This window comes from Jaculus jaculus, chromosome 14 (assembly GCF_020740685.1).
Source record: "Jaculus jaculus isolate mJacJac1 chromosome 14, mJacJac1.mat.Y.cur, whole genome shotgun sequence".
NCBI classification, from domain to species: domain Eukaryota; kingdom Metazoa; phylum Chordata; class Mammalia; order Rodentia; family Dipodidae; genus Jaculus; species Jaculus jaculus.
This window is the reverse complement of record NC_059115.1, coordinates 75551931-75612878: the sequence shown is the minus strand read 5'-3', so window position 1 is coordinate 75612878 and position 60948 is coordinate 75551931. Positions and strand designations below refer to the sequence as shown.

Here is a 60948-nt window from a genome sequence, read left to right as displayed (position 1 = left end):
CTACTATATTACAAAATGGTTGAGGAAAGTCAGATCTTGTGTTAATGCATCCTTATACACTTGTACATATGCTTTTATAAATATTCCCCTGTATTAGAAAAACACTCCCTCTTAAAGGCATTTAAGTTGGCAGAAATTGTTTGAAAGAAGCATACAATTAATTTGTGATTATGACAGGTATGTGTAGACTAGAGAAGCAGTGAACAGCAGAGCATCTTAAACTAATAGGCTTTTAGAGTTATCAATTTGGATTTTGCAAGAAACACACATCATTTATTTTCAAAGAGATGATAAAAATACTTTCTGGAGTCTATCAATAGTATTTAAAATAAGATACTCATAACGTTCAAATACTGCTTTTGCTAGTCATCATTTGCCATTAAATGCAACTGTATATTTGAGAGCTTTCCAATAATAGCCTTTAATTAAACCAAGGACTGTTAGAGGGTTTCCGTTGCCCTTTGAAGTTCTTAATTATTACTTGTATCCAGCCTTTTATGGTACACTTAAGGTTAAATTAAATAATTTAAATATACCTTGAAGAGAAATATGAAGACTTTTGCCTGTTTTAATTAAATCTCAGAATTTCAGGATTTGAAAATAATATATGTTTTGGTTTTTTTCATGGCTGAATGGAAAAATGCTCGCTATATTAAACAAAAAAAAATGGTAGCTTTTTATGGGACTAATCGCTAAGCAGATGCATGTAAATGAGCTATTTTCTATGCATGGCTTCCAAAAGTGCTAATTAAATAGTTGGTATTCAAGGCTATGCTCGCTCATTGTTTAGTGACACACAAATCCAGCGATGTGTGCCAGCAGACATTTTAAGTTGAATGTTTTCTCCTCTACGGCCTTTGTCATGAAATGGTGGCACCATGATGAGAACACTACAGTAAGCAAAACATTGAAATATGCTTTAATAATGTTTTAACCATGTAGTGACACTAGTCTAGTTTTCTAATGAATTTTTAATTTCTTTTTTCTTATAAGGGTGGTATGAGTTATCGCTGATGCATATTAAATCATATACATGAGTCATTTTCTCTAAATTTGCATAAAATGGCTAAATGCTAATGCACCAAATGGAGCTTACTATGTGTGGCACAGCAAATATTCCCTTGAAGATTTTCTGCAATCAATCTCCTGTATTTCATTAGCAACCAGATAAGGTGTGGTTTGCAGAATAAAAAAGAAAAGTGTGTCGCTCATGAACCTATGAGGCTTCAGATGATTTCTACATGGTGATTAGAGTGGATTCTGCAATTAGGATTTATGTAGGTAAAGCACACACGTCCTTCCTTTAAAGGCGCAGTGCCACAAGAGTTCTGCATACAGAATACAGCTTGGCAGTGTTGAACAATGAAAAGGCACTATTCAATGACTGTGATTCTCTATCCATAATTAAATGAAAGAAAGCCATACTTGAAATTCAGTACCATTTAATTGGTAGACCTTTGCTCAAATTTTACAATTTCATTATTATAATTATAAAAGAACTTTATAAAAAATAACCATGGATAAAGTATTTTATTTCTGTACATTTAGATGCATTGTCCTCCTTTTTCTATCAACAAAATACCCTCACTGGACTGGCATTAAGATGATAGGTCATAAAAATAGCACAGGGTAATAGCGTCACTGGACACACCAGATACGCTTCCTTGAGGATAAACTTGATACCTATTGCACTCATGGACCTTTGTCTCTTCCTCATATTTTCACCATTTGGAATATTTTTTAACCTAAAAAAAATTGGGGAAGGGGATGACTACTTAAAAATAAATGTATGCTTTGCCCTACAGTTATTTTGAATTAGTCTTGATAAATAATTAAGGAATATTTAATATATTATTTAGATGCCATGGTCTTAAAAATTTGAGTGGTATTTCAAGTACAATTATAGTCATTTATTTATCAGTAGAAAATTTACATAATCACACTTCAAAATCCAGTGGACTGGAGAGATTTCAGAAAGACACCCATGAATGTAGTAATGACTCTGAGCATTAGATTAAGTTAATAATGTAGTGATGCACATAATATTCTAATATCTAGTACTGCAATATTTGATCGCTTACAATGATAAATGCATAAATATTTTTCTCTTTTCAAGCTGCATTTTATGCAGTAGAGGTCTTCATTGTATAAAATGCAATTTGAAAAATCAAAATTGAATTAGACAAGCTCTAATGAAATAGAGCTAGTTAAGTAAAACTGTTAATAGACAAAGTCAAATTTCTATTTTCAATGGGTGAGACAATAATTTAATCTTAATAACTAGGAATTAACAGCAAATGTTTTTCACTTCATGTAACTTGGAGTGCCAATGTATACCATAAAGCTAAAATCCAAAAAAATAAATGAATGAAAGATAGAAATTCAAGTCCTTTCTCCTGTCAGGGGGCACTGTTTGCTCAGTGGTACTGTGGACCCTCCCTCCACCTAAGACAAATGTGGCAGAAAGCTAAGCAGGATTTGTACTGTGCTGCTGGGCTGTTTGAATCACTGGAATACTATGTCATGGCCACAGAGTGAGACTTTAGGCTATAACCGAGCATGAATCTTCCCTGTGAAAATCTCTTCCACTCAGCAATTTGTAACTATTTGTAAATGACCAAACTTTTTATTTATTATATAAACCCAATTTTCTACAAATTGTAATGACTTACTTTAAAATATTTTTGAATTTTAATTTTATTTATTTACTTATTTATTAGACAGAGGGAGAGACAGAGAGAAAGAGAGAGAATGGGCATGTCAGGGCCTCCAGCCACTGCAAATGAACTCCAGATGCATGTGCCACCTTGTACACCTGGCTTATGTGGGTACTGGGGAATTGAACCTGGGTCCTTAGGCATCATAAGCAAGCACTTTAACCACTAATCCATCTCTCCAGCCCACCAGTCACCTTATAAGCAACTCAAATGCAAATTCAATATTTAATTCCTATGTCATTGGTGTCTGGGTTCTTTCACTATCACAATCATTCAAGAAGCACATAATGCAATCCCTAGAGAGGAACAGCCTTGCTTTATTTTATTTATTTATTTATGTGTTTATTTATTTATTTATTTAGAGCTGGAATGTGGCTTTGTTAATCCCAGAGGAGGATCACCATGAGTTTGAGGTCAGTCTTGGCTACATATTGAGGGCCTGGACAGCCAGGCCTATCGTGTTAGAGAACTTGACTCCAATACTGTTTTTTTTTTTTTTTAATTATTTTTAAGCTCACTTTCCATGCTGAGTGATGGCCATAGTTTCATATTTAAAGCTTCTTCACAGTTTTCAAGCCATTTCTCATAGAATTCAACATCGCTAATTTTTGCTTCCTAATGTCAGCCAGTGCCAATTTAACACCCCTCATGTACAGGATATATTTTAAGGATAATTGAATGCATTAGTGTGTGTGTGTGTGTGTGTGTGTGTGTGTGTGTATAAAGCAGAGCTTAAAAATTATCATTTCAGGTCCTCCCAAAGACTGTTGCATTCATGCAACAGTTTCAGGTATCTTCATAATACTTGCTGAATGGAAACTAAAAGCTAAGTGCACTTCTGTTATTGCTACACAAGAGATCTAACCTTGACAGGAAGCAAGTCTGTGGAGTTTGAATTTCAATGATATTAAACCTATTATTCTTTTCATGAGGGAATTATCTTCAAATACATTATAAGAAAGGGTTTTTCATTAGAGCAGGGTTGATAAACACATAAATTAATTATATTTGAGATATTTACTCAGTGAAAAATATCTCATAATCATACATGTCTGAAATTCTCATGTCCTCATAATTTTCACTCATACATGGTGGGCAGAAAAGGTTTTTTTCTGAAAAGATAAAGATTTAGGAGATATTCTGAGTAATACCCTATAATGCATTTTGTGGCCTAGTTTACAGAGGAAAGTATTCATTGTTGGTTTGCCTTTGTGATGTTGACACACAGCCTTCATCTCAAGTCATCCATCAACCAACACTTTGCAGGTTTTCACCAGTTATTACAGTGATCAGTATCCAGTTATCTCCAATCACACTCTCGTTATTATTGATATAAGATGCAAACATTTTTTTAACCTTGTCATGTTTGAGTTTAAAACCAAGAAAACAATGCCAAGATCCAGGTTGCAGTGAACATTATCCTGATAGCTTGTTTTCCCAGAGCAGGAGACTATTAAAAGAAAGTCACAGAACACCAGAAATGTGCCAGCTAGCTATTTGGTGATGAATAACAGATGAATGTTGTTAGGTGAGTGTTTTAATAATACCACATATTTGAAGCATTTTCCCCGGGTTATTTCTAGTTGTTCCTGTCATAAAGTAGTCAAAAACTGCTTTTAAAACAGTAAGCTGTTTGAAATAACTTGAGAAGGCTTATGATAGGAAGTTGTTAGTAATATTCTCTGAAATTTATCTGTGAAATCCTGAACTTAACTAGTTTTCTATTTTATTTTTTAAATTTTTATTGACAACTTCTACAAGTATAGACAATACAACATGATAATAGCCCCCCCCCATTTCACTGATTAACTACTTTTTTAAAAGCATACATGAGGGGCTGGAAAGATGGCTAAGTGGTTAAGGTGCTTGCCTGAAAAGCCTAAGAATCTGGGTTCAATTCCCCAGGACCCACATAAGCCAGATACAAAAGGGGACACATGCATCTGGAATTTGTGTACAGTGGCTAGAAGCCCTAGTATGCCATTCTCTCTGTCTCTCTCTCTGATTTGCTTCCCTTTTCTCTATCAAAATAAATCAAAAAAGTGAATGAGTAAGTACATAAGCAAATACATAAATAAATGTAGAACTGAGAATAACCATCCTTGATAATACAAATAGACCATTAGCAAGAAAGCCAGCACCATAGGAACCCTCAAACACAACTGACATCTCAACAGACTTTTCAACACTTTGTTCAGGAAAACAAAACTGTTTTACATGTTGTCCAGAGTCCTCTGGTGTCATTATCACGCCATGTAGGTGTAGGCCAGGACGCTTAGACCCTCCTCCTGTGATGCCCACTCAGCAGCAAGACCTCCCACTGCCTCCTGGGAAGATTGTCAGCTGAAGCAAGCACCAGCGTGGCTCCTCCTCGCTCTTCTTCAGTTTCCCAAGACTTTCCTCTGCCCTGGCTTCCCTGGAGGGCCAAAGACCCGGACCTGAGCCAGGCGAGGTGGATTTAGGCTGGTTAGAGTTAAGATGGTATCATTAGCTGCGCACAGCGTGACTTCCCGCTAATCCTCTCTGCAACTTACAACAAGTTTAAATGTCCATGCATGATGTTATTAACTGGCTTTAGTAAGTGCTTAAGACCCAGATCTCTTTTTAAAGTAATCTCTGAACAAGTTCTACTGTACCCACCCAACAAGGAGATTAATATTTCCAGGAGGGACGATGTTCTTCAGCTCCCCAGGAGGAATGGGGGATAGAGGCGGACACTGCTCTTGGAAAGGCGCCAGAGAGGGTGCATCACCCCAGCCCTTGGACGCCCTCCTCCAACAGTGTACTGCGGGGTGGTGGGCGGTTACATTGATAGCATCTAGGTGTTTTTTTTTTTAAACAAATAAACAAACAAAAAAGTATGTGGAGATGGAGTTGGAGGGGACACTGTCTGTACCAATGACACTGTTCACATCCAGGGCGGAACCCTAGCTTGAGTTAGAAAAGCTCAGGAGTGACCCCCTTAACCATAAGATGCGGGCCCTGAGGCAAGGAGGAACCGCGGGAGGCTGCTAGCCAAAGACACACGTCCAGGCGTGACTAAACCTTGACGCCAACCCATTCATTGATAAACTCAACTGAGGGATTCCCGAGCAAAGTCAGTCCCAAGAGGCCAGCGGCTGGACTCAGGTCTCTGGGGAGAGTTGTTTTGACAGGCAAATCCCCCAAGTACACCGCCGCCCTCGTGGACGCTGCCCGGCGGGGTCCCGGGGGCTCAGCATCCCACGACCACCCCCCCCAACAGTCCGCCAGCGACCGGAGGGTGGTGGGGCGGGGGGAACCAGCGCAGCAACCTGAGCTCGCAGGAACCAGCGAGCGAGCGCGCCGGCGCACCAGAGAGATGCTCGGCAGCCCGTCTCCCGGGAAACACCAATCAGACGCCGGCTCGCAGTCGCTAGCCGCCAGCAGCCGGCGCGGAGGGAGGACCAGGGCAGCGGGCGGGCGGGCGTGGTGCTGCCCGGGAGGACTCGGCTCCGGCCGCCGCAGCCGGGCCCAGTCACTGCTCAGCCAGTCACAGCCGGTCTCGCGGGCACACCGCCCACGCCCAGCACCCAGCCAGGCGGCTGCTCAGCCTGGGCTATTTTTAGATCTCCAGAATGCTCAAACCGAGTCGAACCACCACCGAGCACAGGGCTGTGCTTCCCTTTGAACGAATATGGCTCAGAACTCTGTATTTCCCTGAATAAAGTCGATTATCTGCACTTTTTTTTTTTTTAACGCTCAGCCCCCTGTGGTCTGGCAGTTGTCTGCAAAGAGGAAAGCCACGTGCTTCGACCTTAAAAGATGGGCATCACCTTTCTAAGGAAGTGCTCACTAACTCCCGCGGCCCCATTGAGAGCAGAGAGATATTCCTTAGCAATCACTAGAACTTTTCATTCCCATTCATCCTCTTAGCATTAATTCTACAGTACAGTGGAACAATTCCCAGAAAGGTTGAAATGGGTTCTCTAGGCAAATTGGAGTGGAGATTTCTGCTGGTTTCAGAAGCTTCTTTAACTTGTGTTACAAAAAAGAAAAACAAAAACAAAAAAACAAGTAACAAAGCCATTCATTAAAATACCAAGATACTGAAGAACTGCCTGACATGCTTTTTTGTTATAGGACTAGTTAACTGTCTCAAAGTCTCTAGAAGTACTGGTAAAACAATTGGCCCAGAAAAATAGATATCTTTTTACCCAATAACTTCAATTCTAGTTCCTAATCTCAAGGGACACCTTGTCCCTTGTTCACCCATCTCAACGCCATCACCACCCAACATCCATCCCAACGCAACATAATATAGCATTTTTTAACTTACTCTAGCTAATTAGGAAAAACATATCACAGAAAGATGAAATGGGGGAAAGACTATTAATACTCTTAAGCCACAATAATATTTACACAGATGATGCAGAGAGTAAAAACATTGGATAGACACATTCACTTTCATTTATTATCTAGCCATATCAAAATAAATAACAAATAAATAAATAAATAATAAAATCCTTTGCTTCACTTCTCTATTTTTAAGTCAAATTCTTAAAATGGTAAAATATCCTGAAGTGTTGCTATGGAGTCTATGAATAGGCAACATGTGTTTGAACTTTAAATGTACTTATCCTTATCTCATTATTTAAATGGTTTCTTAATTTTCATCAGGCTATACAAAATCTAATTAGAATTTGATATACTTCCAACTAAGAAATCCTTTTAATTTTTAAAATTAAAACAAAGAACACTACTAATAGAAAATTTAGTGTTCAAGAAGACTTAAGGAAAAAGTCACTTTGGAAAAAATTCCATTTTGAATATAAGTAATGCATTTATCTCATTACTATGCATAGTAACTTCAGTTAGGACAAATGCTGGTGAGCATACCCATTCATATTTTGCCAAAACACAGTAGAAATCTTCCTATGTATCTGCTTTTTAGCATTTATTCAATTTCCCTTTTGTTGCTGTTTGGGATTTTTATACGGCAGTGTTCATGCTGCACCTTTTATAATTTGATCATCGAGTGACTTTTCATCATTAATTTCTAGTATCACAAAGTAGAACAAGGAAAATAAGTTAGTTATATATTTACATTTACTTTTAAAGGTACCATTTTATCACCCCATTTCTAAGTATTTCATGAAAAGCTTCAGATGTCAAAACCTGCAGTTAACACAAAATAATACCTTTGATGTTGGCAACTCAGATTATGATTCAGCCAAACAGCAATTACTCATTGTTTTGCACTTACATGTTAAGAACTATCAGACATTTGGTAACACAAGAACAAAATTGTAAGGACAATTATATTTAAAATAGACATCTTTATAAAACATATACAACCAACTACTTTTACTCTTTTTGAACTATTTTGTTACCTTTTCTGACTGTTTACAGTCAAATAGATGGTTGAAGTGTAATCTTAAAGATAACAGGCTTATACATATTAGGGGGGAGAAGAAGAAATTAGGAGATATAAAAGGGTATCCTATTTCTGAAGGCACTAGACTTCACCCAGGGAAGTACCAGTATGTTCTAGTGTATTTTTGGAAATGAACTTTCATAGTGATCTTTTACAATGTCAATCATAGTGGCAAACTTTGAAAGAGTAGTGTGACAAAATTTAAAGTGGAAGTTATATTCATGCTAACAATTCTCAGCAGAGCTATAGCCATAAGCCCCAGGTGAAATCTATTTATTTGTCATTAGAGAGGATTGTTTTATTCTAACTTAATTGCATAAGAAGCATTTTTGTAACTTGAACTTCTAAGGCATGAATTCCACTCCTCCACTCATCCTGTAGCCTAAAGTTCCCATCAGAACTCTAAAATGTTTGCTTAGATAAAATAACTTCTTAATGAACTCTCTTATTTCTTTTTGCTTCTTTTTGTATTTTCTGCAATGTAGCCCCTTGCAATGATATTAGTTCTACTGTGGGAAAATATTATAATTGAGATCTGGTAAGTTATTTGCAGACTTCAAGTTTTTCTTTACACTGTGCTGACATTTAGTACAGCCCTGGTGAGGAAAACAATACTACCATTCATAGCTCTAGACGTAGATTTCAATCGACTTAAGCGGGCACAATGAAACTTGGTCATTCACTGGTTACCCATATTGTGTTCTCAAATTTTCTCTCAGCAAAAGTATAATGACTCAGTATTGTATGGTTGCATAGACAAGGGCTCGGAACAAGAGACACTAGTTTTGTCTGACGGTGTGAGAAAGTCGTGAAGGGATCTTTTCTTCCAGATGGTGTTAAATTCAGCTGCCTTTTTAACATTGGCCTTGCACAGCAATCTGCCGCTCCCCTCTCACAAAGACTGTGCTTGGTTCCCACTAGTTAACATGCATGCTCACGCAGCCTGCAACTTCACTCCAACTGTTTTACAATGCAGCGGTATGCTAAATAAACTTGATCCTGTTTCTGCCAATGTTAAAACTAGCTTTCAAAGAACTACTTAACTGATATTTACACTTCTTTTGACTTAAATGTACATGCCTTTGGAATATTTCAGATAGCAAAGAAATATCACCTTATTATAAGGTCATTGTAGAGATTATCTCGGATACTCCCCAGACCTATGCTTAGATACAGTACCTCTTTCAACACACACACAAGTAAAACAAAATGTCAAAAGTTTGATGTGTAATAGAAGGAAAAAAAAAGAAAATTTGGGATATGTTGCAGAAGAGCAGTGGAACAGCAAAAAAATAAAAAGAAAATAACATTGAAATGCATTTTTATTGGTTGATAAGTTATGTAACATTAGCATGATACAAAGCAAGTTTGATATGACAATGGCAAACATATAATTTTAATATTGTTTATTTTCCTTAGATGTTATATTTAACATATTTACATAAAAGACCAAGATGTAGGCAAAAGCTTCAGTAATTTGACTCCATTGAGTGCTTTCAGTAAACAATAGGTTTCCCAGCAAACATCTTATTGCCTTAATTGAACCTCCTTGAGAAAGAAAACCACACACTTTGTAATGTAAATGTTAATTGTAGTAGACAATGGTTCTAGGTAAATAGCACCCCTGGACATGAAGCAAATGAAAGGAATACAGGCACTTCACAATGAAAGGTTGTTTGCACAAACAGTGCTTCAAATGTAAATAAACAAGGGTCTTCTCCACAGGCACAGCTGCCGTAAAACTTTGGCACGTGTGCAGCAGCCAACTTGAGAATTTATGTTACCAAAGTCTCCTGGAGTTTCCAAGTGAAATCACAATGATTCCACAGACTTTCCCAACCTAAAGTCTCAAAAGAACTTGGTACTAGATGGCCAAATGAACAGTCTCTGAAGAAAAAGTATGTATTTGGGAGTGTCAGTAATCTAGGCCATGTGGGAGATAACAGGCTATTTTGGACAGCTTTTTATTGCAATGGTTGCATTTATGGACAAATGCCTCTACAACTATCTGTCTGGTAACATGTGCCAAAATAGAAGCATTTTCAGGAAAGGATTACAATTGGCTCTTCCAAAACCCCAAAGTTTATGCTCAGCCTAGTTATTTTTAGACTAAATTAAAATGACTATTTAGAACACATCTAGCTAAGACTATTCCAAAACAACTTTTAACACACTGTTGTTGTCATCAACTTTCTATTGACTGATGACCTCATAGTTTTACTTCTAGTTGTGTGTCTATGAGCCTAGGCAGGTCAAGTTCCTGGGTGCGTCACACTAGGAAGTAAACAGCCTACCTAAGGAGGTCAAAATAAAGTATTCTATCGATATGTGTACTTTCATATGTAATACAGCACAAACAAGAAGCAGAAAGGCCACTGGATACAAACTGAGGGTTTCACATCAGGGGAGGAGCAGGCAGCAGTGGGACTGTCTTAGAATCACTTTCTACTAGTTTGAAATGAAAATCTCCACCAAAGAAGAAAGCCCAATTTAATCCTGGCCAGATAAAAACAGTCGTTAAAAAATTACCAGAAACAGACAGTATGTAGCAGCTCCACACCAGTTGGCGTTGCCATTTGGAAGGCTGCAGATGGCTGTGGGTGGGAAATGCCTTTACTTTCTTAAGCGATGGAGATGAGTATAGTGTGTGCGCTTGATGTTTTTTTTCATACCCCTACCCCCCAACAGGGCTGTCTGTCATAGGCTGCCGGCCGCTTTACCACTTGCCCCCGAGCGTGGGAATCGGAGCGTCCTGCCGTTCACATCTCCTGCATTCCGTTTAGCGGAATCAATTAGGCAAGACAGACCCTCCGATTCCCCACCCCCTTTCCATTTTTGTCAGGTCTATATACGTCCTAATTATTTCAGTTTGGGATGCCAGAGCTGTTTCCTGGATAGACCTGATCATCCTTAAACAAAAAGAGAGGAGGCGCACACGTGGGTTGTGGCGTAAATGTCACTTTCATTTCCAATGCTAGACGCAGAGTAAGACAGAACATTTTTTTAACACTTTGACAAGAGGGGAGGCGATCTCGTCTCCATCATGTCTTTCTGCTTCAGTACCGTCCTCAAGGAAACCCTCTTGGAACAGAGAAGCATCTGTCCTTGCATTTTGAATAGAAGAATAAAAATCAGGCTTTGCTGGGTTGTTTTTTTTTTTTTTTTTCATTTTCCATGCTAGTTCTAAGTCCTCAGTAGATATAAGTTACTAACCCTCCAATATAAACTTTTCTGAAAGTCTACTTTCAAAGAAATTGATGTACAGTCCCAATACATTGGAAGTAATTTCCAAGAACAAGCTTCAGACTTGGGGGGAGGGGACTCAGAAGGGAACTGCCCACATCTACATAATTATAGAATCATTTAAAAACCGAGTATCAGAGATCTCTACAAAAGCTTTCTAACAACAACAAGAAGAGGTCCCTGTAATATAAACTTTTGCCATAAGATAGAGGAAGCTGTACGTGCATCTTTACTCATTGTGGCTACACAATTCTCCTGTAGAGCTCTATCAACCCCTTTCAAGCCTGGTGCCTTTAGATTGCAGCATTATGTGTGGCACTTAATTTCTTCACATCCCACTTTTAACCACAAGGAAAAACAACACAAAACAAAGTTAGATTCAATAAGTATTCCTGACCTTTCTGGTTTTTACTGTCTTGTTTGAAGTCTTTCATTCTCAACCACGCTCCCCGGCGATCTTGAAGGAGTTTTTACTTTCGGTTATCTAGCTTTATGAAGACCAATACACTCATACAGCTAGATAACCAAAGATAACAACTCACTTCCCTCACAGCACTCTGGCTTCCTCTGGCCACACTCCAACATCCCGAAGCTCTCTGGCAATACCGAAGAGTAAGAGTCCTGCAGGATACTGGCCCCGTTAAGATTCCTCCTTTTAAGTAAATATGACCTGGTTTCTGTTGTGTGTGCACGCGCGCCCAGCTGAAACATCCACATGAGATCTGTTGCCTTCAGAGTTCATTCCAAACTTTTCCCCTTTCCGAAAGTCATCTCCGGCCATCGTGAGCCAACACTTCATCTATTAATATCAGAAAACAAGACCGGCTATTTAAGGTGCAGAAGCTGTTAGGAGTGATTGCAGCATCCATCCCTTCACAGGCCTCTATTTGCATTGTAAATTGCTTCATTCTCACGCAAGACTCTTTCTTTAGCCTTCCTCTATAGAGATGTGTAAAGCCAATGGCAATGTCCAGCGCAGGTTTAGGAGGAAGGGGAAAGAAATCCCCTTCTACAGAAGTGACAGCTCCCGGATCTTTTGGGTTTAAGCAGCATGAGCTTTTTACCAAGTGGTGGCAGCTTGATTGTACACATCTTGTATGTGAGTGTTTTAAGGGGAAGATCCTCGATTTCACAGGGCTTCTAGGCTGGGGAGGAGAAGATGCCATCTTGCTGGTGAGCTGCTGCCCCAGGTCTGAAAGAAGGAGAAAAGGACCATCATTGGTGGGGCTTTCACTGCCAAATTGTGGACCAGCCCGGCAAGGTCAAAGGTTCGAGACCGCGGGAGACCAAGGTAATGATGATGTCATGAGAAATCTCAAGTGCATGGTTATTGATATGCATCAGTGATCAGCCAACTACCCCATGCCTGCTTCCAGGAGCTTGGGCTGCGGGAGGCAGCGCCACACCACAAGGAGCCCCGTTTTCCCAATCAGCATCCTTCAACTAGCACTACCGGCTGCTCCTGAGAAAGCAACCCGCGGCCTTTTACCTCCTCGGCACTAGTGCAGATCGCTCTAATATCCAAAGACTGGAAGAAATCTCTCTCTAAGGACAGATAAAAGCATTTCAGGTCTGGGGAACGTCTTTGCCTGCGTTTCTCTTCCGGCAGATTGCATAGGCGCACAGATGGAAGGCACTTTGCTATTGCTTAAAGCAGGGCCTTGCTTGCTGGGGCTGGGAATCAGATCTGTGTAATGCAGTGAGTCGATGTGTGATTACATTGACAATTTGCTTTGGTGTTGTGTTTTTAATGCCTTCACAGCTCAGTCGTGTTTTGTATCTATTACCAAGGCGACTGGGTAGTATTTTGTTCTGCAAATCCAAACTGATTGCCCTAAGCAGGTGGACTTCATCCTTTTTTTTTTTTTTTTTATGACTGCACATACAGGGCATGTGCCTTAGAATACAGCACAGGTAAACACTGCCCCAGTAGATTTAATGCCATTCACAACGCTGCTGTCACAACAGTGCTTAGCCTTTGTCTGTTGTTTTAAACATCAGTTTTCATGCAGGACAAAATGCACTAGTTGTGCTTATGAAACTATGGCAAAACTATTGTTAGCTCCTGCAAAAGAAATGCAGATAAAACTCCTGGATGTCAAAAGCATGCAGCTATCCCCATCTTTCTTTGCTCATCCCCTCTGGTGTATAGAGAGAAAGGTTGTTTTATTAATTAGCTTCATTCATTTTCTTAGAACTTTTTAAAGTGTGAATATGATCAATTCAAGGAACCTTTTTACTCTCTCTCTTTTGTGATGGTTATCTGTCTAGCATATCTATATGTAGTTATAACATTCAGAGGCCTCTCAATAAAACATCTGAGATGATCTACATAAAAGGCATTTTATTCTGTGGGTAAACCTTTTGGACTAGTGTTCAAATTTTCAAATTATATTTGGTGGTGTTACTGTTCTTTAAAACGTATGCTGTGAGAAGATTAATAAGAATTAATATTCATTGTACATCACAAGCTTATCACACTCCTTACATTTTTGTAGGGTGACTATTTCTCCTGGTGACTAAAACACTTTTATAATTACATTTTTTTTCAGAATATACATTAATTAATTCAGTAATTTATTCACTAAAGAAATGACTATGAATATGCTTATCCAATCCCACACAACACACACGTAAACCATGCACAAAAGACTGAGAAGCAAAGAAAGCCAGAGATGCTGAAGGGGAATTAACATCTCCAGTGAAGAGTTTAAATATAATTTCACACCAATTAAAGATATACCTTAGTAAAAAAATAATAAACCTAGCTTTCCTTAGATTCTTTTTTATTTACTTTTGAGGTAAGCATTCCAGTATTGATTATTTAGAAATGATTCAGCTATGGGAATGACACAATAACATGTCTATATTTCTTATCAATTATGGAACAGAAGATAAGACCAGAAATGTCTACAGTAGCTTCATTTTTTATAAAGTACACCTGCAAACTACAAAACAATTCAGGAAAAAAGAAAACACATTCAAGGAATTTCTGATTCTTCTTGAATTGTCTGGTCACAACATAAACTACTGAGTTAAGATTTAACACAGCACTGAAGCACATTCCACTTTTGGCAGTATGAAAAATTCTAACAAGCTTTGAAACCTTGGAAGAGGGAAGAGCAATGTGGCCTTGTTTTCCAAGAATGAGAAGCAGGTCATTAGTGTTTGGCATGTATTTCAAAAGCCAAGCATGTGATCAAACGTAGCCAACTCCTTAAGTCAAAGCCCAAGAAATTCCAAATATTTTTAGAACATCTGTTTGCTTTGTATATAACTAGATGGGGACTACCCAAAACAAAGAGATGCGATACATGCATGTGTATGTATGTATTTGTGTGAATTTGAAAATTAGGATGACTGCATCTTTACATTGAACAATTAAGTGTGGTGTTTTAAGAAACGGAGTGCCCCTGTGGGAGCTAGCACAGTACACATTTCAGGCTTCTACAGTCAGAAGCTTTAGATGATGTTTGCCTCAAGTGGCGTCTTCTAGGACAACACCACACAGGTATGTCAGCTTACTCCAGGTCTGTCCTCCATGCTTGCTACCCACAACACATTCATCATCAGGACCTCAATAAGGGAAATGAACCAACATGAAAATTATGGGTAGCCTGTTCATTTAGCCAGTTTTTACCTCTCCATCATCTTTCAGACACAGAGACACTTTTCTAAAAATACACTAAGATTTAATGTTAAGTGCCTGATTTTTAAAATATTTCTAAGGTTTGTATCATGTGTGTTTACATTTAAAGTCTGCATTATTATGCAGGCTGCAAGATACAGTAAAATAATTGTGCAGCTCTAAAGGTTCCTAGCAATGTCTGCCACAAATTAAGAATAGCTCTTAATACCTACAATTTTAATCAGATATTTTTTTTTTTGCTTTTAGAAAGCTATTTAGCTGAGCTATAAAATACCCACTTTGAAATCTGCATATTGAAGGATATGCTGAATTCAAATGGCTTCCCTCCTTATTCTCTAATAAATTCCCATTAATAGCTAGTAGATTAGGATGTGATTGTCATGCTTGTTTTCTGATCTTTTTATAGGTCTCCAGATGGCTGAAACATGAATTGAAAGGTTCTGATTTACTTGGGGAATAAATAATCTCTGCTGATGTAAAAAGCAGAAATTTTCCTCATATTTGGATCAGAATTGTGCTAATTCATAAACACAACTATACCACGTTTATCAACAACATTTAGAACATCTATAAATCCTATTTACACCACTGCAGAAGGCATAAAGAACTTGTCTATCACCAAACTCTTTTTTAAATTATTTGCTTTGTATGAATCTCAGACATGCGTACCACAATCCAGTTATATGGTCAATACTTTTATGTTATTTATAAAAATCATTTTATTTACAGCAATTGGTATGGTGAAAGTATGGTATACAGCTGGCTTACTTTCTAATAAAATCTGAATCATAATTTCTTATAAGCTGTTGCAGAATATGCATGTATTATGACAGAAACACACACACATACGTGCTCCTAGAGGGAGGAAATCTGAACATACAGGAACTTAGATATTTTTGGAATTCCATCTGATGCCCTGGGAGATAGTAATATGCTGCAGGCCTGCCACCCAGTAAATAATATTCCATTTTGATTTTGTACATCACTCTGTCTTTATCAAATATAAAATTTTATATTACCTTTGGTTGGATAGTTATTCATTTTTTGCTTCTTTGCAGTATCATCTGAAAGACAGTCAAGAAAACAAATGATCACAGTTTATATGTATTGTAATATCTAGATATGGCTTCATTGCATTGCTATTACTCTGATTCCTTAAAATGCTAAGAGATTCCATAAAACACCAGTACAGTGTATCCTGAGCCTTAGTGCCTATAGGGTTAAATATGCTAATTTGCATTTAAATGGAGACATGCATGATAATGGGAATGCAAAATATGCAGAATCTAGAGGGGTTTGGGAAATTAATTTTTCTTTCTCCTTTTATTTTTAGCATGGATAGGAGAGAGATTTAAGAAACATTAGGGATTTGAACCTTGTAACCTGCCATACAATTGAGATTCCTACCTACTATGTTAGGGTTTTAAGTCTGGAACAAAGTCATATTTTTTAAATGTTTAAGGGACTGAATTTCTAGGTCTTTCAAACAATGGGAATCCCAGGATAAACGTCTAATCTATTAGAAAGATGCAAATAGTTTACTGTAAGACCATAGCACAGTGAGATGGGCGTTCATATCTATGGCTCCTGATTGGCTCTTCCCTTCAGTAAATCAATGAATAATGTAAAACCTGATTGCTGTAAAGTGTTCTTTTTTTTTTTTTTAATTCCCTGTCCCATCCCCAACCCCCAGCATCCAATACTAGAAAGTCTTGTGCCATGGAATACAGGTTGCCATTATTCTATGCTTTTTTATGTTTACTGGTATTTTGGACTGGCAGGGTGGAGGTATTGGTTTTACAAAATGAAAGTACTGCGCAGGCTTAGTTATACCGCCTGCTGTGGCTCGCTCCTGAGCCACCAGCGCCCTAGTTACTGGTGCCAAGGCTGGAGAAGGAGGGTGATGGGCAGGTATGGGCACCTAGGGAAGGAGGGGAAAAAAAATTGACTGATCCCATCGTTCTTGGCCCAGGGCAGCCACAACTCCAAAGAGCTCCCCGGCCATGGCCATGACTTGATATGGCCTCTTGTCTAACTTCGGATCAGTTCCTCTGAATTGCCCTGACCCCTCAAGGCTGCCTCATTCAAGCACCGCGGGTGCATTTGCAAGAGAAGACAGCTGCAGACCCTAACGGGAATACATCCTTCGGGTTCGATTTGCCTAGCCTAGAATTTAGGCAGATTGCTCTAAACCTCGAACAGGCTTCCTCGGTCCTGTCTGAGCTCCTAGCAGACCCAGAGGAGCCTTCCCTGACATGGCAGAGGCAACTCAAGCTCCGAGTCCCAATAATGAACCACTCGGGTCGCATTTCGATGAAGCTTAACTCGGATAACCCTGTTAAGCAGCCTGTCGCCTCCAAATGCCCGAGAAAAAGAAAGTGGAAATTCACCAGATGCCGTTAGCTTTTATACCTTAGTTTTCCACCAGGATCTACCAGTCCCTGGCTTCAATGCCAGGCCACCGAAACTTTAGGACCATTCGAAGGAGGCCAATTATTCAAAATGCGAACCTGGAGTTCAAGAACACCAAATACAGCTGCAGGTAGCTCTAGATCTAAGCAAAGCCCCTCCATCAACAGCACAGAATTACATACAAAAATTTCTTTTCCAACACGAAATTTTCCTGCCACCTCTCCGCGGCCGGGGTGGGGTTGGCGGGTGTCAGGCTGATGGATAATTAACAGTACGGGCTCCAGACTACTCCGGGAGATCAACAGGTTTGGCATGCAATCAATTAGTTGAAGCAAAGCCCCGGACTGGCCCTCGGAGCGGTCTGCGGCCGCCAGCTCCGGGCGACGGGGGACCCTGGGCGCCGGGCCGCTTCGAGCACGGCGGGCCGCGCGCCACGAGCCCCGCTGCAGCCTTCGGGGCGCCCCATACTCACTCGATCTCCTTGCGCCAGGCAGGGTTGGTCCCCAAATCCAGCCGGACAGGAATAGAGGACTACGCAGAAGACAGGATCCACTCATATCAGAACGCGGGCACAGCACACAAACAGTCTCCTTTTGGCGTCTCAAAAAAAAAAAAAAAAAAAGAAAAGAAAAGAAAAAAAAAGGAAAAGAAAAGAAAAAAAAATTCGAAACCTTCTTCCCTTAGCACATTTAAAACTGCCGCTCAATTCCACATGGTGATTCTTGCTTGATTGCGTCTAAAATAGTTTATACGGGTTGTCCCTTCTGGGGAAGAGAGAAGGACGCAAAAGACCAAAGAGGAAGAAAAAAAAAAGCCAACTTTGCCCCCGCCCCCCCCCCCACTCGAGGCACTTGTCCGTGAGCCTCGGAGTGGCGAGTGAAGTGGTGTGTACGAGGCTCGGCAAGTTTTGGGGGGGGCTGTCCAAGGTCTAGTCCAGCCCCCTCTGCCGAGGGGGACGTGCTCTGAAACTCAACCAATTTCCCCGCTGCTTTTGTTACTGATGAACTGAAGCCCCATTGTCCGCCCATTGCCACGGTCTTTTTCCGTCCGCACACTACGTCCAGCGTCGGCAGAGATAATGAATTTGCACCCAAACCTCTCATAGTCCCCTCCTGACAGACGGAACAAATTAGAAATGTCTCGTCTCGTCTGAGGGCAACGGCTACATTTCCCTATTGTGCCACGCAAAGCACACGTTTCTTTGGGAACTTCTGCCTTTCCTGTCTTTTCTTTTCATCACCTTATTTTCTTTTTCTTCCCCCCCCCCCTTTTCCCTCCAGTACACCGTTTTTGGTTTCTTCAGGCACATTTTCAAAGATTCTTTCTGACTTGTTTCCCCAAATGCACCATTTTATGTAACTTGTAGGCCTTTCTCCCTCCTTCCTTCTTGCCTTTCTTTAGGAATCTCCTTTGCAATTTTATTTACAAACTTGGAACCTGACCTTTTGACTTGCAGACATTTTTTTTTTTTTTAAGAAAGGTTCTGCAGGTTCAAGCCCCCCTTCCTCTCTCCTCCCCTTTCTTTTTGTTGTGGTTGTTAAATGTGTTTGGCTACAGACCAGTAATACATTACAAGGATTTTGTCTCTAAACTCCAATGGTACTCAGAGAGTACTACGGAATTTCCCGATAGGGTTTCTCCGTTGGAGAAGGAAGAAGAAAAGAGAGAGGGGGGGGGAGGGAGACAGAGAGAGATTGTGTGTGTGTGTGTGTGTGCGCGCGCGCGCGCGCGCGCGAGAGAGAGAGAGAGAGAGAGAGAGAGAGAGAGAGAGGGATTTGGGAAGGAAGGAATTGGAGGCGCGCACAGAAGACAAGGTGGGGGCTTCCCGGGAACGTGGGCTTCCTGCCACACGGGCGGGAGGCTGTCGGGTGTGTGGGCGCGAGCAAGGAGGGGAGGCGGCGTCCGAACCCATCCGGCGGAGGGTTCTCCTCCCCCTTGGGCCTATGTGTGTGCGCGCGCGCGCGCTCGGGGCTGGAGGCAAGCCTGGGCGCGGGGCGGGGAAGGGGGTGCGCGGTTAAAAAAAAACACCCAGCGAGTGGCCCACATGTAAATGAGGCAGGGGAGGGGCGGAGGGGCGGCGGTGAGAGCCGCGGGCGCGCGGCCCCGCCGGCGGCCTCCAGCTTTCCCGCCAAGTGCAGCCGGAGGACAGCCGGCCGCGCGTGTCCTTGGCGGGAGGGTTCCCCCCCCCGCGCGCGCGCGCCCGCTCCCCACGAGCTCACGCACACGCACCCTCTCCCCTCGCGGGCGCGGGGGCCTGGGTGGCCGTGAGCGTGGCTGCAAAACAAAGCTGGGACAGCGAGGTGGCCCGGGAAAGCGGCCGTGCCCGCGTCCTCGGGCGCCCCTGCCGAGCAGGCCCGCGGCGGTGTCCTGCAACCCTGGAGAGGCCGAGCACAGAATCCCAGCGGCCCGGGAGAGGCGAGCGTGCACGGAGAGGTGCCAGCGGGTGCCCCCTCCCCCCCTCCCCCCGCCTCCTCGCCCAGTGCGCGGGCACGCCGGAGCCCGGGCCCGGAGCTGGAAGGGAGCCGCAGGCCTCCCCTCCAAGACCCCAGCGCCGCTCCGGCCCTCTGCGCTCAGGCTGCCCGGAGCCTTCTGGCCAAGGGAGGGGTTCCCACGTCAAGTCCCCTTCCCCAGACTAGGCGCCGGGAAGCCTTTTCAGGCTTCTCTCTTACAAGGGTGGGGTGAATCCGAACCCTAGCCTAGGAGCTGACGCCCAGCTGGCTCCGCAGACAAGTCCGCTGTCGCCTGTCTTAGGCCCCCGCCTTGGCGCTTACCAACCCCAAGCACCTCCCAACATAGAGATGCACACACACACACACACACCCCCACACCGACACACACGACACTCCCATTACAGTAAAAATGAATAAATAACCAAAAACTCACGTTCCTGGCAATAATGAGTTCACAGATAGATAGCAAAAAATAAAAAATAAAAAACCCTCGCCGTTTGGCTGTGCAATTACCTCTCCCTACTGGGAACATGTGTAGCTTATCATGTTTTAGGACTGATTTGCTGTTGTCTGTAATCTCCCCTTCCTCTTCTTGTGGCGAGAAGCCAAAAATAAAACGTAATAATAAATAATTTTAAAAAAAGGTATCATGTTCCATTGTCATTCTTCTTTCTGATAAGAGCCCAGAGCATTGGTCTAAAACACTGGGGATTCCTTTGGTCTGTTATCAGCTGTTTTCGGTTTGTTGTTTTAGGGGTGTTATTTTTTCTGGGGGGAGAGAGAAAAGAATGTGTATTTGGTGAGGCTGGATGTGCAGGACAAGAGTCGGCACGTGTGGCAGGAAGGCTGGCAAGGCTGCCAAGTGCTCGGTGCAGAGATGGAGGCCTCGGCTGGTCCTCCGTCTCCCTCGGGGACTGGCACCGGCGCCCTTGGCCTTGACACCCCCCAACCCCAGCCCCCCGGCCCGGGCTCTGCAGCCGCCCGCGCTCACGGGCTCCGCCGGCTGCCGCTCCGTGTTTTCCCCCATCCCGGCTTCACGTTCAAGGTTTAGCTGCGAGGTCACGTCCATTGACGTCAGCTCCCTGTCTCCCTCTACGTCCGGCTACATTTACATACATCAAGGAAATTAGGGCATTAAAAAAATATGCAAATCCTGCGCGGAGTGGAGCCGGTGCATTCCTGGCGCGATCGCCTTTTATTGAAGCTTTTAATTAAAGGGGCCAGTTGGCGAGCCCCTGAAACAACCGCCAAATCTCCCCCACCCCCCAAAAAAAGAGAAAAATAAACGCTGTAGCCTTCGGGAACGGTTGTTTCGGCTCCTGTTCTGTGGGCGGCTGAGGACCGCCGGCTGCCGGGCTCGGAGAAGATCAGGTTAGAGGAGGCAGCACCAGCCCATGCGTAATCAGGGCTCCGCGGCGCCTCCATTCTTCCTCCTCCTCCTCCTCCACCTCCTCTCCTCCTCCACCTTCCCTCCTCCTCCTCCTCCTCCTCCTCCTCCTGCTCCCGCTCCGGTTGGGTCCAGCGTGTATTATTTTTTAATACTGATGCATATGTAAAGGTATATTTGCATTTTTTAATACGTGAAAATTTCAGGTTGTATAGTTTTGTTGATTCCCTTCCCTCTCATATTATTTTTTTCTGTTGCTGTTTTATTATGTCTGTCTAGCTCTGTTGTTCTTTGCTGTCAGTCTTTATTTTGGGGCGAGTGTCTGCTGTTGTCTCTTGCTAGATAATAAGCACATTTTCCTTCCCATTACTGTTTATTTAGGGTTAGAAATGTGCACGTCCGTCAGGTATGCTGTACCACTTGGAGAACATCCCACTTTGATCATAAAGGGAACACATTTTTCGCTTTTTTCACATACGCCTCCGTCGACTATAATGCTCATCGCTTAAGGCTCAAAGTTTGATTGTCTAATTAACTTCATGTTAGCAGAAGCACAGTTTGGAGCCAGTTCATTTAAGATAATGCACACGTAAGCTCGGTGGTTCCAAAGATTTTTTTTTTAAAGAACTGATATGCTCGTTAACTGAGAAATGTGACATTCACCACCTATTGCTTTCTAGCTTTTATTGTTTAAAAAAAAGATCTATTTTAAAATGTGTAGACACAGCAATGGACAGCCTTCTGCAAGGAAGACATTTTCAACCATGTTGTACGTTGTCTTCTGTCTGAAGCATTCAAATTTTACTTAGTTTAATTCTTATCTCAATATGGAGGGAAACCCATTATTATGATGGCAAAGCATCCTTAATTCCAGATTTTGAAATGAAAACAAACACACAAAACGAACAGTAGACTATATTAAGCTAGGTGATGTGCTCTAAAATATACAGGCCTTGTGTTGGATTAATGTTGTTTATAGGATAGGACTTTTCCTTCCTGGCATTATATCTATTTAGTATGGTGGCTTTTGAATACATACATTCAATATATATTTTAAAATCCCCAAAGCTGTCATTTATCAAACTCAGCCCCTAATTGCGCAGCCACAAAGAACAGAAAGATGCAGACATGCAGCTATTTCAATTAAACAAGTCCAGGTACATGCACAGGTAATTAGCTTTCTTATGACATTACTTACCTGCACGGATCCTGGGGGCAAACCTCAGCCCGCCCCAAGGGCTTCCATGTGCGCATATTCTCATGCATTTCTCCCCATCTCAAACCTACAGCTGTATGCCATCTTTCCTGCTGGACTGTAGCATCCATTTTTAGCATCCTTAATTCTTTTGGCATTTCCAGCCTTACCTCTGGCTGTAGTTTTTCCAAGCCTACACCAAAGTGCTCATATGATATGTCACCCAATAAAAAGTGGTCAGATAGCTACACGTAAAACATTAAAAAATGGAAACAGTCATCCTTCAAGTTCGCCCTTTACCTTACCATATATAGCAAGATTACGTCTCCTAAGGTATATTTTCGGCACATTTTATGAATAATTGCAGGACTCCACAATTGGTTACAGATCTGCCTGTTTCGAGGGAGTGTGTGGTGGTGGGGGGGGGGTCACCTGGCTGACTGAAACAGTTCGGCCGGCTGAATGTCTGAGTTTGGCTGCAGTCGGATTGTGCGTGGCCTTTCGCTTGTTCCTGCCTGAGCTCTGGACCATACCTGCCAGCTTTAGTGCAGGTTCAGGCACACTCACCGGCCACGTTGCCGGGCACAGGATGCCAGGGCATGCATTGAGGTGGCAGTAGCGAGGAATGCGTGCACGCCTTGCTGCCTAAGCCTGCATGTGTGTGCAGATGCGTGTGTCCGCACTGTGTGACAAGGGATGCCGGAGAGGTACGCCTTCTCAGGTCTCCTCTCTTTTTATCTCCGTTTCTGTCTCTAATTTCCCTGACTGGTGCCTGATAGGAACCCCAAAGCGGGTGCCGTTGCCGAGCGCGCGCGGTGGCTTACCCCGAGTGCCCGTGGCTAGGAGGCTCCCAGGCTTGAGGGGGTGCTGAGGTGGAGGGTGCAGAGCGCCGCTGCCGCCGCCGCCGCGGGTCCGGGTGCTCTGTCCCAGCCCGGCAGCGGAGCGCGCGGTGTCGGAGCCCCCTCCCTCCCGCCTCACCCCCACCTCCCCTCCCCTCCCCTCTGCGCCTCCCTCCACCACCACCCCCCCGCATTACCATATGGAGGCCCGAGTCCCTGCGAATCACAGCAGCAGCGGGCGGTATTTGAATAGGCCCCGCAACCCCTGGCAGACCCCGACGCCTCCGCAAACAACGTGCCCAGCACCCAGGGCCTCCACTCTGGCCCACAGCCTGGCAGCCACCGACTTCGCCCTAAAGTCCTCTAGGCGCGCGCGCGCCGGGGAGAGGGCCAGATAAGGGGGATGGACCTCCCACTTGCTACTTTCCTATTAACTTGCCTGTTAGACAGAGACAATAAATTCTAGGAGAGAGGGAAGGAGAAAGAAGAGGAGAAGAGGCGTAAAGCTAAGGGAAGAGGATAGAGGCGCTGTGGAGGGCCGGCAGGAAAACGAGGCAGTGGAGATCGGAAGGGTTGAGTGAAAGAAAGGAAAAAAGAGGGATGAGGCGGGGAAGCGACTAGATGGGGGAGAAATACCCAAATTCCACGTTGGGATTTTCGAGCTAAAAATTCCACCTCACTGAACTTCACAACCTCCAATTAGACACGTGTCCGCCGCCGCCCCCACCCCTCTCAGCCAAGTCACTCAGTGATTAATTTGCTGTCTCAATCAGAAATGATTGTTTAGAGTTGTATAACAGATATAGTCTTAACAGAAAGGAACCAATTTAATGATCATAGCAAAAGGTGTGGAATTTAATAAAGATGTCGGCCACTTCTAGTTAAAAATTAAGGCTTGCCTTGAAGACCCAGCCCGCCTCTGTAGCCCGACCTCTGCGGTAGTATCCCCAATGAAATACACACCACAATGGAGCTCAGTATATTTTGGACTTTGAGATTTTTTCCCCCCTTTCTTTCGATTTGATATTTGTTACATTTTTTACACTTTGCATTTTTTTTTTTTACTTTTGCAAAACATACAGGTGAAGTGTGGAGAAATGTACAGCAAACTTTTAACCCAAGATATTATTTTAAATGTCAGTTTAAATGCATAGCCAGTTCCATTTCGAATACTCAATCTTTCAGTAGGATGCGGTTGTATATTTACTGTATTCAACGCGTTCTCCCTCCCTCCCTCCCTCTCTCTGTCTCTTTCCCCACCTACTAATCAGAGTGATTTCCCTACACAAACCAATCTGAATCATAATAAAATCTCCAGTCACCTATAGTATGTACCCATTGTAAATATCCTTCTCTGTATCTGTATTCATAAGCCACCTCCCTTTTGAAACACACAAAAAAGAACTGATTAATAATCTCTTACAAGGCATACTGAGCCAAAGGCTGGGAGCCGCGGGACGCCAGGGAACTGCGCAGAATTCTCAATACCTAGAATTTTAATACAGATTCCAAAGATGAGCTAACGCTGTCCCAAAGGGGATTAATACTTAGCAAGCAAGGCTTTTTTTTTGGGGGGGGGGGAGAGTCAAGCACATTCCAAATACTCCCCCCTGGGCAGGGAGGAGGGGTGACCATTGCGGACACCCGACATTTCTGTAGGCATAGGAGTGAGCAAGATGGTAGGTAGCTCACGCTTGTGCTCAGGCCTAGCTTTCTCTCTTCCTCCCTCGCTCCCTTTCTCCTCCTCCTTTCTCCTTCTCCTCCTTCCTCCCTCCCTCCCTCCCTCCCCCCCCCCTCTCTCTCTCTCTCTCTCTCTCTCTCTCGTTCGTTCTCTCTCCCCTCCCGTTGCTTAAAACAAAAATGCTAAGACCAGTCCATCCTTTCTGTGAATGCACCCAGGAAACTAGCATGTCAACCTCTCGCTCTTGCTTATTTTTCAAGCTCCACGGAGCCCCGGTTCAATTCCCCGACCTGGGACTTTGTCACCACGCGCTCAGTGGCCCGCGCAACCCCCGGCACGTCGGGGCCCGGCATTTCGCCCCTTCAGACCGGCCTCTCCTTTCTCTCCCCGACGGCTCTCCCTTAGGCCGTCCAGTGTTCGCTGTGGTCCTGGCCAGGTGAGCCAGGGCACGACGTCGGGGACCGGGAAAGGGAGCGCGGGCGTGTCTGGGGACCCACCCCTCGCCGCGGCCGAGGGGCTCCAGGGGCCCGCGGGGGGCGCCTGGCTCCCGCCGGCAGGGAAACAGCGACACCTACTGGCCACACGAGCACCGCGCTAGAGCCGTCGGGGCGGTCCTGGCCTTGGAGATGCGGCAGGCTCTGGACTTGGGGCACCGCAAAAAATAAAAATTAAAATTAAAAAAATCTGTGCCCAAGGGCTCTCAGGACCTCTCCAGGCCTTGTTACCTCAGGGAAGACGACACCACCGTTTCTAAAGAGCCCTAAGAGTCCTGTAGAATGAGACTGAGCACTGGTCACACATATTCTCTTGTCAAAGGTCCTGCCTTCCAGGTGAGAGACCTGGGAACGCAATTGGCCACTGTCCCTGGGTGGTAAGAGATCCAGGCAAAGGTTAAAGCCCCGACTTCCTTAAGTGCATGACCCGGGCCTCTTCGTTACCACCCCTATGGAGGCGACAATAAAGAGGATGTCTTTATGAAATCCTGACAGGACGTGGGGACCCGCTCAGCCCTACCCCTTGCTGGCCCGCTTTGGCGCGATCTCAGCATTGCCAGGGAATGAGAGCGTTTTCTTCCGACGAATTATAATCTTATTAATTTTTGCTAAAGTTAAGGCAAATTTGAAGAGCTACTGGTGCTTTTGAGAGCCAAGGTTCAAAAATTAAAGAAGTTTAATCACATATGTAATTAAATATATTAAAGTATATGTTTTAAGATGTGCCTGTAATACATATCTGTCCACACACACACCCCATATATACCCTGCTAAAGGCTTTAAGTTATTGGCTTCTATTGGCAAAGTAGGCAAGGGTGTAGGTGTGAAGGAATGGCACGACACGATGGAATCTCGCAAGGATGGCAGAAACCAGTTCCTGTGTTCCAGGCCTTGTCTCCTTAGTCACTGAGTATAAAAAGATGTGATGTGGGGTTAGGCGGTCTCCGCACCCGTGGAGGAGGGAGGGCCCTTAGCATGCCTTGGTCCCTGTGTGCCACATTCTTAGGTTGGCACGGCCTCGGAAACCTTATTGTCATTCTGATGCTAAGCTGATCTGCTGAAATATTAACACAAATTCATCTCCCCTCAAAAATTTAGCTATTTGAACCAGTTTGGGTCTTTGAGATTTCCATTTATAGTTACTTCTCAACAAATCCTAGATTTAAAAAAAAAAAACACCTTTTTATTCAGAGTTCAAGAGTTCATCTTGGAAGTTGCTGTCCTTAGCTTTTGAATGTTGCATGGAATCGGGGTCTAAGGTGTTTTGAGCAGAAAGGAAGCAGAGTACTGGGAGGAGCGGGGACCCTTTTAAATGGATAAGTCCTGTGTTCATTATCACAAATGCAAAAGTTTTCTAATTCTGTTTTCTTAAAAAAAAAAAAAAGCAAAAGGAAACGCTCCATACCCATAAAATTGAGTTTCAGATCACTTTTGTTTTGTTCTGTTTTCATTAAAAGACTCTTACTGCTTTTCAACTGTTTTTATTTTACGTACTTCTTGCAATTTTCCTGCAAGTAGACCTGGGTGTGTTCTGATAGTATCTGAATTCACATCTCTGAACAGACCCATTTTTGTTGGTACGTGTGAATAAGCTCATTGCTAGTAGTGGATAAAACAAGACAATACACTAATGGTATTCTTCTCAATGAATCCCATACACTAATGCATATAAAAATTTCCTCTTGAAAAATTAAAACCTTTATAGGAAAGGAAGTGATTACAGAAAAATGAAATTCAACTGGGCATACAAGCAACCAGTCATGTAAACCCAATTCAAAGGGTTTGTTGGGTACTAAGAGCACCTGTAAAATGTAGGTGCTTTCTTTCATTTCCATGTAGGATGTTTTTACTTTTGAAATTTCAATCTTAGCTACAGTGAATTATTGTTTTGTCATCTTTATTTAAATCTAAACATTTTCATTTGGCTTTTGGCATTAAGAATATAGAAAACTAGAAATCATATGTCAAAATAAAGGAATATCTCTGTATACTAAACACTCCCAAAACATTAGGCTATTAATCCTTAGTTGAAGGAAAGTTTCTTGATTAAAAAAAAAGTCAGCAAAATTTATGAGAAATACATTCTGTACATGAATATTATGTGTATGATCATCGTGATGTGTGTGTGTGTGTGTGTGTGTGCGCGCGCGTGCGTGCGCGCGTATGAAATAAGGATGGAGACAAAGCTTCTCAGGGTGTTTGGGTTGTCTTTGATACATTTCCCTGAAACTGCAGATGTTTAGGAAGAGACTTAAAGAATTATAGGCAGACAAAACTGTCATTAGACGGGGTCTGTGTTCTTTGTCACGTCGGCCCTTGCTCTGGGCTCACGGGGATGAGCCTCCTGTGCTCTGTGCCTGTTGAATAACGTGCAGGACGGAATGCAAGGACAGCAGCAGTGATCAGGAAAGCACATTACTGCATGTGAAAATGAGATGGACACATTTGACGCTAAATCCCAGCTCGGTGGCCATCTGGGGAAGGAACACTTATGTGTGTTGGCTGGCAATGAAGCTCCTGGGGAGGCCCAAGAGGCTTCCTGTACCGCCAGTGCTCTTCCCTGTAGCTGCAGTGAAATCAGAGAATCACTGGTGTTTGACTCCAGGAATTCGCGCTCCGAGGACACCTGTGTGCATTTAAATGTGTGTGTGTGTATGTGTGTGTGTGTGTTTGCCTTTGTATGTGTTTGTAGGGAGAAGCCATTTCATTAAAAATGTATTTGAAAAATATTTGTCCTAAAATTCTGTCATGCCATTTATTGCTGCGGGGCAATCATGCCGCTGGCCGCCTGGGATGGCGCTGGGAGGCAGGCAAGTCGTGGCTTTTGGTAGTATGTGTCTGGCTTGTTCTGTTCCTCCCCTGGCTCTTTATGGTACTTCTTTTGAGTGGGGCGAGCCTCTAGCTTCCACCTCCTCCTTCTTGATCCTGGCAAACAAAACCTTTCTACCGCTCGAGCCATCTGCCGCAGGTGTAATGGATGGCAGCGCCCCCCCCCCACTCCCCCCTCCGACCTAACCACACTCCCAGTTTCTTCCAGGTCGTCAATGCTCTGCACCAAACAAATGATTCCTGTTTCGCCACTAGGGTACCGAGGTGGATGGTGGATGCTGGCCCGAGCCTTGGGCAACATTCAACGCTTAGAAACCAGAGCCAGCTGACAACACAGGAAACACACGAGCACCCAGAAAGCACCCAGTGAAAGCATGCTCCTGCGGCCCCTCCCTCGGCTCTCTGGACACCGGGAGGACGCGTGCTCAGCATTTAAACATTCCAAAGCTCTTTTGACTCCCTCTGAATTCTTGGTAACTTATAATGGCATTACTTATTGCACATAGCCTCGGTGTGTGTGTGTGTGTGCGCGCGCGCGCGCACGCGCGTGTACAGGGTACGCATGAATGTGCGTGTGTATTTAAAAACACTTATTGGTAGGTCAGCAGCAGCTGATCATACATGGCAATCCAATAATCTTTTTTTTTGAATACACAAAATGTTTCGTTAAATTTTTTTTTAAGGAAAAAGGGGAAACTCAATTTTCTGTGGGAGTCTAGGGAAGGTAGTTTAGCTTTGAGGGATTAGAAGAGCCACGGAGCCCACCCCCTCCCCACCTTGCCAAACTTTGCCCTTTCAAGGTTTGAAAAGGGCGCACATTCCCACTTCAGGACCCCTTTGAAGCGAATGTGTGTGCCGGAGGGGAGAGCTTTTGAATGCTCGGTTTAGGGAGAGAAATTGGATAGCTGAAAGCCCGTTGACTGACGCTAATACCCAGCGCTGGTTGGGAAGGGGCCCTTGGGCTTCAGCCGGAGGTCGGAGGAGCTCCCAAGCGAATCGCATCCTTGTGGCCCTGGACTCTAGGACTGAAGTCCTTCCGCCATCGGCACCCCATTCCTATTCCCATCACTGTTTGGCAATCGCCGTCTCTCGGCTCAGGGCGACAGCAGACCCCGCCAGGTACGAACTCGCCGGGTCCCCAAAGTACTTACCTAGATGGAGGCCCTGGTAATCCGTGACACAGACGCATCAAGTTTCCTCTCCCAGACGCACTTCAAGTCTAGGCAGTCCCTCTCCCTCTCTCCCTCCCTCCCTCTCTCTCTCTCTCTCTTTCTCTCTCTCTCTCTCTCTTTCTGTGTGTGTCCAGTGTGTGCCTCTCCTCTCCTTTCTCTTTCTCCCCCTCTCTCTGATTACTTGTGACTTTTAGAGGCAAAAGCTTGCTCATTCAGAGGTGAAAGGGAGGGGAAAGACAGCGGGGCTGCGAGGAGGAGGAAAGGAATGAGGGAGGGAGGAGAAAGAGAGAGAGGGAGGGAGGAAAAGAGATAGAGGGAGAGAGAGAGGGGGAGAGAGAGAGGGAGAGGGAGGGAGAGAAGAGGAGAACGCGGAGGTGGCTCCGGCGTTGGAAGAAGAGGCGGAGGAAGAGGTGGAGGGATGGGAGGGGCAGGGTGGAGTAACCGAAGACGGGCTGGGACGCCACCGACCGCCAGGAATAAATTGCTCCCCACCCAGCTGCAGTGCGACGCCCCCTGCGTCCCGGGGGAGTCATGCGTCAGCTCGCGCTGGCTAAGGCGGGGCTCTACAAAAAGCTGGAGCCACAGGACCCCCGGGGTGGGCTTCCACCCCGGCCACTGGGTGCTGGCGGCCGCTCCACGCGCGCTAGCTCACCCTGCGGAGGGCCTTTCCCCTACGAACGCGGCCACCCTGGGGCGTCAAGCGCTACAGAACTTTGATTTCATCCCGGGCAGCCTGGCTCTCCTCTCCAGAGTCTCAGGCAAGTCCTGGAGGCCAGCGCAGCTTCTCTCGGGCGCTCGCACCCTGGCCGCGCGGGCACCTGAGTCCCAGTCTCTGCTGCGCTCCACACTTTCCAGTTTTTCCAGTGCCTACGTTTAGCCTGCGCCCAGCATCTCAGTTCACTTTGGGGCATCTACCCCCACACACCTCAGCTTGTTTTAAGGAGGAGTGTGTGTGTGTGTGTGTGTGTGTGTGTGTGTGTGTGTGTGTGTTGTGCGCGCGTGTATGTGTGTACACGTACATGCACACATGTATGTATAGACCCGCTCGGCGCACGTTCCAGGCAAGGGGGGGGGGCATATAAAATCCAGCGCGAAAAAGTAGCTTTGGTCTCCTGCAGCTTGCAGCTACGATCAAGTCAGAGCACATGCGGTATTTGATTTGACATTTTGAAGCAAGGACCAAGACGAGGACTCACGGGATCATTCATTGCAAGAGAGTTTTTACACAGCAAGGATCACTGTATTATTAAGTGTGGAAGAAATAGGCTTAAAATAAAGAAAACAACCACAAAAAGAAACAGTACATTTTGGCCATGGTCAGGCACTAGAATGGTTTGGGAAGGTCTCTAGTAGGGGCATCCGTCATGAATAAAGGTGGAAACCGCAGACTCGCACGAAACCGTTTCACTACGTGACGGGATTAAAAATGGGAGCATGCTTTTCTTCATAGACGATCCATTAGTTCTCTGTTAAACGCATTAAATCAGCCCCGTGGAATGATTACACGGGAGCCTTTAATGTACAAACAAGGGAGCAACACGGAGGGTGCACAGCCCTTTCACCAAACTACACACACACACACACACACACACGCACGCACACACGCACGCACGCACGCACGCGGGCACATCATAAAAAAGTTTAAACGCCGATCTCTAAACACACTAACGTATTTTCTCAAACAAGTATTCCTAAACATAGCATGTCCCTCTCCCTTTCCTTACTGACCTTGTGGCTGAAACTGCTTACATCCATCTGACTGGGACATCATAAAATGCCAGAGGTGGGGAGGGAAACCTTGAGGGGTGTAGAAGAAGCCTTTTATTAGCAGTTAGATTCTCCCAACGCAGTTTAATTTAAATAATAACAATGATGTCACGGTAGCCATCTCCTTTCTCCCATTGTAGTGAGACCACAAAATGGTTTGGCGCACCATGAATGTGTGTACCTAGTTAAGGGATTATTGGTGTTCAATTATCCACCTATCTTGTGATGGGGAGAAGCTCTGGACATCACATTGTTCAACATTTGATATGGTTTAGCACTCATTTATCTGACAAATCTTTCAGATTAAGGATGTTGAAATGGTGCTTATTTATGCCCACTATGGTTTTGAAAAAAAAAAAAAACCGAAGTTGATCGTTGAAAAATTATGTTAGTTGAAGGGAGATAAAAATATTCACATTCAGCAGAAAGAGCTTGCTATGAAATATATTAAGTGAAGGTCATATTTTACCAATCCCTGTGGAGTTTTCAAAATTCTTTTGGAAAGCAGTGATAGGAGAGCCAGTTGAAGTGCAGAGACCTTAGCCAGCCCGCCAGAAGGGAGCGTTTTGCCCAGGGCACAGAAATGCCCCCTCCCTACTCAGGAAACCACCCTGTTTGTGGCTCCGTGTCCGAGGGTAAGAGTTCTCAGTCTCTGTAGAGCAGTCATATGTTTGGGAGTAGACACTTGTGTAAGGGCAACATTCAGATTATGGTACAATAGCATGGTGGAAATACAGCGTATATCATTTTTCATCATTTAACAATTGCATAATTAAACTGTCCTGCTTATTGAGTGGCATTTTAGATAATTTAGCTACTATTGGATATTATTTGACATTATTGAACAGTTTGATGCTAATACAGCCTTGGGCATGGGTTCTACCAAGGAAGGAAAGGCAGGTCCATAAAGCAGCCTTGAATCACAGAGCACGCTAAGGAAGGTCAAGGGTTACCTGACACATAAAAAAGAAAAAAAAAAAGACCAAGTGAAACTTGAGGCTGTGCGTAAGCAGATCTTAGCAATTTGTCAAACTTATCTTTATACTTGAAGTAGACAACTTTATAAATTGCAGTTCTTTTTCCTCTTAATTTGTCTACAAATTTCAGAGAGTTATTCTTATTTACTAGGAGAGTACACTCCCAAAGCTTGAAGGTGGCATCAAGTAGCCCCCCCCACCCCCTGCGCAGAGGGTGTACTACCTGCCCCTCCTGAGTTGTGGAACCTCGTATGAGGAATGAATGACTGGCTCAGTGGTGCCAGCTCTGGGACTGTGTTTTCTTTGGGTTAGGCTTTTAAGCACTGTGTGATTAAGAAATTTGTGCGTGTGTGTGTGTGTGTGTGTGTGTGTGAACAAGAGAGGGAGGGAGTAAGAGGGGGAGAGAGATTGAGAATCTGTCTCCCATTTCTGCCCAGGAAGAGATGGCTTCCTGTCGGGCTCTTCCCTCCGCAGATCATTACTGGATAGTTAGTCAGCTTGCAATTTAATTCATGAGAAAAGTGCATATTTGTTTGAAAGGCAGAGCCCTGGTTGGGTGCTGTTTGTTGATTCTTGTCAACGAGGGCTCTAAAGATTTCGGCAGCAGCAGGGTGAACAAGAATAACCCACTACCAAACATTTGAGCCTGAGCCAGGTGCTGGGGCTTATTGTAACTTTGCGCCTCCCCAGATCCTACTCTATCCCCTGCTTATCTCCTGTAGACTTAAAAAAAAAAAATTCTCCTACAACTAGCCATGGCATTAGATTGAGCTATAATTGACACTGAGGTACAAGGTCACTTCAGGGTCATTTCAATATCAATATTAACAATGTGCCAGCCTCCCTGGCAGCACCTTTGCAAATGGGATCTACTCCACAAAAAGACAAGACTTTTCATTGGCATAGTCTTGACTCAAGTCTTTCTGCGTATAAGTATTTGGTTGCATCTGTCAGTCTGGATTAAGGAGTTGGGACACATGCCCACGTGCCCTGTAAACCACCACTGTACCCTCACCTCCGTCCACTGCCATTGTGCTTACTGCCACAATTATCCTAGGATTTAAGAGTTTTGTCACCTTTACTGGGTGCTCCTCAGGGATCAATGGTGAGGGTCAAACTTAGCCTTCACTTAGAAGTCATTCTCTTTTATTATTAAAAATTACTTTACAATTAAGCCAACTCCCCAGAATTCAGCATTTGACTTCAATCACGTAAGGTTTCATGCTAGTTGTTATTGTCAAATTTTTTTGACGTCCTGTACTTTGGTGTCTAAGAGGACAGTGGCAGCTCGGAGAGCAAGGTGGGCGCCCCCAGGTTTTCCTTCCTTGCTCCCTGTTGGCGGTGTTTGAAATTCAACGGATTCCACCTCGCAGATCCCTTGGCTTTGCGTCTTGAAAGGTGTCGGGAAGGGTTCCCGATCGTTTAATTTTACATACTTTTTGGTCTGTTTCCCGCAGGGAAACACTAACCTTGAGGGAGGGGCGCCCTAAAAAAATAATCTGACGTTTGCGTTCAAATTCACACTCAGCCACAGTCATGACCCGCAGGCTAATAAAAGGCAAATAACCGGGGGAAAGAAAAAATCCCCACCGGTTCTATAAGAAGGGCTCTGGCCACAAACCAGATCCAGAAGGGGAGCTCTCTTTTGGCCCCTCCCTCCTGGAATCCAGGGCACCTGCGCCTGGAGAGCTTTTTCAGGTGAGCCTCGGCGAGGAGAAGCCGGCTCCCTGGCTCTTCCTCCGGGCCCGCAGTCTCCCCTGGCAGCTTTCCGGACACTTTGACCTCCGCCGCCATTTCACTGGTTCTTTTCCTGCAAATAACACCTGCTGCCGCAGATCCAGGACACCTGACACCAGATGTACTCAGAAGGAAAAGAGGAAACCCCACCCTCTTTAATACCATTTGGTGGGAGCCCAAGCCTCCAAATCCATTACGTAATATCCCACCTCAAGCCGACACCTGTGTCCGCCCGGGAGCAGGGTCGGGTTGCAGCGGCGAAGGCGCCTGGGGCCCTGGCTCCTGGCACCCACTCCTGCGGCAAAAGACAACTGGAGGGGTGTTTAGGCTGCAGGTTGGGCCCTCTTTGGACATTAAAGTGGGGCTGGATCCTGGAGAGGACGTTTCAAGGACGGCTCCCGAGTAACTTAGAGCCGTGAAAACACAACGTGCTTTTTCAAAGCCTCGAAGCTCTCTCCTAGGGCACTGGGGCATCGAAGTCCCTTGACGCTCCAGCACCCGAGGGCTCGCGGAGGCGCCCTGCACCGTCCCGCAAAGCGGACTTCTCACCTGTGTGAGAGAGGTCCCTGACAGCCCTCACCCGGCCTCGAAGCACTGGTCCCCTGGATAGTGTGGCGGACCTCGGACGTGCCCACTGGCTTGGCCTAATACTTTGATGCGCTCGGCGACCTGCCTGGTGGCCCCTGCTTCCCCTACAGGAGGACAATAGCCTCATTAGCCATCATTAACCAACGGAAACTCGGTCCCTGGCCAAGAGCGCGCGCCCCGCTTCTTTTGCCTGGGGTTGAGCACCGAGCCCGCTCTCCCGCGGGCCTGAATGGATGTTCAGATCTTTGGGTACCAGAGGAAGAAAGTTCAGTCTTCAAACTTCTAGGAAGGTCACAGCTCTCCCTAAATTTCCCGCCAAGCACCCAGGCCAAAGACCTCAAATGACGGAAACCTCCCAAACCTGAATTAATGTTTCCAATATGGACATTTTACCCCGGAAGAAGTAAGAGCGCTAGAGGTGGCGCGGCCACTCGGACACCCTGTCAAAGGACCTGATCATGGCGGTTCACACATATGACCAACTTGGACGGTGCTTGGAACGAGCCCCGGCTATGCCGTGCAGGTCTTAATGATTGCGTCGAGGCCTGCAGACGTGGTTCATTCTCTCCAGTGGGAAGGGCTTGTTGTTTTGAGGGTGGGGGAGACTTTGGTTGAAAAATAATATAAAATTAAAGCTACATCTCAAATTTCTTGAAGGTCTCAGAAGAAAGATATTAAAAATGCACAAATAAACACAAGCCCATGCAACCGTAGGCAGGAATGTTCCCTGGGTACTTCACTTCAGGCCCCTTCATCATGCCCAAACTGCAAACGCCGGGGTCGATTCCGGATTTCCTGCTCCATCCCTACACTCCTCTTTCCCATCCTATATCCCCAGGTCTGCGATACTTCGTCGCTTCTATTTCTTTTCTGTGCGATCTCTCGGGGACACCTGGACCATTCCTTTGCGCTCCACACCCTAAAGGTACATATCCTTCCCGGACATTCCTGTCTGCCCGGGACGGTGTAGACCAGCGCCCCTCTTGCGCCCGAGCGCACGGGGCGCGGCCCGCGGGAGCTGGGGCGCAGCGGGGCCCCGCGGAACCGGCCCCGGCCCGCGGCGTTCCCCGCGCCGCAGCTCCGCAAGCCCCACCGATCGAAAGTTAAAGCGTCACGGCACGATACCTTGAAGCCCCGGGTTACTCAGGCTCCTGTCTCCCATTTTGGACATGCTGGAGGTGTTGGGTTTAGGGAGATTTGCCTTGGTTGAGGGTGAGTTGCCTATATAAGCCCAGGCTGGAGCACTGTACTGTGGAACGCGCCTTGATGGACTCGGGTGTTAATTAACGCGCGCCTAATTTGAGCTCCAGGAGCGGGAGGCGGCAGGTCGAGCCGCGAGCCGCGAGGGGCCAGTGACCTCTAGTGGACGCCAGGGGATATGCAGGCGCGGGCGAGGCGGCGCGCCAGCCTGGGAAGTTGGAGGAAAATCTGCTTCAGTCCTACCCCAGAACTCCCCTGAATCCAACGTAGGGAGGGACGCAAGTTCCCAACTTAAGGGAGAAAGATGCCTGCAGGTGATGTCGAACAAGGACCTGAGCTCTCTAGATGCACTGAAATCTCACACACACACACACACACACACACACACACACACAGCGTTGTTTACCATTCTGTAAGGCAAAGGAGGGGATATACACAGGAAGGGTTCAAAGAGCGAGTGCAAAGAATTTTGGTTTCTAAAGCCCAGAGGAGAGCTGGGCTTTTAAATCTCCAACTAGTGAGTGAAAATAGAATGTGAGTCTTTAACAGAATCCACCAGGATCATAAGTTCTATTCTTGCTTAAAAAAAAAAGTTCTAAAAAGCTTAATTGGATCAACAACAGGAAAGCAAAATCAGGAACCTTATGTTTTCCTCTAAGTTCACAGGTCTTGGGCAAACAAGATGATATTAGGGGAAAAAAACACTGCAACATTAAACATCCTGTTCATATCATAACAATTTTAAGGACAGGATGCCATGACCCATTTTATTCCCCTCTGCATTTATCTCATCAGTGAAACTGGTGCTTTAATTGTTTATTTTGGCACTGCACGAGTTAAGAAACAGACAGACTAAGGGTCTTGATAATTCAGTCTTCATTTTCTCGAGACCCCATCCTCACACTGCCCCAAGACCTCACAGAACGCAGGCCCTGATAAGCTCCCAAGTCCTCAGCCCAGATTTCCAGGTCCCCGCAGCCTGTCAGCGGCTGGCTGACCTTATTGATGGCCAGGTGGCCTGAGACCGTCTCTTTTCCCTTCACACAGGCTTCTGAGGCTGTGTTAGTCCCTTTCTTCCCTGACACCCTTCCTCCAAGGGCACAAGTCGGAGTTCCTCACCACTCTTGGACACGCAGAGTGGAGCGTCGAAACCTTCCTCTGCTTTGCACAGTTAAGGGGAACCCATACCAGCGCTCGGGAGCGAGGAGGAGGACGTTCCTGGGGAGGCGTGCTAGAACTTGGCCTTTCCCCACGTGCTGAGCGCAGCACATCTCTGCGAGCAGGACCACGCACCTGCGGCCCGGTTGCTGTGTTGCGCTCCAATCCAGGGCAGCGTGCTTGGGGTCCCACGTTTGGAGACATTAGTGAATCGGGTGTCCACTCTCATGGGGAATGTACTGTTTGGCATTTGGAGAAAGAAGAGGGGAACTGTGTGCTGGGCATGGTTGGATAGCCTTGATTTTTCTCCGACCCTCTCCTCCCTTTTTTTCCTTTTTCCTTTTACTCATCGGAAGTGGCCTGCGCTGCGGGGCAGAGTTCAAGCAGCAGCAGTTGGAGACACCCAAGAGGTTGGGGTCCAAAGAGTTCCATCAACAGGGTGGGGGAGGGGCAGGGCGCCCAATCTCCTTCTGAGTCCTTGGAGAGTTCCTTGTGTCCCGGACTGTTCCGAAGCACATGGCCACACTTGGAACTGGGCTGTGAGGTCGTAGTAAAAGCCAATCAACTGAACGCGATGAGCAATGTAAGATAAAAATGAACCCAAAGAGAGGAACAATTTCCTCCCTCCCTCCCTCCCTCCCTCCCTCCCTCCCTCCCTCCCTCCCTCCCTCCCTCCCTCCCTCCCTCCCTCCCTTTTTCCCTCCCTTCCTTCCTTCCTCTTTCATTCCAAGTTGCTTCAGTAAAAAGGATGGGAAGCTGTTTAAGTGACATAGTACATATGTGTTCCAACACGAAAATTAGATCAAAACAAAATACAATGTTAATAGGTAAAACCAAATGACAATAATTTAAACATGATCTCATCTGTAAACTAATCAATAAACAAAAACCGTTCAATGTGCAAGTGCAAAAGTGAGCTCCTCAGCAGTGCCAGCCGTGCCTTGGATAGGGTCGGTGTTTTTGTTTTCTCCTCCACCACGACCCAGAAATTCTCTTTAGCCCCGGTGAAGACAAACCCAGCTACTTCAAAATCAAATCAGAAAAACAAAAACAAAAACAGGAAAAAAAGAAGAAGAAGAAGAAAAAGAAATGCAAAACTTTAGGAATTTGAGTAACTTGGGTTCCCACCTGCTCTTTTAATTTTTCTGCTCCCAGAAGACCGGCCGCATCGATGTTGGCACCATGTGGGGAACACAGAGAGGTGCCCCTTGGTTAAGCATCCCCTCCCCCCCCTCACACCTGCGGCAAAGGGCCAGAGAGGGAGAATGTATGATGCCTATGTTCTACCAGTCTCCAAAATGAACTTCTTCCTGGCTTGTCCCTTGTGAGTCCCTCTGCCTGAAGCAAATTGGGCACTTTTTTTTTTTTTTTTTAATAGGCTAGGGCTTACCAAAAGTCCATCAGGCCCAAGGAATCCTTTTCAGATCTGAACATAGCAGTCTCACCCTTTCTGGAGGCCCACCTGCTCCAGCTTTTTCACCACCTCCTCCTTGTTCTAGGGAGTCTAAGTCCCTATAGCCTTGAGGTTCAGTGCGGCCTGTGACTCCAGGGTACCAACCCAGCCCTGGCAGATCTCTGCCGAAGAAGAGACCACAGGATTTATTTCCCAATTAACAACACTCGGGAGGGGGGGGGCACTGCAATGGAAAGGGTTGTTTCTCAAACACTTCCTGCTCAGGATCGCCTCTCCTTCCCCAGTAAGATAAAAAAAAAAAAAAAAGGAGTATATTTCAATATTTGACGTGTAGGACCTCCTAGAACCTCCCTTCCTGTCTGCCCCTCAGCCACTGGTGGGGAGAGAAAGACTCAAAACAGGGCATCCTCCTTCTTATTCCCAGCCTTTACTAAACAATCTCTGGGAAATTTAGGGGGAAGAAAACCACCCTGAAGCACGGGGTGATAATCAATGAGGTAACCCGATGGAGAGCAAGTAGCAGTCTGGGATGGCCAAACCTCGGCCTTGGGCGCCGGAAAGGGTCCCCCCACCCCCGCCCCGCAGAGCAGCTGCCACCCGGGGACTCTGAGAAGGGCTGAGCAAGGTGGTGTTGGGGTCCCCCGCTCCAAGCTATTACATCTCTCCCCTCCTTTTTTGTGCTTGAGTTATACTTTTTATGGGCGGAGCGATTTTTAAAAAATAAATTTGAATATATATGTGTGCTCGCGTGTGTAAAATAACCTCTTGCTCGATGTTCTTTTTCTTATAAAAACACATATTTCTTTCCCAACCTATTGAAAATTGGAAAATTATAGCGACTGCATGGAGAACGGAAGGTGGACTGAGGAAAGTGGGTTTCACTGCTTATTTTATCCTGTGTGTCTTTTTCCACCTGAAAGATGGCCAAAATCTGAGGGAAACTGGATTGTCTTTGCTGATCCCTGGGTGCGGTTGAGGGAAGGCTTGGGAACCAAACGGCGATGGCTCAGATTCCAGCTCTGAAACTCTTTTGGAAGAACATCGAGTGCGTCACACAGATTTTGGGAATGTGAGCTTAAAACAAAACAGAATCCCTCCCCCCACCCCCGCCCACCAAATCCGCGGGAACCGTCCCAGAAATGTTCTGCGAACGTATTGCCCTGGGATGGGCCCCGCCATGCACACAGACATTCCGACTTTGTCCTGTTCCAGTTTCCTTCTTTGATTGCCAACCCATCCCTGGAATGGCTGGGGCGGGAAAACCTTGGGTGTGGGGCTCCCCAGCGAGGAAGCCCCGCCCCAGGTGGGTGGGGACCTTCTGCAACGGACCCTGGCTTCTGAGCGAGCTTCTGAGCGAATGGGGTTTCTGAGCTCTAGGTGACCCGGCGCTCGGGTTCAGAGAGGTGGGCCATCAAAGGCCAGGTGACACCACCTCCCAACTGTGCAGACAAGGGGATTTCCTGCTTCAGCTCATCCCTCTGCTGCTGGTGGAGGTCACTGCTTTAAATGTGATTTCTTCTCAGCCTACCTGAAACGCATTTAGTATTTTTTAAATTTTATTTTAAAAGAATCCCCAAACTATAGCTAAGACAATTTGCCTGCTCATAAATTTCTGCCCGAGGGAAGAAGAAGAAGAAGAAGAAGAAGAAGAAGAAGAAGAAGAAGAGGAAGAGGAAGAGGAAGAGGAAGAGGAAGAGGAAGAGGAAGAGGAAGAGGAAGAGGAAGAGGAAGAAGAAGAAGAAGAAGAAGAAGAAACAATCTTATTTTCTTGACTGAATTTTTGTTTATTGATTTACAAAAATATATTTACAAAGCATATTCAGAGGTATTCACTCATGAGTTAAGTAATACAGTTTCCATTACTTTAATAGCTTTCAAGCACTTAGAATTGAGCTCAGGGTTTTATTTGTCTTCTAAGTCACACAACAATCACGAAAGACAATCCCAATCCCTGTCACGCAAGTCCTCAGGTTGCACAGGCTTGGATGTTGCAGTGGTCAGCCTTGAACTCTCCCTCCTCCTCTTTCCCTGTCCTAGTGCATGCCTCCCGTGGTTCCTACTTTCCTTTCAATTTAAAAACCCAGGCCCAGAGACAAAGTGTCACACGGGGACAGAGCTAGTATTTCACCTCCAAGAAGAAGCTCTTTCAGATGAAGTCACATCCCTGTGATGCCCCATGGTTCTTAGTTGTTCACTAAAAGAGGGAGATGTGGTTAAGAAACTGGACCAGAAACCATGAGTATCTAAGATGGAGCTCAAGACCAGCATAGAAGGCTTGAAACAGATTTGTATTTGGACCTCATTCAAACGTCTTGACAGGAGCCAAATGAATTCCTTGTGTTATTACTTCTAGCCACGCCTGTCTCATTTTTTATTCATACCTGTATACCTTTGCAGGAAGTCCAAACAATATTTTGGCAAGCTTCTTGGCCATTTATTTTGAAATATGAGGTTCGGAGCTGTGGAAGACAGTATGAATGATAAAAAGAGGGAAATTAAAATTAAAGATCCTGCAGGGTTTTTTTTTTTTTCCTCTCTCAAAATCCTTGGCAATAGACCAATTATGCCAATTCACAAAGAAAAAAAAAATTAGAAAGTTGGGTGCATACCTGTAATCCTAGCATCCAGAAGGCTGAGGAAGAGGATTGCCATGCATTTGAGTCCAGTTTGGGCAAAATATGTAGATTTAGGCCAGCCTGGACTAAAAATGAGATTCTTTCAAGAGAAAGAAAGACAGAAAAAAAGGAAGAAAGGAAGAAAAAAGAGGAAGAGGAGAAGGACGGAATGAGGAAGAGAAGGAAAAGAATAGTTTAATGAGATTTCATTTTTTAAAAAATTAAGTTAATTTGGTAGGTTTTGATTTGGAAAATCTTTGTATGTAAGACAAAAGAGGGAACATTAAATAGAAAATGATTCACCCTCCAGTTATACATCATGGCATGTGGTAATAAAGTAAAATTTTAAATTTTAAATAAATGTGTCAAAATATGCAAAGAATTCATCTGGAAGATTATGTACTTATTTGAATAAAGTCATTTCCAACAATATATTTGGATTCCTTATTTTCCATAGCTTTCTTCTTTCTCTTTTCTATCTTTCATGCTTCTTTTGTCCCTCCTCCTCCTTTTGTTTTATTTTTTTTCTCTTCCTCCCATCCATTTTGTCCTTGGAATCTATTTCTGAGACACATGAGAAAATGAGAAAATGAACCTCATTTGTCTATTTATTTTCTCCCAAATGGTATTTTTCAAAAAAAATTAGAGATTTTTAATTGGGGACAATATGGCAACCTGAATAGCACGCCCCCTGACAGTGGCAGACATTCAGAACAATGTGTGCCTCCCCAGGGAGGACCCTCCCTGACACCCCTCAAAAGATGCTGGCTTGCAGGCACACTGGACTGACTCATAGGCTATCATCAAGTTCAAGCATATGACACCATAGTATTAAAACTCAACTTCTTAAATATACCAATATGATGCGTTTAGCACTTCAATCACTTCTAAAGTGAAGGAAAGAAGTGTGGCACTTCAAACAGTAGTGAGACACAATTACTGTGCACACACAAAGAAAATGTAATTTTCCTCAGAGGAAAAAAATGTGCATTTGTTTTACTTTCTGAGACTTGTTCTGTAGCAAGTGAATATTTATATTTCCACGCAAAGAGATACTAGAACCACTATGTGAGGTCAGAGTATTAAGCTTGAAATAGCTTCATCTCCATGCCCTGATCCTTTCTCCTTCATCAATAAATGTAGTTCTTTCATGTAGTCTTTTTGTTAAATATTTATTTATTTTCATTGATTTGAGATAGAGGCAGATTGTGTGTGTGTGTGAGAGAGAGAGAGAGAAGGGTGGGGAGGGAGGGAGAGAATGGCTGTGCTAGCCACTGCAAAGGAACTCCGGAGACATGTGCCACCTTGTGCATTTGGCTTATACAGGTCCTGGGGAATAGAACCTGGATCTATTGGATTTGCAGGTAAGCACTTTAACTGCTAAGCCATCTCTCCAGCACCCTCATCTAATCTTTTATTGTATTTATGTACCTGTGCATGTATGTATGTATGTATGTATGTATGTATGTATGGTGTGCATATGTGTTTGTATATGTGTGGCTGCATATTGTGGGTGCAGGTATGCATGGTGTGGAGGCCAAAGGACACCTGCAGATGTCATCATCAGATTCTATCCACCTATTTTGGAGATAAGAACCTCTCACTGGCATGAAGCTCATCAGTTAGACTACACTGGCTCTCTGGCTTCAGGTGTTTATGTCAGTCCTGGGCATTGAGCTCAGGTCCTCATGCTTATAAGCCAAACACTTTACTAATTGTGCTCCCTCGTCCCATCTGCCTATGTGAAGCCTTTTAGAGATCTGCTCTTTGCTCTTTAAGAGTGTTGATTACATTACTTGACAAAAAACCCAATCCTTATAAATGCATTAATGGTTATACATGTGTTAATGCCCAAACCTTAAGTCACAGTTCCTTCATGCTTATAAGCTCAGATCTAAATTCTATATTTAATTATTCTTGGTTTTCATTGGTTTATTTTTGGCATGTGTGTATATGTATGTGTGAATATGTATGTGTGATATGTGTGTGTGTATTTGTTTGTGCCCGTGTGTGTGAGTACAGGCTTGCATGTACCATGGTGTGCACACGGAGGTCAGAGGACAACGTTGGCTGTCGGTCCTTCCACTTCGTTTGAGGCAGGATCTTTGTTCTCGCCGGTCACTGCTGGTTCAAGAACTTCCAGGAAATTGTCCTCTCCCTGCCTCCCTTCTCAGGACTGCTGAGACTAGAGCATCGGGGATCTGAATTCAACTCTTCAAGCTTGAATCTAGGTCTTTTTTTTTCTTTTTTCTCTTTGGTTTTTCAAGGAAGGGTTTTGCTCTGGCCCAGGCTAACCTAGAATTAACTATGCAGGCTCAGGGTGGCCTTCAACTCATGGTGATCCTCCTACCTCTGCCTCGCAAAGGCCGGGTTTAGTGCTTTTTCCATTGAATCATCTCTTTAGCGCCCAGTTGCGAATTCTACTGAGCATATTTGGAGAGAATATTCTTGTTTTTGTTGTACAACTTTAGGTCATGTCTGTGTATCCATGACACACAGACTCATTCTTTGAATGTTGGAGTGTCTTGAATGCTTAAAACCTCATCCATGCAAACCTAGAGAAAGCCCACTGGAGAAACACCTCAAGTATAGCATCCTTGGAATATATATATATATATATATAAAATAAAACAGCAAAGATAGATTTAGAATTTAAACAGTTTGGAACACCAGCATTTAATTCCTTGGTATTAATTGTAATTAAAAATTAATTGTTCAATAATAATTTTAAAGTATTATTTATTGATTTGACAGAGAGTTAGTGGAGGTCACTCTAGACCCTCTTGCCCCTGAAAGCAAACTGCAGGTATGTGTACCACTTTGTGCATCTGGCCTTATGTGGGTACTGGGAAATTAAACCAGGCCACCAGGCTTTGAAAGCAAGCGCCTTTAACCACCGAGCCATATCTCCAGCTGCTCAATAATAACTTTTATTCAACTTGTATTAGAAAGATTGCTGTGCTCCTGTGTTAGAATCACATTTAAGTGCCTTCTGTCTCCAGAACACTTGCCTCAGATCTTGTAAAACAGTTGTTTCCTATGTTTAGAATACCTTTGCCAGAAGTAAGTGTGACGACATTGTCACTGCTGGCTGGCCATGAGAAGCACTTCCAGCTTCAGCTGACGCAGTAACCTACAGTCCCAGCAGGCATTCCCTGTCTCATTCATACTTCCAAAATACAAACTGTAACATTTAAAAAAATATTTTAAAGTAAGTAAATATAATAATTTTAAAACAGAGACTATAACAATCTGAACTGCTTTTACTTCTACTTTCACTAGAATAATACTAAAATGTCCAGAACTTTGCTTCTTTTACCAGATAGTAAATGTGGAATAGAAAAGTACATTTATCTGGAATGTAGATAATCATGAATGTCTTCAACCCTGATCATTTGTCATTCTTCACTATCATGTACACACACACACACACACACACACACACACACACACACAAAACACTTTTTCCAATAACTCAATAGATTTCTTAGCCTGAAACTAAAAAGTAGACAGGATGGGTTCAGAAATTAGTAAAGAGAAGTGGTTATATAGGAATAGTAGTTGCATCATACATCATCTAAAGTTAATTTCCTACATGAGAGATATCATGTTATACATAAATTCTATAAAGTATTATATGTATATGTATATATATGTCAAATATATATACATCTCAGTCATTGAATACTTACATTCACCCCTTCAGCAAATATTTGCTAAACGAGTGTGTGTAGTAGATGCTCCATGTGCTAAGACAATTGACCGCTCCTTCTTTCACAGTGGGAGCGATACTAAGCTATTCATCCTCTCTTTGGGCGGAACCGCAGTCTGGAGACATTAGCTGTGCTGAGGCACATTTAGTGCTTTCTCCTCTCCCCATGCTTTCCTGCCTTTCCTTATGCTTCTCTGTATTGGGCTTCCATGGACTTTTCAACTACCTGTATGTGATGGATTGGGGTATGGCTCTGTGGTAGAACACACATTCAGTGTCTACAATGCTCTGGGTCTATTCATCAATAATTGATATTTATCATATATCATATTAAATATCCTAAAAGGCAAACGGTTTACTTTTGTCTCCTTTACTTTTTATAAAATTAGCAAATTTAGCTAAGGTGTAATTCGCAAAATTAGCAAAGGGAAGGTACCCTGTAGAATTGTTGAACATGGAGGAGATCGAATTGTTTTGAATTCAATCTACATGAAATTACATTGTTTAGATATTGCTTAACTTACTTGTTCACAAGCCTTGTGAATATTAACACAGAACAACCACAGAGATTTTCTGAGTGATCTAATTAGTAAGGCTCCAGTGGACAAAAATTTAGGAGTAAAAGTTTCTTCGGCGCATTTAGCTTTTGAGAGGGGATGCTTTCCATGCTGACTTTTGCTTTCTGGTTTGTTCCTCACTCCCCACCCCCTTGCCCTCATCTTTTCTCCTTCCTTTTACTTCTTCATTCTTCCTTTTCTATTCACTCTTGACAATCAGGAAGACTTTGTGAAATGCAAGGAGGAAAAAGAGAAAGAGGAAGGTTTCTAGTCTTAGCAGACAAGACCCAGGCAGCCAAGTGGGGTTGAAGAAATTGCTTGTAAGGGACAGGTCTGTCTGGAGGTTTATTTTCTCGGTGCTGACCTCACCCTTTAGTCTGACTAGAAAACAGTGACAACAGGGTTGCCCCTGAGCTCAGGCATTTGAATTATTCATTACTCAGAACTAAATTATCATTCAGAGGCAGGTGACACACATGTTTTCTTGAACAATTATTATCACTAATCATTTTCTACAGTAATTTGTATGCTCTCATTATTAGCCCTTGATTCCTATGTAAATCCTTTTCATAAAACTGCCACAAGATGAAAGTTTTTTTTTTTTTAAATTCAATCTACTTACCTCTTGATATATTTCTTGGCATTTTTGCGTTCCTCATCTGGCACTTGGTGGTTGGGTTTTTAGATGAGACTGACTGTTGACATGCCCATACAAAACACTCCTTCACTGAGCATATTGAATTTGTAGGGGAGGCCACCTTATACCTTCTGCCATATTGTATCCTCATTTTATTTATTTTTTGCATCAGTTGTCCAAACATTGACTCACACATTCCCCACTTTGATTTTCTTTCTGCACCCTGTTGGATGCTTGATCTACTTACACTAGTAGTCCAGGCCCTTCTCACAGAGAATGAAGCTCACAGAGGCTTCTTGAGCAGTTGCCTTCACTAAGTACATTAGCATGTGAGTTTTCTCTTCAAGTCCTGTAGAGCACCTTGGATGTTTTCCTGCTAATATTCTATTATAATTATAAGGCTTCAGGTCTTAGCTAGTTTAACAATACAATTAATCTCTGTAGTATTTATTTTTCATTCTGAAAGTCAATTTTTTAAATGAACTTTACCAAGAGGTCCTGAGTTAGCTAGGTTATAGGAGCATGTGTGTAAAGTAGATGCAGAGTCTGATTGGAGATATGTTTGTAATTCTACTGGCATAAAGTAAACTCTACCCTGAGATAATGTAAGATTTAAACTTACCCCATTTAGGATGAAAGTTGGGCACTCTAAACGGTCAGTACATTAGCTCTCAGCACTTACCGGGGGATGTTGGTAGATTTGAATTGTCTCATTCTACTTCTGGTTCTCTGCTTTGTTAACTCTGACTTTGTGGCCACTTATTTAACCCCTGCATCTCAATTCTCCCTTACGTACAAAATAGGTTTAATGATTGTTACTATCTTACAAGGCTGTTGTGAAGATCTGGTGAGTTAATACATGGAAAACTCTGGATGGCATCTAGTGAATACCTGATGTCAGCAGTTATAATGATGTTGGCATACACTTGTTTCTTAGGGTACTACTGGAGGGTAGCATCTTGGTGAAGTGACATTGGGTAAGAATGTCTTGAAGTGGGCTGGAGAGATGGCTTAGGGGTTAACGTGCTTGGCTACAAAGCCAAAGGACCCAGGTTCAATTCCCCAGTAATCACATAAAGCCAGATGCACAGGTGGCTTATGCATCTAGAGTTTTTTGCAGTGGCTAGAGACCCTGGTGTACCCATTTTCTCTCTCTCTCATACTGTCTCTCAAATAAATAAGTAAATATCTAAAATAAATGAAAATAAAAGAATGTCTTGAAGCCTAGTATTTCCTATGCAGAGTAGGGCATGGTAAGATTCTCCACAATTTTGAGTGACCCCAGCCTCTTGACATATTTGCTGCCAAAGGGCATAGGTTGTTTGTGCCCTTTATAAGCACTCAGGGCAAGAATTGCTGACTGAACCCTGACTGAAAATTTTTACTCATTCATTCATTCATTTTTTTAAATGAAAGAAGTTCCTAGAAGATACAGGTTGATGACAAAGGTCAGGTATCTTTGATCTAAAGCACTAACAAAGCTATGGTTCATTAGCTTTATCTGGAATCAATTCTATGGTTAGAAATCATACACAGGCATCTCCAGTTGTTCTCATACTGGCAAATAAATAAATTAGTATCTCTGGTTATATAAAGTTTCAGCCTGCCACATTTTTTCACTTTTTTGTTATCTATCTATCTCCTATCTATCTATCTATCTATCTATCTATCTATCTATCTATCTATCTATCTATCTATCTACCTATCTATCTATCTATCCATCCATCCATCCACCCATCTATCTGACAGGTTACACACTTTGTATCCCCTTGCCCCTGCTCCTGTCACCCTGGGGGCCCTCCTCAGTGGCACTGTGGCATTCACTGTGGGGTCTTGAACGCCTCCGCCACGCCCTGTGGTGTAGCAGGGAGGGGAGAAGGTGCCATGTCTCAGGATATTTCTACCCACTCTGGGGCTCTTGTAATCTTTCTGCCCGCCTCTTCGGCAGTGCTTCCTGAGCCATGGCAGGTCTGCTGGCAGTCTTGTTTAGTGAGTTTTCTGTAGCCTCTGGATTTCTGCTTTGATAGGTTTTGATTGATCATTGTGTCTTTCAACTGTCACCTGGGGCTGGTTGTCAGGCCAGCAGTAAAAGCAGTGTTCATGTCTCCACTTCCTCTGCCATTTCTCCTGGGGCCTGGCCCATGTGGCAGAGGGCACATCTCCTGGGAGCTTTGCCTTGTTGATGGATCTTGGTTCTCCTTTATTTCCTCTGCTATTTATAAAATCAAGCAGAGTATCCGGACAAGAGTGAGAGGAGTTTGTTAAGTGAGGTCCTGACAGACACTAGGTAAGTTTTCTCTGAGGCCATCTCTTTCCTGGAAAAGACTACACATTTAATTGGAGTAAATAGTCTATGCCCACACCACCCTGGACGCGCCCCATCTTGCCTTAATTAGACTAAATAATATAATCGGTAGTCATTTACATGACGTACAAGCCTCCATTTGCATAAGCTTGATCTTTTCTTCTCACTTAAGCGTGTAGTGTGTATTTTATCTTTCCTTAGTGGTTCCCTTTATATTATGCTGACCCATGCGCTGCTAACACCACCACCGTACACATAGCCTGGTTCAGACAGCAGAAAGTAGGCGTGAGCCAGCCACAGGGCTTGGTAGGACCTATCCAGGTGGGACTGGCTATCTTGGCTGGTTGCCACAGCAACAGATGGAATTTGTAACTCTTCATGATGTTATAGTTTCAAAATGCCTTGACAACAGTGGCTATATTTGGGGAAAAAAATATTTTCCAAGGTGCATAAAATACTGCTGTTCTGCTTCTAGGATATAAAAATCATCATCATCATCATTATTATTTTGCATGCAGAATAAACCAAGACAACACTGCTGTGCTTCAGTCATACCACGTGGGCACAAGTGACTGAACCGACCATGTTCTAATGTTCAGCCATTTTCTGTTACAGAAAGTAAAAATACAAGGTCAACATCTCAAGAAATTTACATACCCAGTTATGTGTTGATTTAATGAAAGTTATATTCAAGCCTTCCCATTAGTTTGGCCACCACTCCTGGACATGCATTTTGTAATGGTGAAATAAGGAATTTATTGAAAAAGTTAAAAATCGATTTAAATTTATTTAAAAAATCCTCAGAATTCTCCACTAGAGGATACTTATCTGCAGGAAAAAGCACAAATGATTGTGAGGACATGAACTTGCCTTTTCATATTCTTTGTGTGAATGTGTGTGTATTCGTAGTGCACGTAGTGTGATAGGCGTGTGTAAATGTGTGCAAGCGTGTGTGTGGTGTATGTAGTATATATGTGTGCATGCTGATATAATGCTTGCGGGTTTGCTCCTGCAGGGGCGGCTGGGAGAGAACCTCAGGTGTCCCTCACCCTCACTCACAGCCTATTTTGTCCTTGTGTTAATGTCACTTAATGATTCTGGATCTTGGTGTCACTTAATGATTCTGGATCTTGGTGTCACTTAATGATTCTGGATCTTGGTGTCACTTAATGATTCTGGATCTTGGTGTCACTTAATGATTCTGGATCTTGCTGTGGGTGAGCCTCAGTGATTCTTTGTTCTCTCTACACAGGACTAAGGGTTACACATGTGCAGGGTGATGCCCACCTGTTTATATGGGTTCTGGAGATTCAAACTCTGGTGGTCTTAGGCTCCCTGAGACCCTCATGTTTGTACAGGAAATTCATGTAACCACTGAGCTATCTCTACAGCTCTGCTTCTTCCTATTTTCATCCCATTGTGTTTGTGTAGTAATCACATGCAGAAGTACAAGTTGTAGAGCTAGTGTCCTGTCCTTTGATTTAAGATTTTCAACATTAAAAAAATTTTTTTTTTCACCTCAATGTTTTTTAAAGTCAAATTAAAGAACTCTAGTTAGCCAGGCATGGTGGCGCACACCTTTAATCCCAGCACTCAGGAGGCAGAGGTAGGAGGATTACCATGAGTTCAAGGCCACCCTGAGACTCCATAGTGAATTCCAGGAGAGCCTGAGCTAGAGCAAGACCCTACCTCAAAAAAAAAAAAAAAAAAAAAAAAAAAAAAAAGAACTCTAGTTGCATTCTCCTTATACATTTGAGTTCTTGAAGCTAACAAATGCTGCCATTACTAAATCAGCTGGCATCCTCTTAAAGAAGTCCCAACGAAGACTAGATCCAACACATAGGGAATTTCATTTGTAAATAGAGTACAACACTTAATATATAAATAATTTAAGGTATGTGTAAATTTAAGGTATGAGGGAACTTTTTTTTTTGGATCTCTTTTAAAAAAACTATTTATTTATATATTTTTTTGTATTTTCCTGGTCGCTGGTTCCAGTTTCCTTGTGGGCTCTACTCAGTGAAGTTGGTGGTATTCACTGTTGGCTAAATAAGTTCTCAGTCAGTGTCTGTGGGAGGTGGGAGCTATTCCTCAGGATATGTCTACCTACCCCGTGGCTTGTACAATCTTTCCACCCACACTTCTGGTCTCTGAGTCTTGGCAGGTCTGTTAGCAGTACGGTTTGGTGTTGACTTCTCTGAAGCCTCTGGGTCTGTGATTTGATGTGTTTTTATTTCCCACAGTATCTGTCTCTCTTCCTCTGAAACTAGTTGCGAGGCTCGTAGTGAGAGCAATACATGGGTCTGTCCTGCTTCCACTGCAGTTTCTAGTGGGCCCTGTAGGTGTGGTAGAAGTGGTATATCTCTTGTACACAGTCAAGCTCTTTTTTCTTCTTGTATTGATGGATTGTGGGTCTCCCGAGTTTTCTCTGTTATCTGTAAGATAAAGCAGATTGTCCATTGCAGAGTGAGAACAGCTTGGATTGAAGGGGATTTGCATAGTTATTTGCAAGAGTTTTGTTGTGTAAGTCCACTCTTTGGGAGAGCAGTGGGACTTCTCTCTAGAGCTTGTGAGTTTCTTGGCCATGGGGTTCTGGCTAATTTGGTGTCCAGTACCAGATATGAGTTTTCTCCCACTCAGAGGGCCTCATGCCCAACCAGAGAACAGTTTTTTACCTGAAGAGGCTGTTTGCCACTTTTGCACATGTATGTACTTCTTACCCTGCTCTTGATTTCATAGCTTTCATGATCCCCTGCTTATTCACACTGTTGGTAACCATTGTTCCCCAGCAATTTGCTGGGGTTTTCAAACACTATGAGGGCTATCTGGGAGGGAACTGTTTCCTTCTCAATTCCAACATGGTATTTAATTAATTAAGTAATTAATTTATGAGACAGAAAGAAGGAGGGAGGGAGAGAGAGAGAGAGAGAGAGAGGGAGAGAGAGAGAGAGAGAGAGAGAGAGAGAGAGAGAGAGAGAGAGAGAGAGAGAGGATGGGCATACCAGGGTCTCCAGCCACTACTAACGAACTACAGACACATGTACCACCTTGTGCACCTGGCTTATGTGGGTCCTAGGGAACCGAACCTGTGTCCTTTGACTTTGCAGGAAAGCATTTTAACCACTAAGCCCTCCCTTCAGCCCCAGGTGGTATTTTAATGTCCTGTGACCACAGCTGGTGGTGTCTTATCGTTTAGCTCTGGCAGGTAATCAAGGGTAATGGCAAAGGCCTGTACTATATTGTGGATCTTATGGGTCTCCCTGGCCAACTTCTCACAGTGGGGCTAACTCAATTTTGGCCGTGGGATTAATCAGCCAGAGCCCATAGTTTTAGGGTTAAGCTTTTTCTTCCTTGTACAAGATGCTTCTATCCAGACCAAACTGCCTCCCTGTTTATTGGTGGTAGAATGGTATCCAGAAGGAGGGTTTCTATTGGAACTGGTTCAAGCAGTCTTCAGTTATGTGGAATATGTGGAATTTCCCTCCCAGCCTCTCTGCCTCCTGCCCCTCAAATACTCTCCCACCGCTTTATCCTGCCCCTCGCCTGGCCTGTAAGTATTTCATCTTTTCCTCCCTCGCTGTGTCTTCTCTTTCCTGGCCTCACTCTGGTTTTCTCTCCACATTACTAACGCATCCTGCATTTACACTCATCTCCACTTGATCCCATTTAGGACCCACGTATGAGAAAGAACATGCAGCATTTGTCTTTCTGTGCCTGGGAGACCTCGCTTAGAATGATTCACCCCCCCCCCACCCCAACTCCATCCATTTGTCTGTAAATTTTCTTATTTTATTTTGTCTTACCACTATGTAGAATTCTATTGTGTGCATGTATCATATTTTCATTGTCATTCATCAGCTGATGGACATCTGGGCTGGAGAAACTTTTTTTTTCTTTTTATGCAGAAGTACTCACTTATTGGTGGAGGATTCAAATGTCTCCCATACAACAGAGACATGAATAATCCTCATGTAGATTTCCTTTCAGTATCTTTACTCATATGAGTTTACTTCAAAATACTATTTAAATTAACCAGAAATAGGGTATTATCTTCTCAAAGAATGGATATAAGAAATTCTAGCCAGGCGTGGTGGTATACTTTAATCCCAGCACTTGGGAGGCAGAGGTTGGAGGATTGCCATGAGTTCAAGGCCACCCTGATACTACATACTGAATTCCAGGTCAGCCTGAGCTAGAGTGAGACCCTACCTCAAAAAAAAAACAAAAAATTCTAACCGAATATATCCATATTCTTACAAAACTACAAATAAAATCACAAAATATGATGATCTTATATATCCTCTGAAATTCAACCTAATTTCACTGCATATAAGAATAAATACTATGATATTAGAAATTATTGAATTTAGTATAAATGAAAATATGGTAATTTATTAATATTAGGTTGCATTTAAGTTCTTGTTTCCAGTAGCAGTAGTGTTTTTCAAAGCTAGCAAATGTTATCATAGTTTAAAAATTAATTTCAATTTTCTTTCTTTTTTTTCTTAAATCTTATTGATTTGAGAGATAGAGAAAGAAAAGGAGGATATGAGCGGAGCATGGACACACCAGGACCTCCTGCTATGCAAAAGAACTCCCAGTGCACATGGCACTTTGTACATACGCCTTTATGTAGGCAGTAGGGCATTGAACCCAGACTGGCAGTCTTTGCAGGCATGTGCCTTTAAACTATGGAACCATTTTGAGTATGAAATAGTTAGTACATGTGTAATATCCAAAGAAAATAAGAGAAATATTTATAACCAGAATTTACATTTGAAAGGTCTTATTGTTTAGTACTCATTAAAAACACATTTATTTATTTGCAAGGAGAGAAAGAGAGGCAGAGAGAATGAGCACGTCAGGGTCTCCTGCCACTGCAAATGAGCTCCAGGTGCCTACACCACTTTGTGGAGGTGGCTTTATATGGGTACTGAAGAAACAAACCTGGGTTGTTAGGATTGCAGGCAAGCGCCTTAACCATCTCCCAGCACCCTGCTGCTATTTTTTTTAAATAAGTGTTAAAAATTAGCTGTTTTTTCACCTCCTAATCACTTTTATTTTCTTTCCAAAAATTACAATCCTTCCAAGTTGGCTTGCATTTCCCCTGTGTACTACAATGCTCTTTTACTACGTATTTATGTATCTGGAATTTTCTTTTTCTATGAAAATTACATTTTAAAGGTATTTCATGCTAATATGTGCAAACTAAATTTTCATCAATAGATGAAAGCTCAATTCATTCTTTTGATTAAGATTATTAGGACTTATCCAGGCATGTTGGCATATGTCTTTCATCCCAGCACTCAGAGGCAGAGGTAGTAAGGGTGCCATTAAGTTTGAGGTCATCCTGAGGCTACATAGTGAATTCCAGTTCAGCCTGGGCTGGAGCAAGACCCTACCTTAAATTGCCCCTCCCTCCTCCTGCAAATAGGAATTCATGTGAACAAAGCATATTTAAGTGCAGTAATATATTCCGATGTTTTAAAGTCAATTTTAGGAACTGAATGTTTATAATATACTTTAATTTGCTTATATCATTCAATGAATCAGTTTTTATAAACTGGTCAAAGCTGATTCTATTCCAGACACTATTCTAACACCTTAGGATCCTGGAGCAAATAAACTATTACTAGTTTGCCACCCTGGGTAGCACAGTCCAGCCTGTGGCTGCTGTAGAAGGGAGAGAAGAAATAAGTACCTTACCCAGTATGGTAAGTGTAGAACTATTTTGATCATTACCAAGAGTTAAGCAAAAGATGAGTAGGTGGCATCTGCACAGGCTTGCGTTGCTCCTTACTCTGTGCTGGTCCCTGTGGGTGGGTGTGTTGCCATGTGAGATGCTGGCGAAGTGTGGGTCACAGGATGCCCAGCTGCTTGGTTGCAGTCCGTCTTCCTAGAAAACTCATTCTTACAAAGTTACCTACCTGAGCTACCTGCCTGATCCTATCGGTGATCACAATTCTAAACGGGGCAATCTTTATTTTACCAGCCTATAGTTTTCCAAATGGACCAGATACCAATATCATTAAGTAAAGACTTAGAAGCAGTCAAAGTCCATTGTATGTGGTACTTAAAGCTATTGTCTAAGACAACAGCAATGGCTGTCAGAGCAGACCACGGCAGTAACTAAACAGTTCTACCTACAGCCTTCCAGTCTGTTATTGAGGTTAGACAACTGCAGCCTTCTAGTGTGGATTATCAGCTTTTTTTGAGGGGGGTGAGGGGCTCGAGGTAGGGTCTCACTCTAGCCCAGGCTGACCTGGAATTCACTATGGAGTCTCAGGATGGCCTCGAACTCACGGCAATCCTCTTACCTCTGCCTCCCAAGTGCTGGGATTAAAGGCATGTGCCACCATGCCTTGCAATTACCTGCTTTTTACATAGCTAACTCACCAGTGAGCTAGACCCAGACATTTAGAGAAAGCTGTGTTAAAGAGGGCCTCATTGATATATTAGTGGATAAGGGGGCATCCAAAAGAGTAGCTGCTATATTTCCCTTTTCAAAATGACGTTAAGCTGGGCTACTGCACTCCTGATAGGTCATGTCCTTTAGGCTGGCAAAGCCTTCAGGTGCCTTTCCAAGTCCTCGAGCAAGAGGTGACCTGCACCACAAAGGGAAGGCAGGTGATAGCGGCCTGTGGCTCACCAGGATCAGTTTCCACAAGAACTTAATAGCAGATTAGCAACTTTTCCTTTTCCACTTAGATTAAGCAGAGGACTGGAGGACACTGGCAGTTCCTGACTGTGGCCTCTTTGGGTGCTAGAGAATCCAAAGTAGCCTTTAAAACCTCAAAACTTGTATTTCTATATTTTCCCAGGATTTTATTTTTCTTGGTTACATTACAGTGATGTTGTATATAATAATTCTTAGATAGATCCTTTCTATCACTGATGGGACAGCGTAGGGCAGACATACAGTGATTACATACACACACACACACACACACACACACACACACACACACACACACCATACTTCCTTTTGTTTGGTGTTGGGGATTAAACTCAAGGCCTTGCATATGAACTGATCTGCCAGTACGTTCAATGAACTACATTCCTAACCCTAGTTTTGTTGACACGGGGTTTCACTGTGGAGCTCATACCAGCCTTGAACTCATGACCCTTCTCTCCCAGCTGCCTCAGTGCTGAGGGTCCAGGTGTGCACCACTGCATCCAGTTACACATCTTTTTCTTTGGTTCAACATGGAGTCTTTATGAAAAATATTTTATCATTGATATCTTCTGTTAATAATTAAGATAAGATTGAAATACCTGTCCCCTTTCACTCAAGCATATATTTTTTTTTCTTACTGATCATGTATCCTTTTCCCTGAAATTCATGAAATTCCACTGGTAGCAACAGAGTACTTAGATAGGTCATGAATGTAAATTCACTAAGTGCTCCTCAAAATGTACCTGAGCCTTTTGTTCTCATTTGTGTTGTCCTTTATTTAGCCTTCATGGATAGTTAATATTTCTGGCTGCAATGACTATCACTTTTGGTATTATATGTATATTATAGCTTCACATAATTTTCCTGGAAAGGAAATGAATGGTCACTTTTGGAAAATTTACAGGGAAGATTACCATACTATCTCTCATTTTTCTCTGAAATTTAACACAAATTTGAACAAGTGTTGGTAAGAATATAGTATCAGACCCTAATAGCAAAGTAGTCAAGCCATTTAATACTCAGGAATAAATAATGCCACCATCCTTGGCATAGTCAATTTATTCAATGTGCATTGTTACATTACTTATCAGCCTCAACACAATCATATTTGCTTACTTCTACTACTTTAGCCTTTCAGAAAATTTGATTATGACTAGTCTAAAGTTCATTTGTCCTTATTTATGTGAAATAACAATATAATATTTTAGGAAAAATTTGCAAAGTATTTAAAAGAACTAATGCTTTTTATGAAGCTTCTCTCTTTTTATTAGTATGTATTAATTATTTGAAGTTGTAACATGACATTTTCACACAGACATATAATGTACTATAATCATATTGATTTTGGCTACTACATTAAAAAAAACTTTTTTTTATTCATTTGAAAGAAACAGAGAGAGAAAGAGGCAAAGAAAGAGAGAGAATGGGTGTGCCAGGGCCTCCAGCTACTACAAACGAACTCCAGATGCGTGTGCCCCCTTGTGCATCTGGCTAACATGGGTCCTGGGGAATCGAGTCTCAAACCGGGGTCCTTAGGCTTCACAGGCAAGCGCTTAACCAGTAAGCCATATTTCCAGCCCATTTTGCCTAATACTTTTTAATATTCCCCCTTCCACATCCCTTTTAGTTTCTTGGCCTTCTTTCTTTCTGCTTAGTTTCCACATGTGAGAGAGAACATGTTATACTATTTTGAGATGGGGACCGGGGGGGGGGGTGGCTTATTTCATGTAACACTTTGATCTCCAGTTCATCTATTTTCTTACAAGTGACATAATTTCATTCTTCTTCATGGCTGAGCAAAACTCCTCGGGGTGCCTAGATTCAAGTCAAGAGAAGCAGCTCACTAGACCAGAAATGAGTCGAATCTTTTAGCTCAATGTAAGTATAATGATTAGCTATATCAAAGCAGGCTCAATGACTCTTCGTCAGGAAGCACCCTTGCACTGTAGTCCCTACTCAAATTTTGTATATAATATTCTGCATGTGAGAGTTCCCTTCAGTTATATTTTTGATTGAGGAGAAGCACAGCAAAATGCATAGACCTTAAATGAGCAGTTAGGTAAAAGAGAAAGATCCTTTTGTCTTTTCTTCTCCATCCTCATATGACACGTATCTACCATTCTAATCTATGACAGCATACATTAATCTCAGATGCTCTTGAGCTTCTTATAAGTTGAACCATGAAATATGTTGTCTTTTGTTTCTGGCTTTTTCATTCAACATAGATCTTGTGCACTTTTTATTTTTACTTTTGCAAGTGTACGTATGTGGAGGGTGTGTATGCATGTGCGTGTGCATGCGTGCGTGCGTGTGTGTGTGAAGGCCAGAGGTTGACCTTGGCTGTCTTCCTCCATCAGTCTCCACTTCTACTTACTGAGGTAGGTTTCTCAGCTGAACATGGAGCTTGCAAACTTGGCTAGTCTAGCTGGTCAGCTTGCTCCAGGGGCTCCTGCCTCTACTTTCCAAATGCCATGGTTACAGGTGGGCTGCCACATCCACTCAGCATTGATGCCAGTGCTGGAGGCTTGAACTCAGGTCCTCATGCTTGTGTGGCCAGCACTTCATACACTGAGCCATTTCCCTAGCCTCCTGGTATAAGTTTTAGGAGTTGCTACCACAGTACCCAAATAAACTGCATTCAGGTGTATGTAAGGAGTCACATACAATTTTGAATTACTGATCTTACACACACACACACACACACACACACACACACACACACACACGTATCTCTAATTTTTAAGAATCTAAAATGGGGCTTCAATACAACATGTGTCCCATTTCTTGATTCTATGTTTCACATTAACTTCCATTTCTTTCAGATTCTATAAAATACATTACTGAAGACAAGAAAAACCCAAGGCTTTAGTAAAGGTAAATGAAGCTTGAAGAGTTGATGTATAGGTATATCCTGTAGAGAATATGCTGCTCAGAAGCTGGGAATCTCTTTTGTAATTCTTTCTTTTTTAATATTTTGTTTATTTATTTATTTTAGAGAGACAGAGGAAAAAAGAGGCAGATAGATAGATAGATAGATAGATAGATAGATAGATAGATAGATTGATAGGTAGATAGATAGAATGGGTATGCCAGGATCTCTAGCCAATGTAATTGAACTCCAAATGCATGCATCCCCTTGAGCATCTGGCTTACATGGGTAATGGGGAAATGAATCTTGTTCCTTACATTTTGTAGGCAAGTTCCTTAACTGCTAATCCATCTCTTCAGCCCTTATTAGGTCTTTATTAATCACCAAATAAATAGATAAGTAGAACCACTAGTGGGGCACTTTAGTGACGGGAAAGTAGAACATTTATTTGTTTATTATTCACAGAACACTAAAGTAAAGACTGTTTCTTTTATTTGGCCAAACAAATTCTTTTCTATATATTCTATTTATTTATTTGAGGGCGGGGAGAATAGACATGCTAGAGCCTCTAGCCAATGCAAACACATTCCAGATGCATGTGACGCCTTGTGCATCTGGCTTACATGAGTAGTGGGGAATTGAATCTAGGTCCTTAGGCCTTGCCAGACAAGCAAACACCTTAACTGCTAGACCATGCCTCCAGCCCTTCTTTCTATGCTTTTAAAAAATATTTTTAAAAATTTTATTTATTTATGAGAGAGAGAGAGAGAGAGAGAGAGAGAGAGAGAGAGAGAGAGGGAGAGAGCATGCCAGGGCCTCTAGCTACTGTGAACAAACTCCAGATGCATGTGCCATCTTGTGCATCTGGCTTACAGGGCTCCTGTGGAATGGAACCTGGGTCCTTTGGCTTTGCAGGCAAGCACCTTAACTGCTAAGCCATATCTCCAGGCCTCTTTTTATGTTTTAAAGGTTTGTGGTGCATGGACCAGGATTGTTAATGTGCTAGGCAGGAAAGTGGGGAAGAATGCAATAGATTATCTTGAGCTTCCTAATGCTTACTTTTGAAAGTTAGTGTGTAAATTAAGAAGTATCAGGCAGTGACATCACTCCTATGATGGCTGTTTTTATGGACACAAAATTGGGAGGGATGACGTATTTTTGTGTTTGAATGCTTGTGATGCATTGGTCACCAACCAATAGGAGAAGGTTATAATGACAATGAACAAGGCAGCTGTGAATTCACCAGAAATCCAGCCAAGGTCGTTTCACTTTAAAGTCTTCATATTAGATATCTCTGTAAGATAAGTAGATTCTTGACTAGGTTGGGTAATTAAACTTGATGGGATGAATTCTGAATTCACCTTTAAAAAAAAAGCAAATAACTATTTGGGAGACTGCAAAGTGAACCTTTCTGGCTCTCTGGTGCAGCAGAGAAGCAAACTCCTAATCTCATGGATGGGGTCTTATCCATTGCTGATGACAGCTTTGGTCTTCTGTACTTGAGAGCCATGAGGCAACCCATCATTAGTCCCAAGGTTTGCTTCACAGCAGCCGCCTGGGGAGAGCTTTCTAAAATTGCATTGTGGGTGATTTGGCTATTTGAAAAGCTTCTCCCCTCTAAACTGAAAGGTTTTTTTTTTCTTTCTATAAATTAGTAGCATATTAGTAAAGTTCAAAAACCAAAACCATATTTAATGGTATGTGTCAGGTCTTTCTCTTAATTTACATCTTTCCCCAAACCCACTTCTGCTTTGACAACTACCGTACAGATTCTTTGTATCTCCTTCCAGTCTTTCCTCATACAAAAACAAGAACATTTGTTTTCAGTCTCTTCTTTCTTTTCTAAAAGATAGGGTACTCTATGCATTGCACTATCATTGCATTAAAAATGCTAGCACATTGTTCTGGTAGATTCCCTTATTAATAACCAGGCTCGGTTTCTTGTTTCTGGCACATGTATGTGTGTATGTGGCGTGCCTTTGCATGTATGCATGTTTGCATGTGTGGGTATAGGACCATGTGATGGCTAGAAGTTGATGTCTGGGATGTGCCTGTAGCAAATTCATCTTTTTCTTTGAGACAGCGTCTCACTGGATCTAGAGCTCCTTGATTTGCCTAGACCACGTACCCAGTGAATCCCGGGATTCCTTATCTCTGCCTTCCCAGCACCTGGCTTACAGGCATGTCCTATCATGCCCAAAGTTTTTACATTGAGTACCAGGGCCCCATCCTTGTGCAGCAAGCATTTTACCACTGATCTGTATCCCCAGCCCTACTTTATGTTTTCTGAGCATTTTCCTGTATAAATATACCATGATTTTTTATATGTTCTTTTATGAGTGTGCATATACAAACTTATGCATGGAAACAGGTTTGTACTTGTAAGCAAGGGCCTTGTCTGTAAACAATAAGAAAACATTGCATATGGGATATTTATGTAATAGAGGCTTCAAGATAGTAATTCTGTAAAATACTGTTTCTAGGAAAAACTGTGTGTGCCACTTAGCTCCATCAGTGGAAAGCTTTGGGATGAATACCTATGCATCATGTCTTTCTCCATGGGTAATGTGCTTTGAGCATCAATGTAGTAGGGCATACCAAATTGTCTTTTAAATTAAAAGAGCACATTGTAGTCATCTTAAGACAATTTTTTTTTAAAAAAATTTTTATTTATTTGAGAGTGACAGACAGAGAGAGAGAGAGAGAATGGGCACGCCAGGGCCTCCAGCCACTGCAAACAAACTCCAGATGCATGCACCCCCTTGTGCATCTGGCTTACGTGGGTCCTGGGGATTTGAGCCTTGAACTGGGGTCCTTAGGCTTCACAGGCAAGCGCTTAACCACTAAGCCATATCTCCAGCCCCATTTTTTCTTAAACTATTATGTGATAGAGTACAGTTCAGCAACACATGGGAGAGTAGGATCCTGAACTTTTCAGTTATCAGCACCTAAAAGAATCTTAATTGAGTTATAAAAACCAGTGCTTCAAGGGAATACATGACAACAGACATGACTCCACTTGTCAGGGGACTCCCTAATTGTGACTGAGGGCCTCTGCAGAGACTGCCCCTTTGTCACAGTGCTGTCAGAGAGCTCCAACTCAGGTCAACTCCACTGCAATGCAAACACTTACCATATGTTTAGCATCTCGTCTTGTTTTACTCACCAGTTTTGGGTTTTGCTTTTGGAGTTGCCACTACCACTAAAACTCGAAGGAACTGTTCTCTCTCTCTCTCTTTCTCTCTCTCTCTCTCTCTCTCTGTCTCTCGGAGG

General features: G+C 43.4%; 1 protein-coding gene across 4 annotated transcripts; it reads right to left on the bottom strand.

Annotated features, from left to right (window-relative positions):
- Positions 1–9416: 9416 nt before the first annotated feature.
- Positions 9417–35777, bottom strand: LOC123454682. Of its 4 annotated transcripts, none has more exons than XM_045133473.1 (4): positions 35658–35712; positions 31192–31260; positions 16024–16068; positions 9417–12547 (listed from the first exon to the last, which is right to left on the bottom strand). In XM_045133473.1, exons 1-4 carry the CDS (start codon positions 35701–35703, stop codon positions 12123–12125), a joined length of 585 nt encoding a protein of 194 aa, XP_044989408.1. In that variant the 5' UTR covers positions 35704–35712; the 3' UTR covers positions 9417–12122. The 4 variants fall into 4 exon arrangements, with proteins under 4 accessions (XP_044989408.1, XP_044989407.1, XP_044989406.1 ...); XM_045133472.1 differs by lacking the exons at positions 31192–31260; positions 35658–35712 and adding exons at positions 17889–18016; positions 29443–29914; XM_045133471.1 differs by lacking the exons at positions 31192–31260; positions 35658–35712 and adding exons at positions 17889–18016; positions 22452–22743.
- Positions 35778–60948: the final 25171 nt, after the last annotated feature.

Bases quoted from the DNA above. Each gene is read 5' to 3' on its own strand.
- LOC123454682 (XM_045133471.1), bottom strand. From the start codon at position 22,606: ATGCCAAAAGAATTAAGGATGCTAAAAATGGATGCTACAGTCCAGCAG. The intron at 18,017-22,451 runs GTAAGTAATGTC...TTTTTTTTTGAG, and splicing joins TGCCCCCAGGATCCGTGCAG to ACGCCAAAAGGAGACTGTTT. The intron at 12,548-16,023 runs GTAATATAAAAT...TCCTTCTTTCAG, and splicing joins GAATAACTATCCAACCAAAG to ACCTGGGGCAGCAGCTCACC.